The sequence below is a fragment of the Arvicola amphibius genome, chromosome 15, assembly GCF_903992535.2.
Source record: "Arvicola amphibius chromosome 15, mArvAmp1.2, whole genome shotgun sequence".
Classification (NCBI taxonomy): domain Eukaryota; kingdom Metazoa; phylum Chordata; class Mammalia; order Rodentia; family Cricetidae; genus Arvicola; species Arvicola amphibius.
Genome location: NC_052061.1, coordinates 54,468,622 through 54,540,710, shown reverse-complemented (window position 1 = coordinate 54,540,710; position 72,089 = coordinate 54,468,622). Strand labels below are relative to the sequence as shown.

Below are 72,089 nucleotides of genomic sequence, written 5' to 3'. Positions count from 1 at the left end.
CTTGTATTGGGGGGAGCTTCAGATTCTGCCTCCAGGTTCCTGCCTCGAGTTCCTGCCTTGGCTTCCTTCCCTCGATAATGAGCCCAAGAAACCCTTTCCTCCCCAAATTGTTTTTGATCCTGTTGTTTATGCTCATCAGAGCAAATGAGAAGCGAAAATAGAACTTTAGATTTGATAATGAAATGGCTGACTTTGTAGAGGAAGCCAATACATCGGCAAATTGATGGTGATGTAATTTGCTCCAAGTGTTCATTCAAGTAAAATCTGTTTACAACCCATGTACTTGAGTTTTAGCACCCTTCCCGTATGCTTAACTTGTCCCCATTTGGTCTTGTTCAGGCGTTTATACAGTTACATGTGAGGAGGGTGCTGGGCAGTATGCTAAATGTCAGTGCTCTGTTTAGTTAAGCTCCATTCTTGATTTACTATTAAATACTTGGGCTTTTCGATTTCATGAGAGTTGTCGTTTATTATTGTACAGAAAGGGAAAGCTATTGTTTCATGGACTATACCTTGACCTGAAAGGTTTTTGTTTATACTTGTGTTTACTCTTCTACCTTGTTAGGGCTTGCAGATGATGATGACGTATCATCCAAATTAACAAGGATTAATGAGTTATACAGGGATTACCAATTACAGTGTAACCTCAGAACAAATACTATCGCCAATAACATCGCTGACAATTTTAAAACTTGGCTTGGTCTTTTGAGATTAGGTTATACTCTTTACCCAGTGCTAGCTTTGGACTTGGTATGTAGCCTAGGCTAGCCTCAAACTCATAGAAATTTTCCTGCTTCGGCCTTCTGAATGCTTAGGTATCAGGTATGACCGTCACACCCACCAGAGTCTAACAAATTTCTATAAGTCAAAATAGAAGGAAAAACAATGCTGTTTTCATTATTTAGTAGAGGGAAATATGCCAGCATGTCTTATCATTGTCATTTTCAACAAAATCAAGTTTTTATGGAAAAAAAAAACCAACATTTAGAAAATACAGCTGAAGTCCTAACAGGGCAAAGGCTTCCTTAATGATGTCAGGAGCTCACTTTCTCAGAATCTGCTATACAGTTGCTAGACATTATTCTAACACAGTGAATCAGCTCTTTCCATCCTTTCTCGAATGAACATCCACAGAATGAGGCATAGAATAGCTAAGTTAATGGTCCCCCACCACCAGACTTTCCACCCAGAAGCTCTTCTCATGTGTTTCATAGTATGCTTCACAAGTGATGTTTATCATCAGATACGCTAAGCTGTGTAGCCATAGATAAACCTGCTAGAGAGCTACATTTGCGACTGCAAATCAGTACTCATCTACGGATCTTCCAAAGGTTCCTGGAGAACCTATAGGGAAAGAGCTTCAATAAGCTGAGTATTTCTTTACCCAACATACTTTAGCAAACATAAATATTTGCTTATTTATGCAGCAACAGATATTTATCAGTACACCATCCAAGCCAGTGACCCTGCTGGTACCTCAGACTGCATATTCCAAAGGAGTCCCGGCTCTGTTCATTTGCTATGGCACATAAAACCTCTTCATTCCCAGAAAATAAGTGACCATTAAAGGTACATACCTATCTCATGACATTGCCACATCAGGGATTCTCGTAATGTCAGTCATTAGAGCAAGAAATTGCTTAAAGACGCACCTCTCCCGTAGCATCCCAAAGCATTTTATTTACTTTGGTTTTTATGTCTTTGTTTTATTTTCTGTGAAAACCGGTAACTGTCACTCTCTGTCTTCTTCCTTTCTGGAAAAGCCACTGCTATTTGTTTGCTAGCAGGGCACTGCAAGCTTTCTGTTGGCTTTTTTTTTCTTTTCTTTTCTTTTTTCTTGGTTTTTCGAGACAGGGTTTCTCTGTAGCTTTGGAACCTGTCTTGAAACTAGCTCTTGTAGACCAGGCTGGCCTCAAACCGACCCACATCCGCCTGCCTCTGCTCCCTAAATGCTGGGATTAAAGGTGTGCGCCACCACCGCCCGCTTCTGTTTGCTTTTTAAACATCTGTGTTTTTTTTTTTTTTTTTTTTTTTTTTTTTTAAAGTGTGGCATAGGTGTTCTAGGCGCCCATGATCTCCGGTACCCATAGGACTTCTTGTAGCTGCTTATGTGGCAGTGCTGACTTGCGCCCTGCGGTCTTTGCTGCATTTTGTGGACGGGAGAGCTCCTGCTGAGCCAAGGGTCATGCGCCACGCCCCGTAGTCGTTTCGCAAAGGATCATGGTAGGCGAGGCGCGCGCGCCCCGTGGTCGGTTGTTACCACCCTGGGCGCAAAGGCCCACCTTTCCCTTTCAGCACAAATGTCTGTTTGTACTGGGGCAGTGCTGTTGTCTGGAGAGTTTACTGGCTTCTTCCAAAGAAGTCTAGGAGACTCGGACTTTACAACTTCCTCAGGCAAATAGATTCTCACCTTACAGCCTGCCTCCTCGAAGCCACGCCACCCAGTAAGCCAACTTACTACAGCGTCAGCAGGTACACTCCTCTAAGGAGGGAGCAGGTGGAGGTGCTGCCTTCTTGAAAGAGAGAGGGGCGCGTTAGGCACTTGGGCAAGTGCGTCCTTGCTGAGGAGTCCTGATGTGCAACCGTCACCAGAGCAACGGCTGCCAAATCAAACGCAATTCACTGTTTTCCCCAAAACGGCCCTCCTGACCCTGTCACGTTTTTTGTGCTCAATATTTTTAGGCTTAAAATGAGCAAATTAGAGGGGCGGAGTGGGGGTATGGGTGGAAGGGAGGGGAGGGAAGGGGGAGGAGGAGGGGAGGAGATGGAAATTTTTAATTAAAAAAAAATGAGCAAATTAACCTGGTGAAATGAAATCAGGTTAATAATTGTTAATAATGGTGGGAAATGACAAGCGAATAAATGGTGACGTCCTAGCTGCCTCCTAGACTGTTAGAAGGAGGGCTCCATCTTTTATTTATTGGAACTTAGTGGATGCATTTGTCAGGGCCTATCTCTGATCACTAAGTGTTGTGACCTTTTTATTAGTCATTACTTAAAGTAACCCACACGTTTGCCCCATGAAAGTTTTTTTTTTAATCTGCCTAAAGCACGTTGCCATCTTTAAGACCCCTTCTCGTTTCTCAAGGGCATTTGTTCCTCAGCTGGATCTCCGCCACTCGGACCCTGTTTCCCATTGGAAACATTCCCATCGCTTTGTGTGTGTGTGTGTGTGTGTGTGTGTGTGTGTGTGTGTGTGTGTTGCCTGAGGCTAGTGTAACAAGACTGGACTGATTTTGTGGCTTGAAATGAAAGATGATCATCCCCTAGTTCTGGAGCTAGAAGCTCAAAGTCAAGATGGTTGCAGGGAAGGTTGCTCCTGGGGAGTCTTAGGGAGACTGAGTATTGCTCCACTTACTTCTTAGGCTTGTTTGCAGCCACCACTGCCCTTCTCTTGGAGACATATCGCTCCAGTATCTGCACCACATGCAGGGACATTCTTTTCTCTATGTGCTTATGTTGTGTGTTTACTCTGTGTAAGAAACCCCTTGAGTTGAGGTCTCTTCAGGTCTAACATGAACTCAATCTGATGTCATCTACATGTAGACCTTCCGGTCACATGTACAGGTTCTGAATACATTTGGATAAAAACACATTTCAGCCTCTCACAAGATGAAACTTTTACTTCTCCTCGTTGGGAAACTCCCCTTGACCACATTTCTTCCCTGTAGGAATACAGCATTTAGTCCCTATTACAGCTCAGCTTCTCTAGAGTCCCTGTATTCATATGCCCTCTACTTCCTCCCGACAGCTCTCTAGGAGAATTAAGTCAAGTAGGCATTGGAGTGATTCATGTTCCAGACACTGGTCTTCCATGTTTTTGCTCACATGTATTTGAAATGTACATCCCTGTCTCTGGATGTGCATAGTGGAATTTTTTATAAGAAGCCTCTTAGACTTCTATCAGAATGTCTGCTGTTGGCTAAAGTGCTAATTAAAGCTCGCAAGTAAAACTATTTCATTTTTATTTATGTTTTAATATCCTGACCACAGTCTCCCTTGTCTCCTCTCCTCTCACCCCGTCCCTAACCCATCCACCCACTCCTCCTCTATTTCTATTCAGAAAGGGCAGACCCTTTTAAATCCACAATTGTATCAATAAGCACTTGTCGGTGACATGAGGAATCATGTCCAATATATTTGAGAAACTGGGTTTTTAAAACCTTTATGAAAATGGTTTATTTTACGCCATCACTAATGTTTTAATGAAAACAGGTTTTTCTTCATACAATTTATTGTGATTATGGTTTTACCTCCCCAAACTCCTCCCAGATCTTCCCACCTTCCACCCACCCAAATCCACATCCTTTCTTGCTCTCTTTCATTAGGAAACAAACAGGCATCTAATATATATATATATATATATATATATAGTATATAATTATATCTAATATATATATATGTATATATATTTAAGTAGAATAATTAAGATAAGCAGAATAGGACAAAACAAACAAGAAAAAGAGCCTAATAAAAGAAAAGAACCCAAGAAAAAGCATTAGAAAAACATTGATACAGAAACATACACATTCACACTTAGAGAAATCCCATAAAAACACAAACCTGGAAACAGGTATATACTCAAAGGACCTATAAGAAAATGAGAGAGAGAGAGAGAGAGAGAGAGAGAGAGAGAGAGAGAGAGAGAGAGAGAGAGAGAGAGAGAGAAAGCAATAGCAAAAATGTTATGAGTCAAAGAACCTCTAAAATGCCATTGAGTTCTTCTTTGGTTGACCATTTACTGCCAGTATCTGGCCTGCCCTTGAGTGATTTGTGTACTCGGCGAGAGTTTATAAGAGAACACTAGTTTTTCATGTGTGCACAATTATCAATTAGGGAGAGCGTCTGGATTTGTGATGGGGGCTTGTGTCCACTCCCCCGTTAGCACTGGTCCTGTCTAGCATAGACACTCAGGCTTGTGCATGCTGCCTCAACCTGTATGAGTTCATATGTGCATCAGTCCTACTGTGCTTAGAAAGTCTTGTTTTCTCGGTGTCCTCCATGCCCTCTGGATCTTAAAGTTTTTCTTCTTCCTCTTCCGTAGGATTCCCTGAGCCCTGAGGGAAGGGATTTGATTGAGACATCCCATTAGAGATGAAGGTTCCAGGGTCTCTTATTCTCTGCATGTTGCCCAGCTGAATGCCATTGCTATTTTTTTTGACCTTGTGCTCTAGTTGCTAAGATAGTTTACTATGTTCACCGAAGGTGATATTTCATATGAATATGTAAGCAACATACGGTGAACTTTTTCCATAATTTCTGACAAGTTAAAAATCTTATCACGCTTTTATAAATATGTTGAATGACCTTCTTAATATTAGATAGTGGGTGCCCAAACCTGAATCATATTTGTTTTGTTCCAGCCAGTAGATCCTTATATTTTCTCTTTTTATTTTGTGGATATGTTTAATATAAAATTTTCTCTTTATTTTTTGTTTTTAATTAGCATTAATTCTTTGAGAATTTTATACAGTGCCTTTGGATTATATTCAACTGTTAACTTCTCCCAGATACAACTCCCTTCCCTAACCCCCTAACTCATGTCCTCTTTATGGAAAACCACAGAGTCCAATTTTGCTAGCCTTATACTAGTTATTTTCACTTTTCGAAACCAGTGTGAACATTGACTCCTTGACACTATTGATGGGCAACTCACGTGTTCCAGAGTGTAAATGCTGTAAATCTGTGTCAGCTTTGGTGTAGCTGCTGCTGTTGCTGCTGCTCCTCCTCCCCTTCCCCTTCCTCCTTCTCCTTCATCTTTACTGTTTTGTCTATGTAACCCAGGGTGGCCTCCAACTCATGATCCCCTTGCCTTGGCCTTCCGAATACAGGAATCACATGTATTTGCCACTATGGTTAGTCTAATCTTTGTGTATTTAACTTGTTTATATTCATTCTTAGTCCACTGTTAGAGCTTTATTTGGTTGTTACATCTGAAATGGTCCATATATTACGAATGGGAATGTAGTGTAGAAAGCACCGAGAGGGCATGAGTCATCACATTTCCTAAAGTGCCCAGGTGACTTTAAACTATTCTTTAACACCCAGCAGAGTGAAATAGTACAGGTAGACAAAGACAATATTAAGGCAAAAAAATTAGAATGAGAAGTATAAACACTCTCATGGAAAAACATCAAATTAATGAAAATTAGACAACACCAAATTGAATGTCTGCTAAAGAAAGATGGCAGCCTTGAAAGGCTTAAAACTACTAGGCAGCATTTGTATCTGTCAGGGTAAATCGGACCAAACATTTGTGTCATGACCGCTTTCTCTTATTCTTTCTGTGCAGCTGGAGTAGGCAAACAACCCAGCACAATAGTTCTCAACGGGTGCATTGCACCCCTACTGGAGGTCAAATGATCCTTTCACAGGGTCACGTGTGAGATGCCCTGTAAAATTTACATTTACATTGTAATTCATAACAGTAGCAAAATTACAGTTATGAAGTAGCAACGAGAATAATTTTATCATTGGGGGGTCACCGCAACATGAGGAACTAACTGTACTAAAGGGTCGCAGCATTAGGAAGGTTGAGAACCACTGGAACCCACTCAAACGGAAAATGTAGTTCTCCACTGAATACTTCTTACACTTACCAAATCCTGAAAGAGATTTGAGAAAAATCCCCACAAGACTTCTGTGGTTCCCAGACTGGGATTAAATGAATGGGAACAAAGAACCAAAAGCCAACGAATCTAATCCTAGAGCTAGCGATGTCCACCCAGAATTATTTACAGCTCCCAGGCCAAACCCACCTTGTCACCTGGGGTTTTACTGCCAAATTTCGGTGTGGCTGATGGTGATGGGATAATCTGGTTACTTAAATTGCTCTCCATATCATTCTGCCGTAATTCCATTCTGTACATTCAGCTTCCCATATTGCCTCCATGGCAATATGAACACTGTTTAAGACGTTGCCAATGGGAGCGGCTCTCTTCTGAAGTCCCTCCACGGTGGTAGGCAAGCGAAGCTCACAGCTAAGAGGGCTCTGGTTTTGAGGTGTTTACCCCAGAAGTCAGCAGACAGATCTGTTTACTCCACTCTGAAATGTCAGTCCAGGCTGGAATAGAGTCCACATCCCCATTTATCTTCTCAAGTTGTTTTCCTTTGCGCCAGTCCTTCATTAGGTTTGGGCATTTCTTGGAGCGGGCCTTTCTGATTAGATTTTGTTGCTCTAACTTTTCCTTGAGGGAATCCAGATCCTCCTTGAGAGCAAAGTGCGTTCCCATCAAGCCAACACAGCATACAGTCCAGGCCCTGCCTCCAAGATGACGAGAGCTCAGAGGGGATAACAGATCTTGCAGCAGCACAGTAAGTAGTCCTGCTTGATACAAAGAATGGTTTCTCGTCACATGGAATCCTCTTGCTCCTCTGAGTTGTTACCAGAGGCTCAGAGTTAAAGAAAGACCTGACGCTTGAGCCTTTCTTGGGCTCCTCCAGCTCTCCTGCCAGCAAACTGAGCTCTTTGTGGTTTGCCTTTTTGTCTTCCTGTTCAAGGTGAGTAGAAATGCCTGTTGGAGGAGTCCGCTTGTTCATCCCAGCCATCCAGAACCAAAATAATCACACAGAAATTGTATTAATTAAATCACTACTTGGCCCAGAATCACTCTAGCTTCTTCTTGGGTAACTCTTGCATATTAATTTAACCCATTTCTATTATTCTGTGCATCACCATGAGCTCATGACCTACCAGCAAAGTTTCAGCAGGTCTGTCTCTGGGGGCAGCTCCATGGATTCTCCCCAACTCTACCTTCCTTCTCCCTTGCTATAGGCCAAGCCAATTTCTTTATTCATTAATCAATAAAAGCAACACATAGACAGAAGGACCTCCCACACCAGATGCCAGCTTGGAGCTGCCTTACAGCAGGGAAAATCCTGAACTGGATCCCTTTGACCATCCCCACTCCGGAGTGAGACTGACTAGATCTCCTGGGAGCTGGTAAATGGAGCCCAGTGAAGCTGGACCTCAGATGGGTGGGGAAGTCACACGAGATGGTCAAGAAGCTGGTGATCCAAGTGGATCACACCCTTAGTGTGAGATTAAAAGGAGAGGATTGACTGTTGTCCACTAAGGAGCAAAGACCTAAATCAAGAATGAAAGTCTCAGCCTTGTCTTCCTGGAATGGACAGGAGCTGGGGAAGGATACGCTTTGAACTATAGACAGGACTTCCCATGGAGAGAGGCAAGAGGCTTGCTTTTGAATGGGCAAGAGGAGGTGTGGCAGAGCAGGCAGTGGGAACTCCCTATTCCCTGGCTTGACAAGAGGCAGGAGAGGGCTCCCAGCTACTACAACCCCACACTGCATGAGTGCCCAGAAAATGCTGAGGCCTGTGGTGAGGAAGCCGGTTAGGATTTGAGCTGATCGTCTTTCTGTGGCCAATCTCCTAAGTTCAAAGAGTGTTCAGTTTGGAGCACCCAACTAAAATGACCCATCCTAAACCTGGCTAGCCTCGCTAGCCAGGCCTGGACTCCTGATGATAAGGAGTGACTACACACCCCTGGTTTGGGGCATCCTGGCCATGAGAAACTGCTCAGTGACCCACACAGGCCACTTGGTCGTTGTCTTTCACCACTTACTCAGCTGGTGGTGGCAGGGACTTGGACTCTAGCCCAGGCCATAGCTTCAGCCCCAGCTCATTCCTTTTGCTGATTGATTTTTTTGAACTGTGTGTTTTTTTTATTCCTTAATGAGTTTGAAATTTTGATAAAATATATAATCTTGTGAGGAGAAATATTAAATGGTATCATTCATTTTCTCCTCCTTTTTAGGTTTCATGTTCTCTCTGAAAGTTTTATTTTTCCCTTTTAGGTGCTTACATTATTTTCTGATGTGTTTTGTGTTTTTGTTTGTTTCCTATGAGCATTCTGAGAATATTTCGATCTGTACCTTCTGGTCCTCTTTAGGCCTGAGAAATTCATCTTTATTATTTGTTGGAGTATTTCTTCCTCTGTGCTTTATCTTTCTCTTATTATCTGTCTGTCGGCATTTGCGAAGTTCAACACATCTGTTCAGCTTACCCTTTGTCTCTCTACTCTCTCTGTGTGTTGCTTTGCTTTTGAATGTCACCTCGGTGTGATCATCTACCCTAAGACCTGTTCTGCAGTGGTGTGGTCAGCTGTGCCTTTCCATTTTCACTCGTACTGTTTCCATCTGGGTCTTCTAAAACACCACTTACCCATGTTTCTAGTGCCTGTATTCTTTCTCTGTCTTAAGCATTTTTCAGTCTCTCTGGTATGATCTTCATACATGATGCATTTTTCTGTTTGTGGTTGTACTTCTCTGATGATTGTGTTTTTCTCATGTCAAAATGTCTTATCTTGTTAGCTTATAGGCACTCAGGATGAAATAGCTACTTTGTCTGATAGTTTGTTATGAAGAAACCGTCAAAAGTCTTAATATCTAATCTATGTATTTCTCGGGAAATACAAGGAGAATATGCATGTGGATCCATGTATGCACGTGTATGTTCCTCACTCAGTGTTAGGCTTTCACATGGTCTAAAGGTTTGTGCCTTCTCTCCTGGAATTGTTGTGTTGAGATCCTGATCTCCAAAGTGATGATAATCTCAGGAGCCAGTAGTTTTGAAAGGTGATGGATGGGGTCGTCAGGTCAATGTGTTCACGGATGGAACTAGGGACTGTATAAATGAAGTCTGGGAAAGTTCCTGGCTAGTCAACCATCAAGAGAAGACAGACGGATGTATCAATAGTTTGTTGTTTGGGGTTTATCTGACACCAGACCTGCTGGTGACATGACACTGGACTTGCCAGCCTTGATAACTGTGACAAACGTGTTGTTTGTAAGTCATTTAGTTTATGATATTTCATTGTAGCAACTCGGATAAAGACGTGGGGCAGCTATAACCACAAGCTAACTAGAATTGAAATCAACTTGTGTGCAAGAGAAGAGTCTCAAGAAGAAACGTTATTGCTTATTAAGCTTATTATTATTATTATTATTAGAAGGTAGCAATCCTTCACATGCCTCAGTTTGCAGGGACACCCCTGCTACCCTGCTGATATGTGCCTCTCTTGCTACATGGCTTTCTTACCCTGAGACCAGTTGCTAGGTTTAGTGACCTCATCCAGTTCACATCACCTAAAATTCATGTCTGAAAAGACATGATGTCATACTTAGGGTTTTCAGGGGTTAAAACTTCGGTATGTCTTCTGGGTGACATCCCACAGCAGGGGCACTAGCCTATGGGCAGTGTCAGGCATGAAGCCAATTTGCCGCTTTACCCATGGTCTCCGTGATCCGGCATGTTTTTACATTCTTTGGGAGGAGACAATGGTCTGTGTCTTAAACAGGTTTCAGAGAAGAAAGAGGCACGAGAATGAGAGTGTGGGCCTGTCTAGATGGTATTTCCTTCCAGAGTGTAGCTCTGAGAAGAATGGCAAAAACTGAGACATGACTTATAGGGAAAATAAGAGCAGAATTGTAGTTCCGCTGAGAACATTGCCTTGCTACCTCTGCTGCCTTCTTTCTTCCTAGATCTCCCATATACAAATCAGATTTGGGTCACTTTTTGAAACTTCTTATGACTTGTGGTCAGGCTAGCCCCTCTATTTTGTAATCCCAAGTTGATTTTTAGATTGACCCTCTCTGGACTCATTGATAATCCTGCTGCAATTTCAAGTCTGAAAAGATTTCACTTACTTCATCACTCACTCATACAAAATGCTGTAAAGTTTAAAGACAAATAAATGGTAACATTTGGAGCAAGTAGAAGAGAAGCAAATATACAGAAAAATTGGTCTTTATTGAAATTCCAACTAGAACACTTCCTAGCTTTTTGAGTTGTCCTGTGACCACCTTCTCTGAGCTCAAGTTTAATCACATGCAAAATGGGAAGGATGGTGCCTGTAAAGGGTGCATTTTTAGCTTAATAATGAGTCTTTCATGGTTAGGTTGCGTGCTTGGGTTTAAATATTTCCATTGTTTTATTTAAGTAGCCAAAAATATCATGGCAGCTTCTCCCAGAAGAGGTAAGGTGGATGTCGTTTTTGCATTTTTATGACACATTACCTCCTTGGTCCACAGATTCAGAAAGTTCAGTCTACAGCCACTTGACTCTATGCTTCTGAGACTATGAAAAGCAAAGTTTTACAGTGGGAAACATGTGGAGGATGAGGCTGGTCACAAGAAGCAGGAAACAGGAAGCTGGGGACCAGGTGTAAACCTTCAAAGTCAGCATTCGCTTGTCAATGCCCTTTAGCTAGGCCACACCTCTTAAAGTACCTCACACAATAGGGGAAACCAGTGCCCAGGACATGAGCCTGTCCAGAACTGTCCACAGTCATACCGTAACAATGTCATCTGAGGAGCCTGCTACTGTACCATAATGATAAAACATGCATTGTACATGAATTTCATTAGAATAACTTAATTTTCTTGGTTAATTAAGTGGCTGGAGTAGGATTTTTTTCTTTGACTCTCTTAATGTTTTGTTCACAGGGAGGTACTGAATTTTTCACATGTAATTTGGAAGCTAAATCAGCCACAAAAATGAAACGGGCACAGCCCCTGTCGACCATTAATAAGAAACTGACAAGTGTTCCAGAATTACCTTATCAAAAAGGACTACTCAACTCCTCACCTAAGCCAAAAGAAAAACGTAATGCCAAGTCACAATATGATAAGATCGAACCAATGGTCCTAAGGTCTCCACCCACAGGAGAATCAGTTGTACGTTATGCCTTGCCAATACCATCAAGTAAGACAAAGGATTTAATAGCAGAAGATGAAATGGTCAGGAGGATTACCAAACACCTGAAAATGGTAAGATATTTGTTGTGTGTCCTATTGAGGTAATTCCCAAGATGATCACTAGCTGTCGGGGGGAGGGAGTTGCTGTTGTGTAAGAATAGAATCAGTTATGGTGGACTCAGTATATCATTATATAAATTATAAGATTTATTACATTCAGCATGTGGAGGGAGATTAGAAGAAAACAGGGCCAAGGCTATGAGTGTTCTCTTTCTGAAGTCATGTGAGGCATGCTTAGTTCTTCCGGAAATGAATCGTGATGAGTTAAATAGAATGGGGACTAGAAGATATCATTAGAAACACAGTATGCAGAGGGTTGAGAACCTAAAGTATTCTCTATCAAGCATGTATTAGAATTCCAAGGAAAGCAGTTTAGCATAGAACACACTGTCTTCCTAAATGCAAAATTCCCAGCCAACCAGGTAACACTCTTCACAAGCAGGGCTTTGTTGGTATAGGCATTTTGAGATCTCATGCCAGCTGTGGTCATTCTTGTCTGCACCTCAGAAATCATAGCACTTACTGTTTCTCTAAGTTTCTTTTTACATAATGATTTTCAGTCAAATTGTAAATCCAATTTTAAATGAGAACAAGGAAGACACCAATATAAAAATTAGAGTTCATCATGCTTCCAAGATACCTGGTCAGCGTGTCATCTTGGAGAATGTTTTTAAAAGTTTATTGCTTTCCGCTCTTTATATTTCTTTTCTTTAAATGCAATGTTCAGAGGAAAATCGGACTTTGAGGAAAGCTCTGCTTTCTTCAGCTATTCACGGGCATGTGAATAACTTTTCTCTTTTCGCTACTTTTTCACATGGAGAAGGAAGAGTTTGGGGTGTCCCCATGGCTAGGGAGCAGGCATCGTCTCCATGATACGTGGTGAATGAAAAGGTAGAGAGCGGAACCTCCTGCCACCGGCCATCAAGTGACATTTATACAATCATGGTGTGATGACGTTAGCATTTCTGACAACAACAAATTCAACTTGATTTGCATCTTTCTAAGGTTGTTACTACTTTGGAAGACACATATGGAACTGTAGATGAAGATAGAGAAAAAACACTGACGGAACCTACAGAAGAGGGCGTGTCTTTATCTGTACGTGTTACATAAGCTAAGAACATAACTTCAATATTGGAAGGGTTAACCCGTGCCTTTGGAATAAACACATGCTGTCTGAGTGGACTCCTACCCATACAGAGATCCTCTTGCTACACGTGATAGACGTGTGTTAGTGTTTCCAGCCTCTGCCAACTCCTGTCTTAGCTATCTGTAGTCCACTTTTTATACTCTTGCCTCTGTGGTGAGTTTTAAATATGAGCTTGGTTACTTTGCTTGAGTTGAATATAAGACAGTATTCTTGCACCAGCCAAATGGGGCAGTGGCTAAAGGTGTCTACCACCAAGCCTGACAAACTTGAGTTTGATCCTTGAGACCTGTATTGCAAAGGGAGAGGGCCAACTCTTGCAGGTTGTACTCTGACCTCCACAGGTTTACTGTTGCAGGCAAATGTGAGTCACTCCCAATCCCCTCCCCTCGCAGATAAACAATAAAATGAAATTAAAAATACCTTCTTTGCTAGTCTTTAAAGTGGAAAAAAAACACAAAGTTTTTGAGACCTAGAAAGTATCTTTGTTGTACATACTGTTATAATGTAGCTATTAGCGTGACAGCATGGTTCTCATTCGGTGGTTTTTGTTTTGGTTTAGTTTCATTTTTTGCTTGTTTTAACTTTTTAAGGTCTCCTAAATTGTATTTATGTGCACATGTGCCTGTCTGTATGTGTGAATGAGCACATGCAGTGGTAATGCCTCTGGAGTTGAGAAAAGTGGCAGGGCTTTGTGAGCCCTGAATTCTGCCCTTTTGCAAGAGCACCAGGAACTCTTAACTGTGGAGCCATCTTGCCGGTCACATTTGTTTGACTCAACCATATGTTTGCACCTGCATTTTTAAAAACTGTTTTTTATCTATTGTTATTCCGTGTGGGCTGTGCTGTGGATGTATTTACTGGGGATGAGCATCCCATGGTCAATTGTTTTTGCATTCTGGACAGTTGTGAGTTTCTATGGTGGTCTCCTACCTGCTACAAAAAGAAGCTTCCTTGATGTTGTGGGATATTTGATCGCATTGTGAAACTATGTTAATGAAGTTAACCTTGGATCAGAAGGTGGAGTCAGTGACTAGTTGACAAGAATTAGCCATCGAAAGTACAGAGAACCCAGGAAAAGAGAGAGAGAAGGGGGAGGGCACAGGAAGGAGTAGGGAGGGCCATAGAGATTCACAATCTTTTTAATTGGAATAAATGGAATAAATGATTGGAATAAATTGGAATAAATGGGTCTCCAGCTAAAGAGGAAAGTCAGCTGGTTGGTTCTTGGCTCCTCTGATCTAGCAGGTTTTCACCCCAACATCTGATTCCCATGTCTTTATTGGTAAATAGAACAATAAAAATTTAGTTAAAACCTAGGTTTGGCAGCCTCAACTGCAGCCTAGCAGGTGTTAGCTGGAGCCAATGGGACCAGAAATCCCACGAGACCACGGTCTAAGCAGCCAATACTGACTGCTGTGAGTAGGGGTGTGGATGGGGGCTGCTGCCCTCAGATGGTAGTTAAAATATCAGTAGATTCAGGTGCAGCTACTAAGCCAACAGAAGTTTGTCTTTCATCACTCCCTAGGATGTACTTTCTTTCATGTTTTATTTCTAGGAGGGTTTTCTGGGATAACATCTGAAACATAGTTTTTTTGCCACCCATGTCTGAAGGGATGGAAATTGCACAAAATTAAAATCAAAACACATTAAGAAGCAAGTGGGTATACAAGTGGTTTCTAAAACTGACAGTAACCCTGTTTTGTGGTTCTTTTTGGAAGGTTGGTGATGATATGACTACATTCTTGCAGTACTGTTCACAGTTTGCAGCTCAGATTGAGGAAGCAGTTAAGGAAGAACGTAACGTATGTATTCCAAGTCGGTGTCCAGTGTAAACTATGGGAACTTGCTTTGGTTGTAGAAACTGTGATGCGATTTGCAGTCAGCCATATTAGTCTGGAATCAATCCTTTGGAGGATGAAGAGGGTCATTAGAGAATCTTTTTTATATTTCTTTATTCTCAATGTAGGCCATGTATATCTATGGATTTTCCTTTAAATAAAGTAGCAGTATGGTCATATGTGCTTTCAAATGTGATCTCTATATTTTATTCTCATTTAAAAAATAAGTTTGCATTATCAAAATCATCTTCTAATTAATGTTAAATTCAAACCAAAGACACGTTTGAAAAGAATGAAAACCAAGTATCACCATGGGGATTTTTTCCCAGTATGAAAAGAATACTATGAAAAAAAAAATACTGTTAGCACAACTTTGCCTGACTCCCTGATTTTCCTTATATATTATTATTTCTCCTTATATATTATCATTATTTTATATATATATTATATTTCAAAAATGAAACAATGTGTGGCTAGATAGACATCTCAGTGGTGAAGAAGACTTGTTGCTCTTGCGAATGACCCATATTTGGTTCCTAGTACTACCTGGTGGCTCACAACCCTGTGTAAATCTAGTTCCAGGAGACCCAACACCCATGGGTTCTGGCCTCTACAGGTACACGTCACACATGTAATTTATATGAGTGAACTTGCAGACAAAACACCTACTGAAAATAAATATATTATTTTAAATCTTAAATGAAATGATGTTTTGCTCACTGTGAGTTTTAAAACACACCATGATCATGATCACATTTGCAAGACACTGGGGCAGGTTAAAGCTGGTTATTTTATGATGTTTTCTGGTGTTGCCTGAAAAATAGACTCAGTATTTATAGGTGAGGGCCAATATTTAGTTTTTGTTCTATATACATTATATAGTTAATAATATATAATATCGTGTGCTTTATATTCCTTACTATACTATACACGTGTGCCCAACTTGGTTTGTAATGTGTAACTGACACCATTTGTCTTTGCTGTTTCTCCATCTTCCCTTCCCTCCCTCTCCATCTTTCTGTTTATAATTCCTTACGACTATTTTATTTTGATGGTTAATTCTTCCACGTTGTGCTTCTCTTTTGCACGTTACTTTATCTTGTACAAATGTTCTTACTACTTTTTGTTTGTGTTTTTCAGTTAAATATTTCCCCTTTTAAATGTTTCTAGCATTATTTTTACATTCAGGTTTCATTTCAAAGAAGAATATTTCAAATTTTTTCTCAGATTGTTCAGAAATACAAACAGTATTTTATTAGATGGAGGTGTGGACCTATGGATGGGTAAAACAGCAGAGAACCCAAAGGATGGAGAGGCAGCTCCGTTGGTAAAGCGCCTGCCTGATGCCCAAGCGTGAGAACCTGAGACAGACCCCCCCAGCATCCACATAAAAGCTGGCTGATTTACGTCTGTAACCCTTATACTGGCATGAGGGATAAAGATGGATGGACCCATGGAGCTCGCTGATCAGCCAGTTTAAACCATCAGAAAGCTCCAGGTTCATCAAAATATAAATCATAATTAGAAGAAAATGCAAGTCATGGTAGGAAAGACTGATAAACTCAACGATATTAAAATTAGACCTTGAATCTCTTATATTAAAAAAATCCACAAAGAGAAAAGGACAGGAAAAAGTCATATAAGCAAAACATTTGGATCATGTCCAGGTGACAAGAGACTATCATGATTATTATGAATCTGGATCAAAAAGTGAAAGACAGGCCAACTGACATACAAAGGTATTTCAAAGATGGAAAAAAACACAAATAGCTCATAAATATATCAAAAAAAACCCACATTGTATTCTTTCAGTAGTTTGTAGAAGCCAAGAAATGTGACCAAACCATGTCACATTACTAGACAAGAATGAAACGTTGTCTTAAAGCCAACATTTGTATTAAACCCCTCCATTGATGGCACATTTGCTTCAGGTGGTGCCCTGTATCTCTCTGGCTCCGCAAGCATTGCTGTTGAAACACGCAGTGTTTACAGTCACTGTGTTTGCCTAGATCATGACCTTCTGAAGGCCATTTTTCAAAATTCAGCTTTAAACATTGTGGTGCTTTGAATGAAAATTGCCCATATAGACCGTGTTTGAATACTTGGTTCAAACTGTTTGGGAAGTTGTGTAGCCTTGTTGGAGAAAGTGTGTCATGGGGTAAACTTTGGGGCTTTAAAAGGCCCCACCATGTCCAGTGTGCTTTCTCTGCCTCCTGCTTTTAGGTCAATACATGAGCCCCCAGCTTTCTTTTTTTATTGATTTTATTGAGCATTAAATTTTTCTCTGCTTCCCTCCTTGCTTCTCCCCTCCCCTTCTGCCCTCTCCCATGGTCCCCATGCTCTCAATTTACTCCAGAGATCTTGTCTATTTCTACTTCCCATGTAGATTTGATCCATGTATGTCTCTCTTAGGGTCCTCAGTGTTGTCTAGGCTCTCTGGGATTGTGAACTGTAGGCTGGTTTTCTTAGCTTTATGTTTAAAAACCACTTATGAGTGAGTACATATGATCATTGTTTTTCTGGGTCTGGGTTACCTCACTCAATATGATGTTTCTAGCTCCATCCATTTGCCAGCAAATTTCAAGATGCCATTATTTTTTTTCTGCTGTGTAGTATGCAATGTATACTCAGTAGAGGGGCATTTGTTTCCCGGTTCTGGCCATGACAAACAATGCTGCTATGATATAGTTGAGCACATGTTCCTGTGGTGTGATTGAGCATCCTTTGGATATATCCCCAAAAGTGGTATTGCTGGGTCTTGAGGAAGGTTGTTTCCTAATTTTCTGAGAAATCGCCATACTGATATCCAAAGGGGCTGTAGCAGCTTATTTATTGATTAACCAATAAATACAGAAGGACTTTCCACACCACATGGGAGCCCTTACCCATTGGGGGGAATAGATGGGGGGTGGGTAGGCTGGAAGAGGTGAGGGGAGGACGAGGGGCGGGAGGGTAAACTGTGCTTGGAATGTAAAATGAAATTTAAAAAATAAATAAAATTTTCAAAAATTATGTTACCTAAAATTAAAAAAAAATAAAAATAAAAGCAATTAACTAAATTTTTTTCTTTGGTGAAAGAGATTTCAAGGTACCCTACAAATGACTTGGCCCCATAGTTACTAATAATCATTCTTATGCAGGTCTACAGTGAAAAAGAGCAGAAAACAATACAAAATGTACAGTTTCAAGAGAAAAGAAGCTCCAGAAAATTTAATGCTGGAATCAAAGTCTCTACTAAAAGTGATATGAACATTGAAGAAAGGCCTGAGGTGCAAACTTTCCTGCTTGGAGGCCCTGAGGGGCATTGTGTGAAGCTGTGACCAGGAAGCCTGGGTTGTGTTGGGGCACAACCCTTCCATCAAGATGTTAGAGGTGCCATAGCCCTAGGATATCGGCCAAGGAGGCTGTATTGGGGTGGTGGAACAGTGCAAGAGAGAAGATGTATCTTGCATGAAGCAGAGGTAGAATGCTGGAGCTCAAACACAGAGCTCAGCTACAGCATTTGGACTTGGTCCAGTTATGTGTCTGCCTTGCTTTGGTCCAGTGTTTCCTCGCTGACTGGGTTCCTTCCTTTTTGTAATAGTAATGCATGTTCTGTGCCACTGTGTGTTGAAAGTATGTCATGTGCATCTTGATTCTAACAGTTAAATGATTGACTTGAGACAGATTCTGAAGTTGGACTTTGAAACAGTGTGGAGACTGAAAAATGACAGAGCCTTTTGAAGTTGGACTAAGCACATTAGCCACACATCCCTGGGGTAGCCATGGGGCAGAATGTGGAGGTTTGAATGAGAGAGAGTAGAGTAGCCTGCATAGATCATATTTGAAAAACTAGTCCCCAGTTGGTGGAACTGTTTGGGAGGTATGGCCATGTTGGAGGAAATGTGTCACAGGGGTGACTTTGAAACTTTAATAGCTCAGGCCATCCCCATTGTGCTTTCTCTGCCTGGTACTTCAGATCAAGGTGTGAGCTCCAGCCTGTTCCTGCCACGGCAACTTTGCTCCACTGTCATGGACTCTAACACTTTCTTTTATAAGTTGCCTTTGCTGTTATGTTTGCCACAGCAGTTTAACAGTAATCAATACAAGCATGCATTGTATTAATCACAATTTAGTTCACCTCAGACTACAGCATGAAAAGTAGTCATGTGCTGGCCCGTGGTGGCATGCACCTTTAATCTCAGGACTCGGGAGGCAGAGGCAGGTGGATCTCTGTGAGTTCAAGACCAGCCTGGTCTACAAGAGCTAGTTCCAGGACAGCTAGGGCTGTTACACAGAGGAACCTTGTCTCAAAACAACAACAACAACAACAACAACAAGTTGTCACTTAAAGTCAGCAGCTGATTGCTGGCCCCACTAATTACCTGATTCAGTTACCTAGGGTGGAAAGGAAGAAGTAAAAATATCCTTATTTGTAGATGATATGATTCTCTATATAAAAGACCCTAATAATCCCACCAAAACAAAAAACTCTACTCATAAATATATTCAGTAAAATAAGTGGACACAAAATTTAGGCACAAAACTCAGTAGCCTTCCTGTTGACAAATGACAAGCAAACAGAGAGAGAAAACAGGGAAGCAATATTAACAATCTCCCCCCAAAATAAACTGTACTGGCATAAATTATGAGAACAAAAACAATTATAAATCAAGCATTTTTTTCAAATACTTTTCTAGGAACAACAGGTAGGCAGGTTGTGGCACGGTGGGGAAATCCTTGCTGTGGGACTCGGTTGCCAGCTCCTGCATTCCTAGCCATTCAGTTGAGGGAACTTGTAGATCTTTCTGTACACTGAAAACTAATTGGTCTAGTAGTCATAAGAGTACCAGGTCATACACAGAGGTAGACAATAAATGGCTATTTAGAACTAAGATAGCTCAAGGTGATTTCCCTCTGAAGTTGTACATCTCCATAACCATTTGTTTTAAAATAAGTTAATCACCCCTTGTAGAACACATAACACAGATATGACTCTCTTCTGGATACTCTCTTTCACAAACAAAATATTAGATGTGAATAATTGACTCCAAAATTCTATGGAGTAATAGAAGTAATTATGTATGCAAAATGGACTACTCACCATATCTACAAAATTATTATAGCTTTGAAACTGTAGATTTGTAGTTATTTTTGCAAATTTATGCTTCAAATTTTTAAGAGTTGCATGATACTTTATCTTTAAATATACTAACAAAAACTTTGTTTTCCAGATTTTGGAGTCTCTTTTCAAGGTATGTGTTTCAATTCATTACAGCTTAAACTACAAAGAATGCATAGTAAGCAAAGACGATCTCGGTTTTGCAGTCTCAGGCTTCCATGGTTGCTGCTAGATATTTTTAAGTTTGTATTTGTATTTGTACGTTGCTCTAGCCCCATTCTGAACCCTGTGTGATGTGTGTGTGTGTGTGTGTGTGTGTGAGTCAGCAATGGTGCTTGGCAGATTCAGGCTCAAAGACACATGTATTAACTCTCTCATTTTTATTCCTTTTTTATGAAGTGGTTTCAGCAACAAGTCAACCAAATGGAGGAGGTAAAATATAAAACTTCTTAACTATTGGTTACATTAGTAAGTATTTGACCCACATTAAAATCTGTGTAAAGTAACGTATAAATCAAATGTTTCAATAACCATTGATTCTGAAGTAATATTTTAATTTAAGATGAAAAATAATTGCTAGTGAAGATGTTTATCAGTAATTTGCATATGACTTTTCTGCATGAGTCCAGGACAGAACAGGATTTATTGGATCATTCTTTCTCCTAAAGAGCAATGAAAATTTCACTCACTTTTCCTTTTTGGTTTACATAAAAGTGATAGGAATTTATCAACTTAAAATCTCTCCTCTGCTTAAAAAATGTGTATAATATACACATGTTGACTTTTTAAATGCTTTAAAATGATATCCTTTGCATTTTAGATTTTCAAATACTTTAACCACTAGATTGAGAACAACTGGTCTCTGTCTTCAAGGACTTTTAATTCTCTTTTGGAAGAGATTATGTGTATTCCCCTAGCATGAAAGAATTACTTCCCAGGTAGCTTCAGGGACTGTTCAAAATTCTTCTGCACCCTTTCGCTATGCTTATCATCCTCTCTAGTTCAACACTCTTTTAAAGAGAGATGGGGGGCTGGTTATTTGGGATATAAATTAAAGGGTGAAGACAGAAAATATCATCACTGAGAAATGTCTCTTTGTTTTTATTCCCGCAAGCTTGAGACATCCAAAGGTTTCTAAATGTTTTCCCATGCAAAATGAAAGCACAGTGACATCTGGGATTTGGTAGTAGAGGGTCATGGCTTTATCATTGTCTGTCTATAATTTATTACAGCAGAGTATTCTTAGAAAAAATAGGTGGATTTTAAATATTCTTTTAAATATTCTTGAGTTGCATTTTTATTGTATTATATGTATATATGTATATATATGAATAGTAAACATCAGCTTTGCATATCAATATCCCGAGTAAGCTGCAGCTCTGTGGTGGTGAAGGGCCCTACGTATCAATATCCCGAGTGAGCTGCAGCTCTGTGGTAGTGAAGGGCCCTTCGTATCAATATCCCGAGTGAGCTGCAGCTCTATGGTGGTGAAGGGCCCTCGTTGCATCTGTAGCTACTCTACCAGTGTTTGGATATGGCCAACCATGAGATTAAATGCAAGTTATTCAGATTGATGAAGGAAATAATGAAATGCTTTTGAAGTATGAGATCAAGTGGGTCTTTAGTAACTGGCCAATTTTGTTACTTCAGATTGGTAAAGACCAAAGCATTTTAGAAGCAGATCTCCCATCAGATGATAAAACGCTCAACTTAAACATCACACAAATAGTAAATCTGGTACATAGATTTGAAGATCTGAAAACTCGTTTGAAAGGGCACAGGGGATCCCTGCTGTCTAAACACATGTAAGTGAAATATACGGATTAATTGAATTAAAGTCAGTAATTTTAAATATTCTTGAGTTGCATTTTTATTGTATTATATGTATATATGTATATATATGAATAGTAAACATCAGCTTTGCATATCAATATCCCGAGTAAGCTGCAGCTCTGTGGTGGTGAAGGGCCCTACGTATCAATATCCCGAGTGAGCTGCAGCTCTGTGGTGGTGAAGGGCCCTTCGTATCAATATCCCGAGTGAGCTGCAGCTCTATGGTGGTGAAGGGCCCTCGTTGCATCTGTAGCTACTCTACCAGTGTTTGGATGTAAACTAACTCAATGTTCCTGCTTTTTAAAAAAACTTCTAAATGATATATGAATGTTTAGTTACATTTTCTGAGTTTGAAGTGTTTTATTTTGTTTTGTTTTTGTTTGTTTCTGTTTTCAAGATAGGTTTTCTCTGTGCAATTTTGGTGCCTGTCCTGGAACTAGCTCTTGTAGACCAGGCTGGCCTCAAATTTATAGAGATCCACCTGCTTCTGCTTCCCGAGTGCTGGGATTAAAGGCGTGTGCCACCACCGCCTGGCATCTGATTTGAAATTTTAATAGTCTGAGATGGCGTTATTCAGTGCAGTAGACATTAGTCATGTGTGGCTATTCAAATTTGATTTAGTAAAACAAATTGGCTTCTGGTCATATGAAGCATGTTTTAACTACTCAACAGCCATGTATAGCTATTATTTAAAACTTCTACTTGGTAGTAGTCTCTTTAAGACATTTGGATTGTAAACATGTTTCTGAATGCTTTTAAAATATATTCTAGTTGAAATAGAATCACATCATACCTCCCTTTCCTCCCTCCAGCCCTTCCCAGGTGCCCTTCCATGATCCCTCAGATTGATAACCCCCTTTCTTTATTATTATTGCATACACCTATGTATATATGCGTTATAGCTATGCACAAATACATAATTACAACCTGCTGAGTTTGTTGCTTATTTATGATGGTTTCAGGGCTGGCCATTTTGCATTGGATAGCCCATAAAGAGGTATCATCTCTGAAACAGGCTTATTCCTTTCCCAGCAGTCAATCACTGTTTGTAATTCTTTGTCTAGGGGTGGGACACTTGCATGTTCATCAACACTGCCAGTGTTCTCTAGTCTTGTTTGCACGGGCATTTCTAGGAGAGACTGTTTCACACCAGACTTCCTGGTCTTTTGGCTCTTACAACCTTCCCATCCCCTTTTCTGAAATGTTCTCTGAAATGTCAATGCAGGTGCTATGATGTAGAAATATCTGTTGGGGCTAGGTTCCCCGTGCTTTGTTGGCCTCTGTTTTCTGTCCACTTGAGGATTCCTAGGATGGCCTGCATTTTCTATAGAGAGGCCTCTTTGATGAGAAGTGTAGTTACATTTCACTATGAAATTAAGGATAAGACTTAGAGTATAGTTAGGTATTATGCAGGCTTAGCGAGTTGGTGATGGTAGATTCTTTTTTGAGGTCCATGATCTCATTAGCTATGTTTCCAGTACTAGACATGATTTCCTTCCTGTTGAGTGGGCCTTATGTCAAGTTAGACAGCGGCTGGTTACCAACAACATGGGAACGCCACTACTGCACCGTATGGAGATCTTGCCACGCTGTTCATCATCACCGTTCAACTGGGCAGGACTGTTTAATTGCTTCCCTTGTTTGGCAGCCTGCAAAGTATCTTTTGGCACTGTAGAAACTAGACTGCGGGGAAAAAAACCATCAGGTCAGATACAGCTCAAGTCATCTGACTGCATGTCCAAAGTATACACTTTCTTCAGGGTTCTACCCTCAACTCCCAAGAAGTAACCAAGGTCTATAGATAATCTGTATTATTTTAGGAACCACTCAAGATACCCTGATCAACCATTCAATAGACAGTTTCTCAGTCCTAGTATTGGTGTCTCTGTTAGTTTGGGGATTTTGTGAGGACCATTGTCATCCAATTGGTGTAATTTCCTTGGTGTTAGGTAGATTGGTAGGTAGGTAAGAAGATAGATAGATAGATAGATAGATAGATAGATAGATAGATAGATAGATAGATAGATAGATGATACATAAAAAACAGACATACCAACAGATAGACAGATATATGTATATATAGATGTAGATAGGCATCTACATCTATGAGATACATAGGTAGATAGATAGACACTAATATGTATTGTATATAATTTAAGTAAATAGAAAGCAATGGGGTTTCTTCAGGCTTTATCCAGCAATCTTGGTGTTATTTGTTCCCCTTCTGTCTTTCTCTTTCTGTATTGACCTCCCACCCCACCTCTCTAGTTGAACCCCTCCATGCTTTTTTTATTTCCCATTTCATATCATAAGCTGCTATCCCTTCTCATGCCCCGCTCCCATGCCTATAGTCTCTTTATACTTTGCTACTCTTAGTCATGACTCCATGTCGTATGCTCACATCTGAGTATTTGGAGCCAGAAATTACAGGTGAGATCGAACATTGTGTTTCTGGGTCTCACACGTCTGAATTTGATCAAGTGTGTCCTAGTAGCAGACCCAACTTTTTTTTAAAAAATGATAAAACCAGGTTTAGAATTGTACTTTCACTCACTGGTTTTCAAGTATATATAAAGCAGTTTCATATTGCTAAAAGAAAAACTACTCATAGTTGGAAGAGACCAATACTCCATATGCGGTCTCTCCATGTGCTTTCTGTGAACTGTTATTACGCTGGTAGTGTAAGGAGGCTTCTGTACATTCCTGAGCTGTTTGCTGTCAGGAATGCTTCTGAATGTGTTAATGTTTGACCTTTAAATGTCTCCTGTGCACAAGGTGTTTTTCTAGTTTCTCCTGGAAGACTTATAACTACTTTATGAGAAAGGAATTAGCATATGTAAGTTTTAACAGGTAAAGAATCTAAGGAGAGAGACAGAGCAACTGGCTCCAGACCACATAGTTAAGAGGTTTGGAGAAGATTGTCTCACTCTCAGTCTTGTGCTCTTAGCATGTCACCAAGTGAGAATTAGCAAAAAGAGAGATCCAGTTTCTACAGATTGGGTTTTGTTACTTTAGTTCTAAGTGTTACTGGTGTATATAACTATATCCTGGAATGCACAATTCACAGAATTTGGCTGTTATAGCATAGGATGGCTTTATAATTTATTTATCTTAGTAACTATGAATGAAGGATAAATGATAGGTTAGCTTAAAATCATATGTCTAATCTGTAAAATATATTTCCTTGGGTAGTGTAACAACTCTTAATGTGTATGACAAGTTTTATTTCTTGGCACTCTTGGCAGGGAAAAAGACACGCTGCCAGATTCAATAAAAAATTACGAAGCTATAGAGAAGCAAATCGAAGGTAATATTTATGAATGCTTAAAATTTATTCAGTTTCCTAACTATATTAGCACTTTGATACTTGAAGCTTAATTTTTGCAATTAAAAAATTACACAGTGGCAAACGCAATACACTGTTCAGTAGGGAGTTTTCTATTTCAATACAACTTTTATTACAGTTTGGATTTTGGAAACGTAAACGATTAATGCCAAGTTGGAAAGATGGCTCAGCAGTTAAGAACACTGGCTGCTCTTGCAGAGGAGCCAAGTTTGATTGCCACACCCACATGGCAGCTCACACCTTTCTGTAACTCCAGTTCCAGGGAATTTGCTTGCCTCTTCTGGTGTCTGCACGCATTGTACACGTATGATGCAGATATACATTATCAGGCAAGACACTCAAACACATAAAGTAAAAATAAGTATTCTTAAAAGATGAATGCTATTATGATTTGGCTGTTGTCCCATGGAGTTGTTCCGTCTTCCCCTTGGGCAAATCATTAAAATTAAACATGTAGACTGTCAACCCAGTAGTGGATGCATAGGATGGCTATATGAAATGTATAATGGCAGATACACATATCTCTTTCAGAATTCATAAAATCTCACTCAGCTTACGAATCTCAAATTGCTTCTGAAACTGAGCCAGGTAAGTGGCCATTCATCTGAGCACCATCATGCTGACACCTCGTAAAGACTGCATAGCCTTCCCAGTTACCCTCACCCACTGGGTACCAAATGTTCTTGTGCATGAACCTGTGGGGGACATTCTCATTCATACTATCATAGTAAGAAACCTCTGTATTCTTGCTGCTTTCAAGATTTCATCAGGTTTTGTTTGTTTGTTTGTTTAAGGAAGGGTCTGATGTATCCCACATTGGCCTCAAACAGCAGCTCAGAATCCTTGAAGCTCTTTCTGTTGTCTGTGCACAAGTGACCAGCGTAGGAGTCTTCATATACTATACACAAGCACCTTCACGGGACCTGTGGAGAATTTTAGCATTAAAGTCTGTCTAGGATTCTTTTGTGTGTGTGTGTGTGTGTGTGTGTGTGTGTGTGTGTGCGCGCGCGTGTGTTGGAATTTTGATGGGGATTGCATTGAATCTGTAGATTGCTTTTCGTAAGATTGCCATTTTACTACGTTGATCCTACTTATCCAAGAGCATGGAAGATCTTTCCATTCTCTGATATCTTCTTCAATTTCTTTCTTCAAAGACTTAAAGTTGTTGCTGTACAGATCTTTCACTTCTTTGGTTAGTGTTACCCCAACATATTTTATGTCATTTGTGGTTATTATAAATGGTGACATTTCTCTGATTTCTTTCTCAGCCCTTTCATTTGTATATAGGGGGGCTACTGATTTTTTTTTCAGTTGATCTTATATCTGGCCACATTACTGAAGGTGTTTATCAACTGTAGGAGTTCCCTGGTAGAATTTTGGGAGTCAGTTATGTATACTATCATATTATCTGCAAATAGCAAAAACATGACTTCTTCCTTTCCAATTTGTATCTCTCGATCTCCTTTTGTTGCTTTATTGCTCTAGTCAGAACTTCAAGCACTATATTGCACAGATATGGAGAGAGTGAACAGCCTCATCCTGTTCCTAATTTTAGTGGAATCGCTTTGAGTTTCTCTCCATTTAATTTATTGTTGGTTGTCAGATTGCTGTATAATGCTTTTATTATGTTTAGATATGTTCCTTGCATCCCTGATTTCTCCACGACCTTTATTATGAACAGGTATTGGATTTTGTCGAATGCTTTTTCAGCATCTAATGAGATAATCATATGGTTTTTTTCTTTCAGTTTATTTTATGGCGGATTACATGGGATAAAGCCTACTTAATCATGATGAATGATTTTTTGATGTGTTCTCGGATTTGATTTGCCAGTATTATGTTGAGTATTTTTGCATCAATGTTCATGAGGGAGATCGATCTATAATTCTCTTTCTTAGTTGTGTCCTTCTGTGGTTTGGGATCAGGGTAAGTGCATCCTTGTCAAAGGAGTTTGGCAATGTTCCTTCTGTTTCTATTGTGTGGAACAATTGGAAGAATATAGGTATTAGCTATTTGAGCTAATTCTGGTAGAATTCTGCGTTGAAACCATATGGCTCTGTGCTATTTTTGGTTGGGAGACTTTTGATGACTGCTTCTATTTCCTTAGGGGTTAGAGGTCTATTTAAATTGTTTATCTGGTCTTGATTTAATTTTGATATGTGGTACATAACCAGAGAAATGTTCATTTCTTTTAGATTTTCCAATTTTGTAGAGTACAGGTTCTTGAAGTATGACCTAATGATTCTCTAAATTTCCTCAGTTTCTGTTATGTCCCCCTTTTCATTTATGATTTTTTAAATTTGGATATTCTGTTTCTACCTTTTGGTTAGTTTGGATAAGGGTTTGTCTATCTTGTTGATTTTTTTCAAAGAACCAACTCTTTGTTTCTTTGATCCTTTGTTTGTTTTCTTTGTTTCTATTTTATTGATTTCAGCCCTCAATTTGATTATTTCCCTTCATCCACTCCTCCTGGATGAGTCTGGTACTTTTTGTTCTAGAGCTTTCAGGTGTGCTGTTAAGTCGCTAGTGAGATTTTTCTCCATTTTTTTTTTTTATGCAGGTACTTAGTGCTATGAACTTTTCCCTTAGCACTGCTTTCATAATGTCCCATAGGTTTGGATATGTTGTGTATTCATTTGTGTTGAATTCTAGGAAGTCTTTAATTTCTTTCTTATTTCTTCTTTGACTCGGGGTGATTCAGTTGAACGTTGTTCAATTTTCATGAGTTTGTAGGCTTCCTGCAATTAGTGTTGTTGTTAAATTCTAACTTCAAGCCATGATGATTCAATAAGACACAGTGGGTTATTCCAAATTTTTTGTGTCTGTTGAAGTTTGCTTTGTTATTGAGTATGTGGTCAATTTCAGAGAAGGTTCCATGAGGTCCTGAGAAGAAGGTATATTCTTTTGTGTTTGGTCAAAATGTTCTATAGATGTCTGTTAAGTCTGTTTGAGTCATGACATCTGTTAGCTCTCTTATTTCTCTGTTAAGTTTCTTTCTGGTAGACCTGTTCATTGTCAAGAGTGGGGTGTTGAAGTCTCCTACTGTTAGTGTGTGGGGTTTGATGTGTGATTTAAGCTTTAGTAATGTTTCTATTACAAATGTGCGTGCTCTTGTACTTGGGGCATAGATGTTAAGAATTGAGTCTTCATCTTGATGTTTTTTTTCCTGGTATAAGTATGAAGTGTCCTTCTCCATATCTTTTGATTGATTTTAGTTTGAAGTTGATTTTGTTAGATATTAGGATAGGTTTCTTAGGTCCATTTGATTGGAAAAGTTTCCACCCCTTTACTCTGAGGTAATGTCTGTCTTTAAGGTTGAGATGTATTTCTTGTATGCAGCAGAAGGATGGATCCTGTTTTCATATCAATTCTGTTAGCCTATGTCTTTTTATAGGTGAATTGAGTCCATTGATATTAAGCGCTATTAATGACCAGTGATTGTTTATTCCTATATAATTCAGTAGTAGTGTTTGTGTGTTTCCCTTCTCTGAGGTTTGCTGGTGTGAGGTTATCTGTTGCTTGTGTTTTTGTGAGTGCATTAGCTTCCTTTAATTGGAGTTTTCGTTCTAGGACTTTCTGTAAGGCTGGATTTGTGGATAGGTATTGTTTAAATGTGCTTTTGTCAAGGAATATCTTGTTTTCTCCATCTATGCTGACTGAAAGCTATGCTGGATATAATAATTGGGGCTTGCATCTGTGATCTCGTAGTGTCTGCAGCACATCTGCTCAGAACCTTCTGGCTTTCAGCGTTTCCATTGAGAAGCTGGATATAATTCTGATAGATCTGCCTTTATATGTTACTTGGCTTTTTTCTTTTGCAGCTCTTACTATTCTTTCTTTGTTCTGTATGGTTAGTGGTTTGATTAATATGTGACAAGGGGACTTTTTTTTTGGTCCAGTCTATTTGGTGTTTTGTAAGCTTCTTTTACCTTCAGAGACATAACCTTCTGCAGGTTGGGAAAGTTTTCTTGTATGATTTTGTTGATATATTTTCAGTGCCTTTTTTGAGCTGGAGTTCTTCTCCTTCTTCTACCCTATTTTTCTTAGGTTTGTTTTTTCATATTGTCCCAGATTTCCTGAATGTTTTGTATTAAGAACTTGTTGGATTTAACATTTTCTTTGACATATGACTCTATTTCCTCTATCATATCTTTAACTCCCGAGATTCTGTCTTCTAGGTCTTGTGTTCTGTTAGTTACGCTTGCATCTGTAGTTCCTGTTTATTTACCTAGCTTTTCCATTTCCAGACTTCCTTCTGTTTGTGTTTTCTTTATTGCCTCTTTTAATTTTCAAGCCTTGAACTGTTTGAATCATTTGCTTCACCTGTTTGATTGTTTTCTTCTTTAAGAGATTTATTGATTTCTTCCTTTTTTTTTTTTTTTTTTTTTTTTGGTTTGGCGTTTTCTCCGTTTCTTTAAGGGAGTTTTTCATTTCCTCTTTAAGGGTCTCTATCATCTTCATAAAGTTATATTTAAGGTCATTTTCTTCAGCTTCTTCTGGGTTAGGATGTTCCGGTCTTCCTGTTGTAGGACCACTGGATTCTGGTGTTGCCATATTGCTCTTTAGTTTGTTAAATGTGTTCTTGCATTGGCGCCTGCTCATCTCTTCCTCCAGTTGGTACAAGCAGTGTCTTTGCCTCTTGGTCCAATCCTTGCAGTTGGTGTCTGTGTCTCAGGGATCCTCTCTTGGACTGATCATTGCAGTTTCTGTCTGTGTCTCAGTGAGTTGATTCTCAGGGCATGGGTGGGTTTGATGGTGAGTAGGACTTGTAGATTACAGGATGCAGAGGATGAAGGGTGATGGAAGCTTGCCTGCTGACTCAGTCACAGAAACTAAGGTGGGTGTGGGAGGAGCCTGTGGTCTTGCCCTGGGGCCTACAGCCTATAGACTGGGCTATCTAGGTGGAAGGCTAGTCTCCCATCTCTTGGCCAGCTCTGTGGCTGTCACAATCTGTGTCTCAGTTAGCTGTTGAGGTCGTGGAGATGGGGAAGGGAATGTGGGACTTAAAGATTACAGATCCGGTGTGGAGTTGTGGAGCAGCCAACCTACAGGAGGCTTGCCCGCTAACCAGCTTGTACAGCTGAGGTGGGTGGGGAGGGACTTGGGGTTTTTCCCTGGATTCTAGGGCCTAGAGACTGGGTTGTACAGCTGAAGAACTGGTCACTCACCTCTTGGTCAGGTCTGTGCACTTGTAGTCTAAGTCTACGTCTTAGTGAGGCACTGAGACACAGGGAATGGGTGTAGTTGGTGGCAGAGTGGACCTTGTGGATTACAGGGTCCACCCATTGGGCATGCATTGGAGCAGCCTGCCTGTAGGAGGCTTGCCTGATGGTCAGCTAGTGATAGTGGGGAAAGGACCCAGGGCCTAGAGACTGATCATCCAACTGAGGGGCTGGTCACTCACCTCTTGGTCCTCTCTCTGCAGTCTGTGCTCACTGACTTTTCAAGAGAGTTGCTCTAGTGGTTTGCAAAATACCCTTAATAATTGTCTAAAAATGTGAAGATTGTTTTCCAAAGTATTCCAAGTATTTAATCACATTTTTTCCTGACAGTAGCCATATAGATTAGGCATATCTATTAGACAACAATAGAATATTACTTGGTTATTATCATGATTAAAGGAGCCCTCACAGATTAAAGCACATTCTAAGTGGAAACTGGTTTTTTTTTCATTTTCTGGCCACCCAGACCCGAATAATCACACAAAACTATATGAATTATAACACTGTTTGGCCAATGGCTCAGCCATATTCCTAGCTAGCTCTTACATCTTAAATTAACCCATTTCTATTAGTCTATGTATCACTGTGAGGCTGTGGCTTGCCAGTAAGTTTCTGGTGTCTTTCTCCTTTGGCAGCCACATGGTTTCTCTTTGACTCTGCCTTCTTTCCTCCTCTATCTCTGATTGGATTTCCCACCTTCCTGTATTCTGCCCTGCCACAGGCCAAAGCAGCTGCTCTATTAACCACTGGTATTGAAACATACTCACAGCATACAGAGGGAAATCCCACAACAGCCTTAGTGTGATTGGCGCAATGCAAGTGTTCCTAGAAGATTAGCAGCGCTTGTCCTGCGTTGTTTGCATTACTGCCTGAGTCAGTCACAAGGCGCTCTTTGTTTCACTGTTGTAGAACTTGAAGACTTCTTTGTACTTATTAGACTTTCTGCTTTATTGTCATCTGCTCTTGTATGTTGCCGGTTTTTCCCTAGGTAATAAATACTGTTAATTAGTTGTTTGAAATTCTTTCCCGATAACTTTAAAATGCCTGCTGTATCTGAATTCTGTGCTCGTAATTGTTTATCTTCAGGCTGTGTTTGTTTTTTTGCCTCTGAGTATGCCTTGTAATATAACTATTTCCTGTTGAAAGCCAGAGATGATGTATAGGATAAAATAAGGTAAATGCAGCTGGAAGTATCATGCCACCTCCTTATGCTGGTTTAGTTTCCCATCTGTTTCACTGAATTGGATGATCGTATAACTTCAGCCACTACAACACCTTTATGTTTTTTGTAACAGAAGCTCCTTATTCAGTGACTAAACGGATGAATGTGATGATGAAAATATTTGAAAATCAGACAAATATGTTAGAGAGGTAAGTTTTGAAAATAATTATTTATTTTTTCCTTATAAAATTGAGTTCATAGAATAGAAGCATTGGGAGCATAAGAAATAAGGCCTTCATCGAAAGCTGCCTCTTAAATGTATGTATGTATGTATGTATGTATCTATCTATCTATCTATGTCTACATGCATGCATATAATTTTAATTATGCATATGTATAATTTATATTTTCAAATTGCAAACACACAGGTTATAAAAATACACTTTGGAAAAAATAATATGCTGATTCCTCAAAAAATGAAGAGTGAGTGTAAATGAAACATTATCTAATAATTCCATTCCTGGGAATACACTAAACAATGCCACTGGGGTCTTGAAGAGACACACACATCTGTGCTTCAGCACTGTTTACAGCATCCAAACACAAAATCCCAACAATGGGTGACTAGAAAACAAAATGTGTCACAATGGGTCATTGGTCTTTAAAGAAGTATGGAATATGTCACAATGTGAATTAAACATGGGCACATTATGCTACATCAAACAAGCCAGCCACAAAAAGACAAGAAGCATATGGTTCCCCTTACAGGAGCTACCTAGGGTGGTCACATCTATAGCGTGTGAAACAATGATTGTCAAGGAATGAGGAGCAGAGGAAGCAGCAATTATTCTTTAATACACACAGAGCTTCGTGGCTTCCCCAACCAGTGTGCCCTGCTCCTTGGTGTCCTCCTTGTTCACTTCATGTTTCGGCTGTCCTGTTGGTGAGACCTCACAGGTGTAGCTTCGATGTTATTGAGAAGTATGATCGCACAGAAAAACCCTGACCCTCTGGCTCTTACGATCTTTCCACATCTTCTTCCCAAACGGTCTTTGAGTCTTAACTTTTAGAGTGCTTTGTACATGAAGCCTTTGGGACAGGAGCTCCACAACTCTGCATTTGGATTGGCTGCGGTTTTCTGTCATGGTCTTTGTTGGTTGCAAAGAGAAATTTCCTTGATGATGGGTGAAGAGTACACTTATCTGTGGTATAAGTGCAAATGTTTATAGCTTGTTGTTAGGGATAATGCTGGGTTAGTAAGTCAGTGATTGTAAATTCTCTTCCAATAACCATGATTTCACTAGAACTGAGTATTTTTGTTGTTATTTTGTTTTTCAAGACAGGCTTTTTCTGTAGCTTTGGAGCCTGTCCTGGAACTAGCTCTTGTAGACCAGGTTGGCCTTGAACTCACAGAGATCAGCCTGCCTCTGCCTCCCACATGCTGGGATTAAAGATGTACACCACCACTGCCTCACTTATCACTGAGTATTTAGCTAGTTTTCCAGTACCAGGCATGGTTTCCCTCATACTGAGTGGGTCTTAGGTCCAATTAGAAAACCATTGGTAACCAACTATATTCCTGTGTGACCACTTCATGCTATGCTGGTCATTAATGTGGTTATTGGACATCATAGCTGGGTGGAATTGTTGGTTGCTTCTCACCTTTGTAAGCAAATGTGCCTTTTGTTACCATGAAAGGTAGTCCTCAGGGAGGGGTTGTTCTGACTAAATATTTCCAAACTAAGAAAAGGTAAAAACAGGGGGACAAAGTAAATAAAAAATATTTTTGAGTGTAAATCACTAGCCATGGTTGTGTGTTTGTGTGCACGTGCACATACAAATAAACACTTTGCTTTGTATGATGTGAGGGAGCTTTTGAGAAGAAAATCACACTCCCGGGGTCAGGGTGCAGAGATGTACTGGCTGTGAGTGAGTCATCTTAGTTTCTGTGAGATAGTTCTGATACAATCACCAATTCTCAACATGGGTTAGTTTGACATTAGGTGATACGTTTTTCTAAACATTTTCCTTGGATTATACAACATGCCACAGTAAGTATTTTCAGAATATAATTAGTGTTTTAACTATGATATGCCATGGGGATTTTCTGTTCTGGCCTTGTGTGTTTGGTGTTCTGTGTGCTTCTTACATCTGTATGGGGGAGACGTTCTTGAGTTTGGGGGTTCTCTGTGACTTTGGTTGCTATGTCATTGATTTGGGGTTCTTTCCCCCTCATGTGTAACTATATTTTGGAGGCAGTTTCTTTTTTCCATAGTGTCCAACATTTCCTGTGTGTTCATTTCCTATATTTTATTTTATTTTTTGTTTAATTTTTCAGGTTCCTCTTTTGTTTGGTCAAGACCCTCTATTTTCTCTCTGAAACATGATATTATAGTCTGTCTTCCGCTTGATTTGTTCTTCTTGTACAGCTTTTCTTTCAGTTTCGTAGTTGCCAAGGCTGGCCAGAGTAGGCCAGAGCCCTGGGATCCACGCGAGGTCCGGCGGGATGTGGAAGAACAAGGGCTGGGTGGGGAAGATGCTCATCAGGCTGACTCTGAAAGAGGATGTGGGATGTCCGGGTGTGGGATGGTGTGGTGTGGTGTGGTGTGGTGACGACCGCCCAAAGGAGTGTGTGTGTGGGTGCGTGAAGGGAGCATCCTGGCAGGAGTCTAGATGCTGGCTACAGCACGAGAAGAGGTTGTGAGAAAAGACAAAGGAGTCTGTTAAAAATCTATTGTGCTTCATAACTAAAACATTTGTACATATTTATTATAGCATAGCTACTTTTGTCTGTTTTTCAGAGCTTTAAATGATCAGAGTATAGTTGAGACTGTAAGTATAACATTTTTAATTTAATATTGTACTTTGTCCTTAATTTTTGAAGAGACTCCACAAATGACCATCTTTTTAATTTTTTATGGTTTATTTGTTTATATTTAAAAATTTTCATCTCCTTCCCTTCTCCTCCCTCTTCCCTCCCCTCTCCTCCACCCATACCCCTCTCCCTCCCTCTCCAGGCCAAGGAGCCATCAGGGTTTCCTACTCTATGTTAAGACCAAGGTCCTCCCAACTCCCCCCAGGTCCAGGAAGGTCATCGATACCAGAAAATGACCATTTTCTGTTGTAGTTAGAGGTTAGCGCTCACTCAGTTCCCCCAGCTTCTCTGAGCTCCTGAACTAGAAGGCATTGCATGCTCTTTTTACTTGTTATTCATCATTGCCACTCAGAAACACTCCTGAAATACTAACCTGGAGTCTCCTACTTATCTAGGTAGATCAGTCACAATGGCAACTTAGAAATTAATGCTAGTGGCTCATTTTTTTTTCATACTTCAGTAAAGTTGGGATTACATTAATAACTAAGTATTGAAATAAATCTTCCTGAGATGCTTGATTTTAATTAGATCTATTTCATTTATCTTTAGAAATATAAACAGATGGAAACTGATTTTCAGATGTTGTTATTGGAGAAAACCCTACTGGAAACTGAAATACAGAGGATGAAAGAGTCAGAGGTTGGTGAGCACAAGCATTAGAAACGCCATACCTGAGAAGACCTGTCCACGTAGAAATGGGGCTCAAAGTGACATTTACTTGTTTTATGACATGTTTCTAATAGTCATATTTTAAGAAGCTGATTAAAAAACCCAAATTAATACTCTAAATTTCAGTATTAACTATCAGATCCATAAGGATGCTACGAAAACAGAAACAGCTCAGTTATTATGAAAGACATTTTTTTATTTTAACCATGTTTTTTTTCTTTTTAAATATTCTTCTCTAATACAATACATCCCCACTGCTGCCTCCTTTCCCTCTACCCCCTCCAGTTCCCACCACTGCCTCTTCTCTTCCCCAGATCCAGTGCCCCTCCATTTCCCTTTAGAAAAGAGCAGGCCTCCCAGGGATATCAACCAAACATAGCATAACAAGATGCAATAAGACTAGGCACAAGTCCAAATCTCAAGGTTGGATGAGGCAACCTAGTGGGAGGAAGAGGTCCCAGGAACAGGCAAACAGAGTTAGAACCCCACCCCCACCCCATCTCACTGTTAAGATTCCCACAAGCACCCAAGCTAAAAGAACAACCACAGTATATATTCTGAGGACCTATCTGCCCCTGTCAGCTATGGGAAGAAGCCTCTCTGATAACAATTGGGCTAGCTAGGCCCCTACCTATGAGAATAGCAGAATATCATTAGGAATCATTTCATTGACTATTTTTGGTTCTGCCCTAGGAATCTGGGCTATCCTGTTTCTAGTTACTGGCCATCCAGGCAGTGTCTGGCATGGGCTCCCAAATTAAACCAATCATTGACTGGTCACTCCTGCCAGCTCTGAGCCACCATTGCCCCAGCATATCTTCCAGGCAGGTTGTAGGTTATAAGTTTTGTCACTGCATTGGTGTTCCAGTCCAGGAGCCTTGCCTGGTTACAGATGACTGCTCGGCCCCTTCATTAGGGTCACCCTCATTGGTTCCAGGAAACTTCCACTGCCCTTAGTTTCCACATTGTCCCCTAAACATCCTCCTATTCCCGTCTCTCATCATACTCACTCTTTCAGTCCTTTCTTTCCCCACCTGATCCCTCCTGTTCCAATCCCCACTTGCTCCCAGTCTGCTCACAAAAATCTCTTCTATTTCCACTTCTCAGGGAGATGCATGTGTTCCCACTAGAGCCCTCCTTGTTTCTTGGCCTCTCTGAGTCTGTGGACTGTAGCATGATTATCCTTTATTTAACAGTTAATATCCACTTATGAGTGTGTACATCTCATGGTTGTCTTTCTGGGTCTGGGTTGCCTTGTTCCACATGATTTTTTTTTTAGTTGCATCCATTTGCCTGCAAATTTCATGATGTTATTTCATTGAACAGCCGAGTAATACTCCGTTGTGTAAATGTACTACATTTTCTTTACCCATTCTTTAGTTGAAGTACATCTAGGTTTGTTTCCAGATTCTGGTTATGATGAATAAAGCTGTTGTAAGCATAACTGAGTGAGTGTCCTTGTGGTAGGATGGAGCATCTTTTGGGTTTATACCCCAAAGTGGTATATATGGATCTAGGGGTACCTAGATTCCCAATTTTCTGAGGAACCACCATATTGACTTCTATAGTAGCTGTACAAGTCTGAACTCCTACCAGCAGTGGAGGAGGGCTCCCAGCAGTGGAGGAGTGCTCCCAACAGTGGAGGAGGGCTCCCCCTTGTTCTACATCCTCTCCAGGATGAGCTCTCACTTGTGTTATTGATCTTAGTCATTCTGAAAGTGTAAGATGAAACCTCAAAATAGTTTTGATTTTCATTTCCCTGATGGCTAAGGGTGTTGAGCACCTCTTTAAGTGGTTCTCGGCCATCTGAGAGTATTCTACTGAGAATTCTGTTCAGATCTATACCTCATTTTTAGTTGGATTATTTGGTTTGTTGAGGTTTAGTTTCTTCAGTTGTTTATATAGTCTGGATATTAGCCCTCTCTCAAATGTGGAGTTGGTGAAATGTTTCCCATTCTGTGGGCTGTCATTTCATCCTATTGGCAGTGTCCATTGCCTTGCAAAAGCTTTTCAGTTTCATGAGTTCCTATTTACTAATTGTTGATCTTAGTGCCTGTACTATTAGTGTTGTTTAGGAAGTTGTCTGCTGTTCCAGTGTGTTCAAGGATATTCCCTACTTCCTCTTCTACCAGGTTCAGTGTGTCTGCTTGTATGTTGAGGTCTTTGATCTACTTGGACTTGAGTGTTGTGCAGCGTGTTAAATATGATTCTATTTGCATTCTTCTACATGAGACATCCAGTTAGATCAGTACCGTTTGTTGAAGATTCTTTTTTTCTATTATGTATTTCTGACTTCTTTATCAAAAATCAAGTGTCCACAGGCGTGTGGGTTTATGTCTGGGAATTCAATCCAATTCCATTAATCAATGTGTCTGTTTTTTATGCCAATATCATACAGTTTTTATTACTATAGCTCTGTAGTACAGCTTTCAATCAGGGATGGTGATACCTGATAGTTTTAGATATCTTGGGTTTTTTTGTTTTTTCCATATGAAGTCAAGTATTGTTCTTCTAGGTCTGTAAAGAATTGTGTTGGAATTTTGAAGGGAATTGTGTTGAATCTGTAGACTGCTTTTGGTAGGATGGCCACTTTTACTATGTTAATTCTACCAATCCGTGAACATGAGAGTACTTTCTTTCTGATATCCTCTTCAATTTCATGAAGGACATTTCTATGGAAAATATTTAACTTTATAAATTTGTTAGGGATTAAGAGAATTTTTTGAGGCAAGGCTTCTCTGTGTAATCCTAACTGGACTAAAACTCACAGAGATCTGCCTGCCTCTGGTATTGAATAATGAAATTAAAGGTGCATACCACTACTTCCTGGCTTTTTATTTATGAAGAATTATTTCACCTATGTTTATCTTATGATAAGTTTACCATGATAGTATATTTGTATACATTGGAATTTTAATATAACCATATGCTGCTTTCATTTGTCTTTATTATTATCTATAATTTTAATACTTGATAAAAATTATTTCTCTACACTCATATATAAAGTAGTCTGGTCCTTCAGAGTAGTTCAAGAATATTTTGCCCAGGCAAGCTGATGTATACTTGCAATTTTATCATTTGAAAGCTGAGGCAGGAGGATCATGGGCTCATGTCCAGTCTAGACAACTTAGATCCTATCTCAGAAATGCTTTAACATGTGTTCAGCTGTGATATACTGATGGTTTTAAGACACAAATTTGTACCGAGTATGTTGTACAATTTCGTATAATTTGAGTTTCACTTCCGCATGTGTGTCATTTCATCAGACTAAACACCAGTTGAAGGCAACTTTGCCAGCTCAATGATTCTAAAGATATAAAGTCTCCCATAAGTTATGTCTAGTTTTTCAGTTTTCTTTTCAGTTTCAGATAAGCCTGTTTCCCTTCAGGTTCAACTTCTAAACATTCAGGACACGGGACTGTGTCTTCTCAATAAACTTGTGTATTCTGAGTCATTCACCTTAGTTTTTAAATGTATCACTAATGGTCTTTTTGTATGGTGTCATCCTAACATATTTCTCCATGTCCTGTTGGCTCTACTGCAAGTATGGCAAATGAGGTGACTTTCAGGAGCCATAGGCCACACCATAGCAGAACTGGAAAACTGTCAGACGAAGTTAATTACTTCAGTATATGAAATTATTCAAATGTATGAATCCAGAGGATACTGAGATCGGTAGTGAGCTTACTACACAGGCATGATGAGCTGAATGTGGATCCCTAGCACCCATGTAAAAGACTGGGCACAGTGGTGTGTATCTGTAGCCCCAGCACTGGGGCATAGAAATGGCCAGATTCCAGGAGCTTACTGTCCAGCCAGTCGAGCTGAAATGGTGAACTCCATGTTAAATGAGAGACTGCATCTCAAAAGCAAAGCTGGAGAGAAGTAGAGGAAAACCCTTCACCTGCACACGTGTGGGCATGCACAAGTAGCCACGCCTTATCTCTTCTGTTAAGCACAAATACGAACATTATCATTAACTTTGCTTTGTTTCTGTTCAGATGGTTTCCCCGGCAACAGTAGAGTGACACTCGGGGTGAGGGGGAAGCTCAGCAGCATATACTCCCATGCACTTCCCATAACTCACACTATTTTAATTTTGACTTGTTCAAACTGTGCAGAAAGCAAAGCCGTCAGGTAAAAGAAGAGCGAACCAAGAAATCCACAAGATTAGAAAAGAAAAAAGAGAAAGATTCAGACAGGTGAGGCGTGGAGATGTGTGATCGGTTCCTTTCTTGGAACTTGTTCTCTTCTGCTGGCAGGTTTTAATTATGTTCATTTTCATTAAAAAAACAAACAAACAATTACCTATTTTTATGAATGGATTATTGTAACATGGTTCTTCTAAGTGAATGTAAGTATTATAAATTGGTGATTGTAATTCGGATTTTCTTGGTATACCTTATTTGCAATAAAGTTTTTAATGAATTCAGTGTTTGCAGAGAGTGTTAGTTTCTGGAAAGAAACTTATTAGACACAAAATTTGTCCTTTGAAGAATCATGGTCAAGGAAGATAAATGTTTAGTGCACTTTCAAAATCTTAGCCACATCATGTTCTAATCATACCATTGAAAAGTTGGCTTCCTTGAAGTTATTCCTTTATTTACTACTTAAGCCTCATGGATTTAATGATTAGTTTAATGTATGAGGGGCTGAGGAGATGGGTCAGCAGGTAAGAGCACTTGCTACAAAGGCCGACAACTTGAGTTTGATTCCTGGGGCCCACATAAAAAGCTGCATGGCTCATGTCTATAATCCCAGCGCTCTCATGGGGGAGGTGGGAGACAGGAGCAGGTCATATATGCAGTGCAAAGGAAGAAACAAGAGACCCTGACCCAAACACAAGGTGAAAGCGAAGAACTGACTCTTTAGAAATAAAAGAAACCCTTACTTTCTTAAAAAAAAAATGTTGACCCCCCCCAAGCATACACTGTGATATGAACATGAGTATTCTCTCTTTCTTTCTCTCTCTCTCTCTCTCTCTCTCTCTCTCTCCTCTCCTCTCTCCCTCTCCTCTCTCCCTCTCTCCCTCTCTCCCTCTCTCCCTCTCTCCCTCTCTCTCCTCTCTCCTCCCTCTCTCTCCTCTCTCTCTCTCTCTCTCTCTCTCTCTCTCTGTCTCTCTGTGTCTGTTAAATGCATGTATTTCTTTTAAGATTTTAAATGCTCTAAAGTCCTAGGGAAAGCAAAGCAGTGGTGTATTTTTCAAATATCTTGATACATTTTTAATATTTTTAATTACAGGAAGTTGTCTCCAAGCAGAGAACATGAACTGTTCAAATCCAAGTAAGATACACCTTCTCTGAGTTTATATTTAAGTCATATAAAATTATCTTCTGCCTATCACTTCTGTTTTGCCTCTTAAGAACCCCACTTTGGAGGCTCACTTGCCCTTTTGGGACTCTGGTCTCCTCTGAGGGTATCTGAGTCACATTAAAAGCCTAACTCGATTTCTGGCCTCTTTGCCATACATTTCTAGTCTCCAGTTCCTTGCGATCCCTGATTGGTGGCTAGAGGTTGGTTTGCTCTGTATCTCCATTGCTACATGGTTTTGATTTAGTAGATGTTATTTCCGCTCAGATTTCAATAAGAAGAATAATACAGATTTCAAACTTTTTATTAAAGCAATTGCTTTATTAAAGGAGATTTACAGGTATTTGTTTTACACTTTTAAGATGTTTTTTATTTATTTTTAAAGTTTATTTATTTTATGTGCATTTGTAGTTTGCTGTGGGTGTTGGGCATGTGGGTGCTGGTGAACTTGAACCAGGTTCCTCATGGAGACAGTCAGTGCTCTTAACCACTGAGCCACTCCTCTCCAGCCCCAGTCTTTTTTTTTTTTTTTTTTTTTTGTTTTGGTTTTTGAGACAGGGTTTCTCTGCAGCTTTAGAGCCTGTCCTGGACTAGCTCTTGTAGACCAGGCTGGTCTCGAACTCACAGAGATCCGCCTTCCTCTGCCTCCTCCCGAGTGCTGGGATTAAAGGCATGCGCCACCACCAAGCCCGGTCCAGTCTTATTTTTATTTGATGTTAGTGTTTCTGGCAAAATGCAGCCTTCACATTGTCTATTTCCTGCCTCGTGTTTTGTTTGTGTTTTCCTTTCTTATTGAAACTATTTCATTGTTTTCAACAGTTTGATTTGTTGCATGGGGCCATGACTGTTCTTATCACAACTAAGTGGGAGTGTTGCACCATCTTGAGTATGGGAACATTTGCCAAGGGTTCAAACCCGTTTCTACCTCTTTCTGTCCCTGTACAAAGATACAGTTGGGTGACAGAAATCTGACATCACTCTATATGCTCCTCAAACGTTTGTGAAAGGTTTATCTCTGTATTTACATATTTTACATTGATAGGTCTGCGTGGTTCATTTTTCCAATGTCGTAGCCACTTGCTGTTCTGTCCACACATTCAGTTTTTAAACCAGGATTAATAGTGATGCTACCCGTTGTTGCCATTTGGCCATTTATTGTTGTTTGACGAGATCTCCGTCAATTCCTTCATAGACATATTGGGCACTGTCATAATGGCTGCTTTAAAAGTGGTTCTGTGGTAATCCTAAAGTCAGGACTGTCCTGGGGTCTCTTTTTTGGTTTCTGTTCAAGTTTATTCAAACAGCTGTGTAGGCATTATGAGTAATGTGTGTTGAAGCTCTGAGTCTGCTGTGTCCTTACACAGCAACACGATTCAGTGTGAGTAGAAATGTACATCTATCCAGTCACTTGTTTTAATTCTTTCGTTTTTTTTTCAGGTTGTTTTGAGTCTTTTCTTTGTGTGTGTGGTTCAGAGGTTAGAGAAAGGGGTGGACAGATTGTATGCAAAATTATTGACCCTTGTCTTCAGTTTTCTTTTTTCGTGTGACTTCCATTGATCTTTCACGGTTGGATTGTCCCAAACTTTGCCCTTGTTTGTAAGCTGTAAAGACAGAGGCTTTCTCTAATTCTGGAGTACCTTATGCGACTCATGTAGGCCTTGCTCCCATACCGAAGGCCATGGAGGCAAGAATCCTACCTAGGCCTCCTTTCCCTCCATGGACCGCTTGCCCTGGTTCGCACATCAGTGTTGGGGATTCTCTTTTGTGCAGAGTGCACAGTAGTTAGATGCTGCCTAGAATGTCTTCAAGGAGCTTGACATGACACACAAGAGACACACACAAGGCTTTAGATAAGTGGTTCTCACCATATCCACCATAGGTTTTCTGAATGTGTGATGAACTTATTTCGGCTAACCTGGACTATAATTTAAAACTGGAGATTCTTGATCTAGTAACATTTCAAATGTTTCCGTTGAAATATGCCAAACCTGGAAAAATGGGAAATGTTTCAACTGTAGTAGCTGTAATATACAGATTCAGGTTAGCATGTCTTTGAGAAATCAACAGGAAGATACAGCATCAGGTGGTATCCACCACTGCATATGAGAGCTTTCCTTCGCGAGTTGTGTTCAAACCATCCTATTGGTAATCGGTGAACTTGAGACATGTCATAACCACAGAAAGTAAATCTGAAAAGCACAAGAGTGAATGTCGTTCTTTTTACTTCCTAGAGAGAAGCAGAAGAGCTGAAGATGAGAAGAAAGCCCTTCAGGAGCAACTGAAATGGGCTTTGCAGGTGAGGGAGTGCCTCTGAGTGACAGCCAGCCCAGAGGATGCGCAGCAGGATCTTCCTAACTTGGATCTTATAAACCAAGTGTGCATCCTGTATACATGCATATGCATATATATGCACACTGCGAGTATATTTACACACTGAACACGCACATACGCATACACACAATACATCGGTGCACACAGTCATTTATGCATGAGAATATATTAGTAGGACACAATGTTCATTCTTATCTAAAGCAGCAATTCAGAAGGAAAATAAGCCCTTTTCCATGAAGAAAAAAAGTCTCTTTCAAACTGCTGATATGCAACTTACTTGTAAGTAAAATGCTGTCTTCTCAGAGGAGGAGAGAAGGTCACAATTAAAAGTGTGATACTGCTCTTGTGGAGCCTGGCTCCAGTACTCATCCCATGTCTGATGGCTCACAACAGCTTTTAGCCAGCCCCAGCGGAATCTGACACCCTCTGCTGGGCTGCACAGGAAATTGCAACACAAACGTGCATATATCCACACTCAAATGCCCATACACACGGACAAGAAAGGAATGAAGAACTGACTTCTGGTTCCAATTAAAGCTAGTGAGATGAGCATATTGTCTATTTCTGCTCTTTCTCGATTCTAGCAAAAGGAAAATTGAAATGAGGTATAAACAACTATAAATGGACATACAAAGGATATAAATAGCTACACATATAACTATATTCTATGTAACTTTTTAATCAAATATAAAATTCACTATATAATTTTAAGGTAGCTAATAACAAAGAGACTGGATTTTATAATGAAAATATAAAAAACAATAGATGGTTTTCTAAAATATTTATTGAACTACATCATTCAGAAATGTAATACAAAAACATTTAACAAAGTAAACAATAGATTTTTTTTGTTATGACGGGTCATAGATGAAGAGTGAAGAAAACAAGTTTCCCCAGCTTGAAAGTTTCCTGCTGACAGTATTTCCGTGCAATCATGTTTCTCACATTGATGCAGACGCGTAAAGAAATGTGCTGGTGTGCGCAGCTGTGGTCTTGCTGAGTATAAGACAGCTGCTGTAAGATGTAACTGACGGAACCTCACGTTACCAGTCGGTGCTGCTCACCTGCGGTTCTGTTAGGACTTAAGGGGACAGAAATACCTAATTTTGCCGAAAGAAATAATCTTTCCCGTGTTTCTGTTGTGTCAGCATGAATTGTTACTTCTTTGAGAGAAACTAACAGTGAGCGTCGTGGGGGAAATGACGCCATTCACTTATTAAGTTCACTGCTAAAGTTTGTTCTAAAGAAAAAATGTGCAGAAAATTCCAACTAAGGTATAAGGAATTTTAATAAAAAAAGGTTTGAATTGACTAAAGCACTCACTGGTAAAGTATTTGCAAATTAAATAACACCGTGTTGCCAAATTTATTCTATCATCTATTCTTGTGAAAATATATTTTGTTGTAAATTTTAATGAAGAAATACTATATGTGTATAGCATAATACAGTATACATAAAATCAAAATGTATATCCATAGACATACCAGTGAATCCATATAAATGTTGAGTGACTTTCTATGTGGTGAGGATTTTTTTTTTTTGGTGTGGCTTTTTTCTCTCATCTTTTCCTTTGTAGATAAACTCTGCTCCGTGACATTGTAAGCACCCCCATTGTGAGGACTTTCTGGGGTGCCACTGTTCATTGTAGCCTTAAAAATCAAAACCTGGAAAAATGCCTGGGCTTTGTTTTAGTAAGATAAAAGCAGAGAGCTTTTTAAAATTACTATTCTTTTTTTCCCCAGCCTCCTAATAGCTTTATTAATGCTAATTGTAAAGCTGTCGCATTAGCCCAGGTTATTTAACTCAGCCATCGTCGGGTCAGTTAGAGAACACGTTGGTGCCAGTGAGCATAGATTCCTGAAGGATGTGCTTGGGCGAGGAGATGTAAATGAAGCTGGACCAAGGCCAAACTGCTTTCTCACCAACAGGAAGCTGAAAGAAACAAGAATCAACTCGAGTACATCCTACAGCATGAGATGGAGATGCTTAGAGAAGAGAAGAGTAGAACAGTGGTAGGGACGGGGCAGACCAAAGGGTGTGCATGAGGATGCCAGGTACCCCCTATCGATGGAGGAGGATGCCCAGCTGGGCGAACAACAGCAGAACTATGACCAGGTGAGGAAGAAACTGAACTAAGCAGTCGGTATGTAATCTACAAGAAATCTATTCCATTTCCTTTTGTACTTGCATAAATTGCTTTTATTTATTTGGATTTCTTACTTTTACTCTTTAGATATATGGATTCATTGCCATCTGAAATACCAACTATAAGTTAACAATTTTGGATGATGATTTAAGCATTTAGTTTGAGAACAGGAAGGAATAGGGTTTCAAAGAATAAAGATATTCTGCTTAAAATGGAGAAGATTCAATATAAATGCAAAATCATAGAGAAAAATTCTAAAGATTATTTTATTTTGCTTCTGTTGCACTGTGGATTCAGAAACTCACTCCCCCAACCCTGACCCAAATTGCTTTCTTGAACTTTGTTCTGGGTCTGTTGGACCTAATCCTTTCCTGGGAACTAAACCTCTTCCTTGATCAGTCTGAAGATCTTTATGCATGCTCTCATGACGATGCTCACGTGTGCATACTGACATGTATCTTCCACTGTAGCCCCCACAAGTTCTCTCGAAGTCTATGGAAAATACTTTGTGTTCTATTATGTTCAGGCTTTTCCCAGTTTTCCCCTTCTGCTTGTTTCTCCCTTGTTTTCTAAAATCTTTCTGTTACAAAAGAAAAGAAGATCACTGAGGGGTTAAGAGCAGAGGCTGCCCTTCCAGGGGACCTCAGTTTAATTCCCAGCAACCACATAGTGGCTCACACCCATCCATAATGAGATCTGGTGCCCTCTTCTGGCCAGCAGCATACATGCAGGAGGAATACTTATACATAATAAATAAATAAATAAATAAATAAATAAATAAATAAATCTTTTTTTAAAAAATTAAAAGGTGAAGAATGAAAAGTAGCATTCCAATTAGTTACCTTTGGCTGTGTAATAAGTTCCCACAGGACTTCATGGCCCACACAGCGCACACAATTATCTCAGATTTGTGGGTCAAATGTATGCCTTAGCTGGGCCTCCTAGATCTTGGTCTCTTTACGGATGGGGGCACTCACAGTATCAGCTTTGACTGCTCTGGCCTTAGGATCCACATAGAGCAGGATGTACTTGTTATCACTTCAGGCCTGGGTAGGCTGTGGTCTTAAGGATCAGTGCCTTGCCTAAAAAAGAAAATAACGGCAAGAATGCATCACGTACACTCTAGCTATATTTAAACATCATTTCGAAATTCATACCTCAAGATATTAACTGATTTTTCTTTCTGTGAGGAGATTTTATACTTTTTGTTTTATTCTTTCTAGTTAAAAGCCTTGAGTTTTTCATTTAAGAAGAAATAAATTAATTTTCAACACTCCCTCCTTGACATTATGGTATTAATTTCCCTGCTCCTAGTATGCCATTCTAATATCATACACCTCCTACAGGTTTTTATTTTTCTTACATAATTACATCCTATAACACCAACAACTTAGAGAAATGCATGGGAATTAAAGCTTGCCCTCAGAGGTGAAATTTTTTTTATAACTTTTAATTTTAATTATAAAGCTGTAAAGCTATTGTTTTCCCCAAATGGGATTACTTTCCCAGCCAGCAAACCAAAACCAAAGTTAGGCTGTGATGGGGTCAGGAAACTGTCACAGAAGGCTGTGATGGGGTCAGGAAACTGTCACAGAAGGCTGTGAATCCTGAAGCTAGGGAAACAACCACACAGAAACAGATTCAGGGAGAGATGAGACACCAAGTCGTCTTGATCGTGGAAATGACAACTTCTCCATTTCCCTACACCCCCTGCATCAGAAAGGCTTAGTTTCCTAGGGACCTTTTGGTTATGGCGAGACCATGCGCAAGAGAAGTCCTTCACTACATCCCCTGCATCGGAAGGCTTAGTTTCCTAGGGACCTTTTGGTTATGGCGAGACCATGTGCAAGAGAAGTCCTTCACTGGAATGAGCATGTGTCCAGCATTTGAGAGGTTGTTTGCTAAAAGTAGATTGAGTGAGATTGTGACCATCCTGAACTGGGCACTAAATTGAGCAGTTTGGCTTTCGATACTCAGGACAAAAAGAACCATGGAAAGATTTTAGGCAAAGGAGTGATGTATAAATACCTGTATGTTTAAAGCAAACAAACTGTGAGTTGCTAAGACACGTGGATTATTCTCTTTTATTGAGCCCATGATTTAAAAGTCCCTTGCGTATATGGTAAATAAGTTTACCCCTGTTTCTATTCCTGCCCCTCTCTCGGTAAGCCAGCACTCCTGGCTGGCTGTGGCATGGTTACTGTCCAGGGTAAGTTTTATGTCTGCTGTGGGAGATTGGGCATCAGTTCTGGGATCTGGATTTCACGTAGATACCTTGTCGTCTCCTGTGTCAGGAGATAAAAATATAAAGCCAAGCAATAACAAAAAAGAAATATTGTACCTCTGTTACTGAGTGCTGTCTTCTTTCATGTGATCTTAAATATGAGGGAAAAGAGTAGCTGGCTTGCAATATTGCTTAAATTAGTAATTTAATTGAATTGCTATTATTTCTGTCAGGAGCTGAGCACATCTGTCAGTCCTTAATTAATGGATACGGTAGCACTTTAAGAATTAGTATAAAATGACATAATGTTCACGAAATGCTTGTGTATATTGTGAGCACTACTGCATGCATTTCTGGTGTTTTTTTTTTTTATCTCAGCTACCATTCTCTGCATGGCTGTACGAAAATCCTTTCTGATATATTAGCATGCTGCTTGATTCTTGTGACAGACACAAAAACGTGAAATGGCTCTGGCCATACCAGTTCGTCACTGAGGGCAGACCAGGAGCAGTATCGGTTGGAGAGCTCTCTGCGGGCATTCATGTGTCCTGGAGTATAGAATCTTCACCATCATACAAGTGGCATCCGGTACCACCCTCAGCCTCGCTGCTCAGGGCTGGACTGAGGAACTTTCCGCTCCCCACATTTAAGCTGTAGGAAACTTAGAGTTGCAGATTAGCAATGTGTCTAAGAAGACAAGTGAATCCGTTGGTGAACTGCCAGAAGTCTTGCTGCAGGCAGGCAAAGAATGTTTATATGAAAGAAGCAAAACTAGTTGATCTTCGGGCCTGGCATGGAACCCAGTGTCAACATCTATGTGACAAAAAAATGCCTGTTACTGCCCAAAGGAATTCTTCTATTAATAAAATCACATTTGTTAGGCCACAGGCTACACTCTGATCAGACACCTCAATAAATATTCTAGTAGGCATACTCAATGGCCATTTAAAATACAGAATTCTAAAAGGACCACCGTGTTAGTTACATATATAATATATATATTATATATATATTATATATTATATATATATATAAACCACCGTGTTAGTTATATATATAATGCTATAGTTATATAGGATTACTATAATAAACAACAGCACATTCATTTAAAATAATATTGCAATGGATACTTTTAAAATAATTTTATCTACTAATTATTTTTAAAAACCACTATTGGCTCTTAATTAAGAAATTTAAGTTTCAGGGATAGTTTTTCCATAATCTCTTCCAATACCAAAATATAATTTCTCAGTCTTTGTAGCATATGTCTTATATGATTGTCATATTAGAAACTGTTTTTGATGCATTGTGATGCGTGCCTTTAATCCACAACTTGGGAGGCCAAGGCAGGCAGATCTCTATGAATTCAATAACAGCCTGGTTTACGTAGTAAGCTCCAGGCTAGCCAAGGCTACTTTGATCTGTGTCAATGACCGAGAGGGGCAGGAAGATTATTTTGAGTATTTTCTAAGAGATTCATTGTAAACATTGCCTATACATATTTTTAACACATAAATTTAATTTTGTGTTTATTCCAGGTGTCACCTGAGAAAAGCAAAGGTGAGTTGATGAAAGGTAAAACATTTCTTGTTTGTTCTCTTTTACAGTTTCATCAGTTTATATATGTAAGCATTAAAATAGCAAACCAAGTCTTTATACCATCACTTGCTCTGTGCTACTACTTTGGACAACTAACTTCACATACAAAATATTTGAAATTTTAGGTGTCAAAAAATGGAGGTTGGGGGCAATCAAAACTCGAAATTTTAGGATAACTTTATATTAAGAACCTGGTTTAAAGCATGATTGCATTTCTAGAGCAATGAACTGACTCTTACTTTGAATTTAGTTATCAAATACGTGACCTAGAATCTATAAACAACTCAACCCGATTCTGCTTTTGTTGTCCCAGCCATTCACGTTTTGGTGCGTGCAGGAGCAGGAAGCTAGCTGAGCTGCTCGAATCACCCAAGGAAACCATACAGCTTTCCCCCTTGAGTCTCTTTGGTTAGCATACTGTGATTACTACCAACCTGCTCAGTTAGGGACAGTGTTCCTTAGGCAGGGGTACTTACCGCACAGCACATTCTGTCGGGGGAGTTAGATTTTTACTGAGTACAAATAAATTGCCAGTGTTTATTTATTTATTCCTTAATTATACAAAGCCTTGTGCATAAAGTTTTTACTTTGAGCACCTTGCAGAAAATAGGAGAGAATGCTTGGAAGTGTGTGCTTTCTTACCATCTTTAGATTTCCTGGATCACAGGCCCAAGCCAATTAGCAAGCACTGGGGGCCCCATTTTTAATGTTTGCATTGTTTTTTTTTATATCTTTAAAATGTGTGCCTTTTTCTATTTCAGCAAACACTAGACATTGCTTTCCCTTTACCCTTGTTACCTTACTATATGGGAAGGGCTTCTAGTTTGTCTATTTACATTTTAAAATGCATAGTCAGCATCATAACATAGTGAGACCGTAAGAAAAAGTACTGATACTTAGACTCCTGGTAGAAGCTTAACCATCTCAAGAACTGTGTGGAAAGAGAAACCAAGCAGGATGCTGTCATACTCAGACTGGGACGGTGAGGGGTATGGCATAGTTCTATGGCTTCTCTAAAGAAATGCCATGGGGAGTAGGCTTTGGAAGTTCTGTACTGTCTGCATCTATCAGCAGAGAAGGTAGTGATGAGCATTGATTCAACTTGTTTTAATATTGCTGATGACAAACCCAGTAAACTATGTGAGTAAACCACATCTCAGAAAACAGAGCCATGGACTTTAAAAATGTATCTTATAGCAGTCTCAATGGAGGCATTAAGAAAGCAGTCCTCAGGCTGGCCATAATGGTGCATGCCTTTAATCCCAGCTCTCAGAAAGGAGAAGCCAGAAGACCTTGTGAGTTCAAGGGTAGGCTGGTCAATAGAGGGATTTCCAAGCCGTCAGTGCTACAGAGTGAGATCCTGTCTCAAATAAATAAATAAATTTATTTTAAAAAGCAAATCTTATCACCTGCTGTACACCTTTAAATAATTCCTCAGGAGATGTTACACCCCATTCACGTTTATCAGTGAGTCAGATTTGAGACTCGTCATGGAGACTAGTAAATGAAATGGGAGATCACTGGACTGGCAGGTAATATGAAGCATATTACCAGGGAAGAGCCCATTGCACCCAGGAGATCACTTCAATTTATTTATATTCAGTTTATCATTGTTGTAGGAACGCCCATGCCCTGCAAAATCTCGGCTGGAGTGTAAGGGACGCAGAAGGGTGACAAACAGTAACTATTGCCCTCGCTGTCTGAGCAGCAGAACAGGTTAGATGTGACCCACACAGAAGCAGCTGAATGTGGTGTAGCACACTAAAGACCATGCGACACCTTTGACTTGGCCGAGAATTATATGGCATTTAATTTTAGAAGCAATGGGGTTGTCCTTTACTGGGCAATATGATAAAAGATTGTCCCTGTATGATAGATCGTGAGGCCTACATGAGACTGTTTAGATTCTGCATAATGTGCTCAAGGAGAAGCCCAGTGATTTGTTTCGTTTGGAGTATAGGCTAAAGGAAATACTGAGAACTATGACATTTTGGCTTCATCGACCTTATAGAATTGCCCATTAACAGACGTATTTTAAGTATGCTAAATATGTTTAAAATTCAAACTGTTAAGCACATGGCACACAGTATGATTCACCAGCCTTCATTTTGGGTTGCTCCTTAGATCCAAATAGAATTTGTGAAATACTTTGGAAGCCCCCCGACCTTCCGAGAGTGGATGGGAGCGAAAGGAGACCCCACCTCCGCAGACATATGGCATTGCTTACAATAAAGAACATTCTTCTGCATGTGGCATGATTACCAGTTTATTTTGGCTTAGGCAATGAGCTAGTGATAAATATTTAATCAGACAACAGATTTTCATAGTTTATTGTCTCACACGTATGCATTGTTAGATTTTATAAAGTGCTTCACATTGAAACTTAACCTTCAAGGCATGAAAATGTAAACTATTTTTTGTTGTTTCATTTTTAAGAGTTATACATCCAACCTTCCTTATTCAGAGTATTGTCATGGAACGTTTTCTCCCCAATACTACAGAGGCTATTATAAATCACAAGATGACAAACATGAAAAAGTGTTAATCCATGCTGGTTTTCTTCCATAAATTATTAGCTGCTAAGTTTATTTCATTCATTTATCACTTGCTCAACACATATTTTTGCCACTCCCAAATGCCAATGATTCTCTAGTCATGAAATTCATATGCAGCAAAGGCAGATAGGCCCCTTTTCTTATGCCCACATACAAACAGGAGAGGGTCCGGAAAACAAAATAAAACAAATGCACATGATGACTCTAGAATAGTCAAGACAAAAAACAGTGAAAACAAATTTTAAAAATCCTTATCTGTATTAGTCTCATTAGTCACTATGACCAAACACAAGAAGTAACCCAGAGGAAGAAGAGCCCACCAGAGCCCACAGTGTCACAGCAGGAACTGTCATGGTGGCTGAGCCTGTAAACTCAGCTTCAGTGACCCCCCCCCCCCCCGCCTTCATTCAGTCCTCATATCCCAAACTATCCACCAGCTGGGCACCAACTGTCCAGACATGTGAGGCTGTGTCACGGCACAGAGAAGGTTGATTCAGACCTAAATATGCAATAAGCTACCAAAATTCACATGAAGGTGGAGCAGCACACACGTGATCCCACCTAGAATTCCTGAGGAGCCATCTCTTCCGAGTCATGAAAGAAGAGAGTCACCCCTGCCACCCAGAGATGAAGAACTAACTGCCTCTGCTGTGTCTTGCCATTGTGCGTAGGTTCTCATTACCATAATTCTCCCCATCACCTGGCTTTGAACATGCTGGTTTCTAAGTATTGGCCAATAGAAGAGAAGATATCATGTTAGCAGGTTCACCAGATGGGGTAGGTGAATGAAGGTGGAAATCCAGCATCATTGGAGCTACATAGCCTGAGATCCCATATCCTTAACAAGTCACAGAAAGCTGCTTGGGTGTCTGCTCCCTATCTGGAATAGAAATATATTTGTTGTCTCCATTGACATACTCTCCAACCATTCCCCAGACTCAGAAGTGTGCATGCCTGACAAACACATCTGTTTAATGCTCTGTAGATATATATGCAGACACTCCATTTTATTGAATGGTTTATTTGGGAGCTATCCTAATGCAAGAATGATGTCTACGTTTTAAATAAATAATCTGTTGTACTCACTTGCAGTGTGGTGATTGAAGCAAAGGGAAAGACAATAAAACTCTTTATTCTATTGAGTGATTTCCCCACACACCCCAACCCTGGTCACTCTGGAGTTCAACCTAGTGAAGGGTCTTTAGATTATATCGCAGCCTGTAACTTGGGAATTACAATCAATTTGTGAATACATCTCTATCAATCTTCTGCTCCAATGTTTTCAACGAAACCTTTCTACCTCTATAAGCCATTTTATTATTCCTGGGTTATTCTGTCCTGTATATCCGTGGGTTATATAATTTTTGGTTCCACTTTTGACAAGTAATTTGTCCTTTGTGGAGCTTTTGAAACTATCTACAACACAGTCCACTGGGATACAGGCCTTAGCAACTCACTTGTCTGGTATAAGACTTCATATGGGTTCATTTCCCATCGTGAGAGTGGCATCAACCTTCTGTGTTCAAAACGTAATAACCAAATGAGTCCTAATACCACATCTTTATATAATAAGGCTTCATCAAGGACTTTGTACAAAGTAGTAGCCAAACACGGAGTACACTGGGCTCTAATAGATCTCAACAGTATATGTTTCTACTAGGGGGCCGCTGATTAACAATAGGAAATATAGGAGGGGAAGGAGCTTATCCACATAGTAATTATATGTTCATAGAAAAAATAGGTAATTCTAGAACTCTTGAGCTTGGAAGGTGCATGGGAAAAGCAGTCAAGTCAATCTGTAAGCATTCACAGAAGACCATGTCTTGGCCAAACTATAAGTGGTGAAGAGAAACCCTGTTCATCATTTACACCAAAGAGTAATTTTTCCCACTATCAGAATAGTTTAGATTTGTCTTATATAATTTTCTTATAGCTCAAGTTCTATTTTAATGATGTCTGTCATTAAAATGGTAGAGCTAGGTGCACAGTCAACACTTCCTGTGTGAGCAATCACACACAGGCTTTTTAGTGATCCACCACATATATTTTCTCCAGGTAATTAATCAAGTATCTTTAACTATGGCCTTTGCAGTCTTATAGATAATGTGGACTACTAAACCTTCTGAGCTTCTCTTTAATCGAATAATTAATTGTTATAGAACACGTTACTCTGAAGATTTTGACCAATGACATTTGTATTTTTAAACTATCAATGTTTGTGCTAGAACTAAGGAAATATTCAGTTAGTAACGTGCTTATCTTGCAAGTGGGAAAGCCTGAATTTGGTCCTCAGAAGCGACATAGACAGAATCAGGGCATGGTGGTATACACCTGAATCTTAGCACTGGAGATGCAAAAGAAACTGGCCTTTGGTCTCTCTTTCTAGTCAGCCTAGCTTAATTGCTTAATTGGTGAGCTCTGGGCCCACAAAGACCCTGTTTCAAAGGAGGTGGGAATTAATTATGAGTATGTCAACCATAGTTATCCTCTGGCCTCCACACACATGCCCACATGTGCGTATATGTACCTGAACACCACACACACACACACACACACACACACGGACAACTCTAACTATTGAGTTTTATATTTTCAATATTGATATTTTCTATAAATTTTATTTTTAGAATATCTTAGGTTTGTAATATATTATACACTTTCAAGCTTAGATTTTTCTTACATAAGATTGTATATACATCTTGTATCATAACAGATAATATCAAATTTGCTCTTCTACATTTGAGTTGATAATTAAAAATTCAGTGGTATACAAAAACACCGTGAGAATTTTGTTTTTCCCCTAAAGAGGAGTGGAGGGTCATGGCTGGAGTATGTCTGAAAGTGTGAATGAACAAAGCTAAGCAGGTTATCCTAAGAAGGATCTTGAGAATAAAAACTCGGGCAGTTTTCTGTTTTGCCTGGGTGGCTCATGTAGTAAAAGCTTTTGTCCATGGTGTGGCTATGATGGCAAGCATCGCTTGGTAACTCGGTGCGAAGATGTTGCAATGTCCCAACATGGGAGAATAACACAGGTGTCAGCCAGAGAGTGATTTGTCCTTCCAGCACTAAATGAGCTATAAGAAGCTGTCCCTTTGTGGCATGGACACTGGTAAAGCCTGTGCCTCAGTTTACACTGCAGACCTTACCTCAAAGGAAACTTACTCTGAACTTGGAGTTGGCTTGTTTTTTTGTTTTTTGTTTTTTTGTTTTTTTTTTTAAACAAAACTTTTATTGTCAAAACTTCTCTGGAGAGGTATCTATTCCATTCTGAAATGAAATTCTGAGGCTTTTTTTTCATGTAAATATGACTAAACAGCAGCCTCCAGATTCTCATACATTCAATTCCGCTAGCCAGTGATACTTGCTCTATGCCCTCTTATCATAATGAATGACTACTGCAATATTTTAAATGCACGTCTCGTGTCTCCACATCTCTCAAGATGCATTACCATCTTCAACTCGTGGGCTATTAGTTTTGCATCCGAATCGCCTTTGATATATATAACTTGACGCGTTATAATTGTTTACCTAATATCCTTGTCAATCAAATGTCTCTTCAGTTGTAAACCCAGTGTTTCCCACCTCATCTAACGCTAGACATTTTGTACTTCTAAAGCTTGGAGAAGACACACCCTAGCGTTCCTGTTGTAGGCCCTTTAGCGGGTACGATGGTGTCCGGGGCGTGCCAGCATTCCTACCAGAGATGTTTAAGTCATTTACAGCACTGCCTCTCATTGAAGAGCACCTAGAATTAGACTCGTTCGAGCCGGAGACAGAGATGTGGTCCCTGGTGTCCTTTCCTAATCTCGCTGAAGAAATGGAGAAGGTGTGGTACAGTATAACCTGAAAATTGTTTATTTAAGTCTTTTGAATAGTTGCTGATTAAACCTTATCAATACTTCCTTATTTCCAGAAATAGCAAGCTTGTTTTTTAATAACAGCTGGTTTGTATTTATTAAGTTGGAAATAATATTTGGGAAATCTAAGGAAAAATGTTGATGTATGAGACATGCTAGCTGATACTGTCAGAAAACTTGATTTAATGATGAATTAAAACGTTTAACTCATGGGATGAGGGAAATTTTCAGTTTTTATTCAAGATTCACGAACAAATGATTTTATAGTATAAAAAATTTGACTACGAAATCATAATCACTGTAACTTTATATACATTTAGAAACCTGAGAAACTGTAAGAACCACTTTACTTAGAAAAGTATTTAGTTTGGCATTTTTAGGACCAAAAATGTTGGGGAAAAGTCAGGATAAACAGTCCATGTACACGTGACATATCTCCACAGTTGATTCTATCATGGGATGAAACAGTCCATGTACACGTGACATACCTCCACAGTTATTCTGTCATGGTATGCTACTAAAGCTGGCCTATGGGAAAAATCTGTGAGCCATTAGGCTTTGTCTATAGAATTAAGTCAGCTAAAATGTAATTTGTAATGGTGGTTTGACTGTCTGCCTATTTCAGTAGTTTTGGTGATCCCAGATATAGCTAAGATCTTCATATTGTTCATGACGTTTTATTTAATAAATTCGGGGAGTAATGAAAAATAAAATGTTGCTTAAATGCGAAAGCAGATTAGGGTGAAATGCTAGCTTCCTGATAAAAGAAAAATTAAATAGAGCTTTGGTGTGCATTATTTGTAATTATCCACTATAATTTTTTGTCGCTAAGGCTGAAGAACCAGAACACGTCCTGTCTCACACAGAAGCAGAACAAGTTGAAGGTAAAAAGATTTTCGGTTGTATATCCTGAGATGTGAAGGTTTGGGTCTTCCCAGTAGTAAGAACCTTTTAAATATCAAAGTAAGACATTCCCAGATGATGCATATGTTCACTGGAGCTTATGTAAGAATTAATTTGATGCAGTCTCACTACATCACTCAGACTCTGTTTCCACTAAGACTTCTGCGGAAGGAAGTGACAGCTTTGCCTAAACCCAGAGCAGAGTTAGCAACATAAGCTCTTGGTGTATCAGAAATCCATCTGGACATATCAGAAGAGATGACGATTTCTGGTATTGAAAAAATTGGGATTTTGTTAGGTTCTTTGAGAATTTGGCATACAATACATATAAAAATAAAGCTAGAGCTATTCTTTATGTATGAAAATGAAATGTACGCCCTGGCAGTGCTGAAGCATGCATGGGCATCCCGTATATGGTGGTTCTGTTGAACTTGTCCATATTGGGTTTCGTGGTCTAAGCTGATGAAGACGACTGACCAGGTCTGTATACCTATCTTTAATACCCCGCTTATATTGCATTGCTTTGTCCTGACCTGGTTGAGGTTTAAGGTGGGAAGCAACCCTGCTCTGCTTCTCAGTGGAAGTGCCTCTGCATCTCCTCTGTGGCAGTGGGGTACTCAGACAGGCAGAGCTCATGGTGAGGACTCCGTGGCTCTGCATCCGCCCTGTGGCAGTGGGGTACTCAGACAGGCAGAGCTCATGGTGAGGACTCTGTGTAAGTCGTTATTTTAAGTAAGAGTGGAATTGAACTAACTCAAATTTGGGGCCGTTAAGTACACTCACAGTGCTGTATGACTGTCAGGATATCTATTTCCATATCTGCCTATCTATCTACATGGCTACAAAGTGACAGCTCCCATTTCCCTCCCCATGCCTGGTAGGATGGTCTCCTCTCTGTGCTATAGCTCATATTGTATCTTCCTTTCTTCTGTATGTGAGGCCTCCTTTCATTCCAACACTTGCTGGTCATTGTATGATTTTTGGAGTAGTGTCAACCAAACCCTTAGTCTTTTATCTAATTGTGTTATCCTTTCTATTTCTTTTTATATTACAAATATAAACACACACATTTGTATATGTGTGTTTGTGTGTGTGGACATGTGTATGGGATGTATGGGTACATGTATGGGTATTTCTGTGGTTACTGGAAGAGAGTGGCAGATCTCCTGGTGTGTGTATGAGTGTGTGAGTGTGTGTGTGTGTGTGTGTGTAATGCATGGGTATTCCTGTGGTTGAGAGTGGCAGATCTCCTGGTGTGTGTATGAGTGTGTGTGTGTGTGTGTGTGTGTGTGTGTGTGTGTAATGCATGGGTATTCCTGTGGTTGAAAGAGAGTGGCAGATCTCCTGGTGTGTGTATGAGAGTGTGTGTGTGTGTGTGTGTGTGTGTGTGTAAAATGCATGGGTATTCCTGTGGTTGAAAGAGAGGGGTAGATCTCTTGGTGTGTGTGTGTGTATGTGTGTGTGTGTGTGTGTAATGGTGTAATGCGTGGGTACATGTATGGGTATTCCTGTGGCAGATCTCCTGGCGCTCAGGTTACAGGCAGTTGTGAGCTGCATGCTGTCACTGCTGGGAGCTAAGCTCTGCTTCTCTGCAAGAGCAGATAATAAGGTATGGAGTCCAACTCTTTCTTTAATATATGAAAATCAATTTGTCCCAGAACTAAGTTTTTAAATAAAAAAAATGTTTTAACTCTTTTGAGAGAAGTAAGGCTCAATAGAACCACACTTAACCATGGATCTGGTGATAAAGGACATCTTTGGAGATCACACATCAGGAGGAGTGGCACTTTTAATAATAGGTGGAAAGCAACTAACTTGACAGATGGTGTATATCTGCCCCGAGTGACACCAGCTTTCAAGTGTGAACATTCTAGCTGTTACACAGACCTCTACTATCCCCTAAAAGGCTGCAGTTGTGAAAATGCATGAGAGTCACAGGTGCATTCTTCTGTGTTGCAAAGCCCAAGAAAGGACTGTGTTCTCGGCGGTCCACCAGGGCTGGAGGCAGAACTAGTCTTGCTGAAGGGCTGACAAAAATTAACCTCCTGTGGGTATATGCCCCAAAGTGGTATTGCTGGATCTTGAGGTAGAATGATTCCTAATTTTCTAAGAAACCGCCATAATGGTTTCTAAAGTGACTGTACAAATTTGCACTCCCACCAGCAATGGAGGAGTGTTTCCCTGGCTTCACATCCTCTTCAGCATAAACTGCCATCAGTGTTTTTGATCTTAGCCATTCTGAACGGTGGAAGATGGAATCTCAGAGTTGTTTTGATTTGCCTTTCTCTGGTGGCTATAAAGAGGTTGAGCATTTCCTTAAGTGTCTTTCGGCCATTAGAGATTCTTCTGTTGAGTATTCTCTATTCAGATTTATACCCTATTTTTTAATTGGATTATTTGGTAGTTCGATGTCTAGTTTCTTGAGTTCTTTGTATATTTTGGAGATCAGCCCTTTGTCAGATGTGGGGTTGGTGGATGTAGGTGACAGTCTGTGGAGCCCCTGGCAATGGGATCAGGATCCAACCCTAATGTATGAACTGACTTTGTAGATACCTTGTTCAACCTAGGAAGGAGTCGGGAGAGGCCTTGGTCCTATCTCAGCAAGGTGATAGGACATGCTTAGTTGACTCCCCAGGGGAGGTCTTACCCAATCTAAGGAGCAGGTGGGGTTTGGGAGGGGGCAGTAGTGGGGTGAGGGGGAGGTGGGGGTAGCAGAAACTGAGATTGGTATCAATCAATAAATAAATAGAGAAAAAATTAACGTTTGCCTAATTTTCTAGAACTTGATTAGTTTATTAAGGATGTGTTCTTTCTCCACTGAATTGTATTGACACTGTGGTTTTAAAAAAAGAAATCTATTTTCTGTGTGCTTGATTCTGTTCTGTTGGTATACATGTCTGTATTTCTGCCAATCCCATCTTATGTTCATTGTGTGGTTGAGGGTGGATTTTGAAATGGAAGTTGTGAATCCTCAAACCTCATCCTTCATTTAATATTGTTTTTGTCTGACTATGTTCTCTTATATTCCCACACATATTTTTAAATTCAACATTTATTTATTTATTGTAAAAAGGCCTACAAAGTTTGATATTTATTTCAATGAATCTGTTAATCAACATGACAAATATTAATCTCTTAGAAATTTTAAATATTACTATTTATGAGTATGAGACACATTTTTTTATTCTTTGGTTGCTCTTAGCAATGTCTGATAGTCCTTCAATAGCAATGTTTGATAGTCTTCAATGTGTTCTTGAGACTCTTTGCTTATTGTTATTACTATGTGTTTCTTATTTTATTTTACATATTTTATTGTACAAATATTTTTTTAGCCTTCCTGTCTTTAATCTGAAGTGGATGGAATCAGACTGCATGTGTTTTTACTCAACATTCCATTTTAATAGTTATTAAAACTTATGCATTTAACCACACGCAATTAACAGTTGTTTATTTTCCACACACATGTTCTCTGTGACCTCTGCTCTGTCTCTACTATAATGTCTGGTAGTTTGTGTGTGTGTGTGTGTGTGTGTGTGTGTGTGTGAGAGAGAGAGAGAGAGAGAGAGAGAGAGAGAGAGAGAGAGAGAGAGAGAGAGAGAGAATATATGTGTGGTCTTTTTGTTAAGCTTTGCTGGCATGATGTCATCTATATTATTAGAAGTGATGGAATTTACCTATTTTCTTTTCTTTCTTTTTTTTTTTTTTGTATTTTCGGAATCTCTTATAATTCACCTACACCGATTCTTGAGCTTTTCTCCATTTAGGATGATGTTGACTCATGTGCTTACTATAAATTAACCTTTATTATGTTGAGCATATGTCCCTTATCTCCAACTCTTTTTATCATGAGATGTTGTTGGGTTTTTGATTGTTTTATTGTCTTTCTTCTTCTTCTTCTTCTTCTTCTTCTTCTTCTTCTTCTTATTATTATTATTATTATTATTATTCCTTCTTCCTTCTTCCTTCTTTTCTTTTGTTTTGTTTTGTTTTCGAGACAGGGTTTCTCTGTAGCTGTTGCTGCCTGTCCTGGAAACTAGCTCTCATAGCCAGAATGGGACTCGAACTCACAGAGATCCTCCTGCCTCTGCCTCCTGAGTGCTGGGGTGAAAGGCATGCGCCACCACCGCCTGGCAACGTTTGGGTTTTGTTAAAGACCCTTCTACAACTAATGAGATTTATTTCAGTCTGTTTCTCTGGTAGATCACATTTATTGACTTATATATGTTGAACTATCCCTGCTTCTCAATTGTAAAGCCAATTTATTCATGGTTGATCATCATTTTTATGTGTTTTTGAATTCAACTGACATATATTTTGTTGAGAATTTTTGCACCTATATTAATAAGGGATATTGGCCCAATATCGTTATGGTGGGTGGGTCTTTCCCCCTCTTTTATTATTTACTCCTTGTTTCATTCTGAGTGTAGCTCTTGACTGTGACATTTTCCTTCACTGCCTTCTATAGAATTGGGTCAGTGGACAGAAATGTTGAAATTTATTTATTATCCTGGAATGTTTTTCTTTCTCCATCAATGTGACTGATATTTTTCTGGGTATAGTAGTTTGGGCTGGGCATCTATGTTCTCTCAGAGCTTGTAGAACATCTGTCCAGCTTTTCTGGCTTTCAGAGTCTCCTTTGAAAACCCAAGTGTTATTCTAATGTCCCTTCTTTTATGTCTTTTCACCTTGAAGCCTTCAGTATCATATCTTTGTTCTGCGCAGTTACTCTTTCGATTCTTCTGTGCTGTGGGGAATTTCCTTTCTGGCTCTATTTTCCATTCTTTCTACCTCCTCTCCTGATAGGCATCCCTTTCTTTAGATTGGGAATATTTTCCTATGCGATTTTGTTAAAACTATTTTAAATTTCCTTTTTTTCTTCATTTCTCATATTCAGTTCCTTGTTTATAAAATTTTGTTATTTTTTCTTATAATTAACAAATAAGAAAAACGTATTTGCTGATATATTATCCTGTTTAATTAAAATTTCTTGAGATTTTGTACATAAATACTGTATTTACGCCATTTCCACTCCTCCTTCTCTCTTCTGCAACTCCTCTGTGTTACCCCCTTCCTCAAATTCATGACCACTTCTTTAGATAAATATGTAATTATGTAAGTACATGCACATACACAACACATACACACACAAACACACAAACAACACAAACACACACACCAAACCTAATTCTTCCTCTCTCAGCTATTAATTGCTTGCAGCTCTTATATAGAGGTGAAGCCTTGTGAAATATCTTCCATCCACACTGGCATGTCCAACTGGGGTGGCCATTGTGCCACGCTGTTTATGCTTAATTTTGTTGACATTTCATATGCATACAACCCTGTCATGTTTAAAAGTCAGTTTTCCACAGCCAGCCTTCTAGTCTCCTAGCCTTACAAGACTTCTTCCTCCTTCTGGAGATGCTCTCTGAGCCCTGGGGGACAGGTATAATAGTATCTTTTATCTTGTGGCTAATAGACCCAATAGCTACCTGAATGCACTTAATATCAAATTCTCAAAATGTAGACTGAAGATTCTGGGAAGCCCCGCATCTAGGTTATTTACATCTAAAGTGAGAGAAATGATTGTTGCCATCTTCTTTTGATGTGGGAGGTGATGTATGCTGTGAGTATGTTTTATTGCCATTGGTTATAAAGAAGCTGCTTTCTACCAATGGCTTAACAAAGTAAAGCCAGGCTGAAAGAAATTTAAAGAGAGAGTGGGGCATGATCAGGGAGAAGCCATGTAGCCACTGCAGGGAGACAGGTGCACTGGAGCCTTTCTGGTAGGCCACAAGCCTTATGGTAAAATATAAATAACAAAAATGGGTTAATTTAAGATAATTAAGATTTAAGAGGCTAGATAGCAATACACTTAAGTGTTTGGCCAAGCAGTGGTTGAAATAATATAGTTTCTGTGTGTTTATTGTGGGACTGGGTGGGATAGAAACCTCCAACATTCGTTTACATTTGAATTCTAGCTACCTCACAATAGGATTTTCTGTTTAGTATACTAAATGATTGTTTTTTGCAGTTTCATATAAAATGCCAAATGAAATTCCTGCACCAGATTTGCTACCAGAAGCCCGAGTAACTACAGTGAAGCAACTCTACAGCCAGGGGAGACGCAAACGTTAAGCATGGCCACATAGAACAGCGACAGTATTATCATCATAAGCAAAACACAACTGCCACGCATGCTTCATCGACCATGCTTACTTATATGAACATATATTTTAGCATTATTATGATAATTTAAAATTTCTATTCTTCAGCAATTTCACATACGTTAACAGATGGATGGATGGATAGATAGATAGATAGATAGATAGATAGATAGATAGATAGATAGATAGCTGAGAGATGATAGTATTCTGATTACTACTCCCTCCTCTCTCCTCTCTCCCTTCCATTGCTATCACACATACTCACATCCCATGCCATTCCTTTTCCCCTATTCATACTTAGAACTTCTCATCTAAATATGCATACTTTAAGATACCTAGAGAACTAAGATGCAAGCTTGGGCACCTTCTGGCTGTCATTTGTATGGGCAGTGGCCACTCTGCAGCTTGCTCTCCACATACAGGGAAGCTCCTCACACTTCTTCTGTCAGCTCTACTGTCCCTTTTTGCTGCATAGTTGGTGAAGTCAGCTCTGCATCCTCTTCATGTTGCGTTGCACGCTGGCCTGGATGTGGCCTGCTCAGAAGTCTCACCATAACTCTGTCTCTTTTCAGCACTTTTATCACTGCAAAACCGCCCGAACACTTGAGTTAATTTCAAGAATGCAATCTGAAATTGAGATCGTGAAGCCACCAGATATGAGAATGTGATCAGTAAGTAGTTATTAAAATACTGTTAAGCTGGTTTCAGTTGAATTCAGGATAACTTGTCCCTCACCTCATAGCTAATGGACGGTTCTGTTAGCTTTTTAGTTTGTAAAGAATTATTCCTAGTTGCTGTTCTTTATTGATGATTAACCTGTGTTACTATAGCAGTTGTTAATTTTTCTACTGACTCCATTATACTGAAACTACTTTAATCCTGGTGGAAACACAGTCCTTATCACTTCCGTAGTTCTATGTTTGACTTAAAACTATTTTTTTCTGTTCGTGAAGTGTACTGTTTTTTTATCTGATGTTTTCTTGATAACCTCGTTTTCCATCTTAGCAGTGTGATCTCCCTCACACGTGTGTCTTGTCGCGTGCCTTTTATGATGCATGTGATGATAATGGTTTTATGTTTTAAGTACAGTTGGCTGTCTTTTAATTAGTACTCATACTCACATAATAGTAATACAGCATATTCTTTGTGTCTTGATTTTTTAAAATTTGTTTCTATAACTGTCCTTAAGTCTCTATAGTTTTATAACCACATATTTTCCCTTAGGTATTTAATGACAAATATTTTAAACTTTTAATTTATAGATAATCTCGTCTTAATACTTTAAGAAAACTAGAGAATGTATCATCTACCTGTGTATCTGAAAAGTAACATAGTGTTTGCAGTTCAAGCAGGTCATCTTCTTTATTAGTTTATTGTCATGAGTATGAAGTTCTTTATGTCTGAATTACTGTATGTTACTAACTTAGTATTTATATAATATGTATGGCTTCAATTCTGAGCTTTAGAAGACTTTTCTTTGTAGTCCTAAGTGTGGGGGAAGATGAGATAGAAATATTGCATCTGAGTCAAGAGCGATGAGAAACATTACAGTTAAAACAACTGTACTATTTGTTTCTGAGCACAGCGAGGGCACATCCCATTGCTCTTTTAGAAACTTCCATTCTCTGTGCTCTTCAGACTTTTTACATTATTGGTATTTACCATATACCGATCCCCATATTTCTGAAAGAACTCATCTTTCCTTCTGTTTCTAACATTGATAGAACCATGTTGTATTTATCCTTTGGGGAGTGGGTTACTGAACCCCAGGGCCTCAGGCGTCATAGGCAGTCTCTCCTGTTGACTACTTCCAGCCTGATTTGGTTGTCAGTTCATTCATGACAAGTCATTTTTATATCCTTTCTTTGAGGCAAGCAGTTTACAGCTAGGTTGTGTTTAAATATAGTATTTCCACCATGTTTACACAAATACATACACATGCATGCACACACAAATACATACACATGCATGCGCACACATACATACACATGCATGCACACACAGTCTTAAACTTTTCAAAGAGGGAACACCCATAGAATAAAAAGTTGTCCATGTCTATGTGCAGTAGCAGATTGACCCTGTATTCTCTCGGTAATATCATTGTTATAATTTTCACATTTTTATTTATTTATTTATTTCTGATTTATTCAAATTACACACACAACACTGTAAGAACACAATTTTAAAAATATTGCTATTTTAATATTATTGCTATTGTAAAGTCAGATATTCTAATACGTTTCTCTTTATTTTCTTCATTTTTATTTGTGTTATATCATCATCACATAATAGTTTCGATGTATTGATCTCCATCAAACTTTCTTCTCTCTACCCTTGTCCCCTAGCACTGACTCCTCCCCAGCCCACAAAAAACCCTCTTCTACCTTTAAGTCATTTTTTCTTTGTTTCCACCCACGAAATAACACGCACCATTTGTGATACTTGTCTTTCTGTGCTTAGCTTATTCCCAGCAACAGCATGCAAGGGTTCTTTTCCTTCACATCCTCAACAATATCTGTTCATCATTAACCGTTCTGTCTTGGTCTGTATTGTCTCATCGATTTGAATTTCCCTGATAGCTAGTGTTACAGAGTGTGTTCATGTATTGAATATTTGCATTTCTTTGAAAGTATGTCTACGGTGGCCATTTTTAATTGCATTCCTTAATTTCTGTTGTTGGGGCCTTTTACATTTTGACATATCTTGGCTATTAACCGACAGCTGGCAAGGGTTCTCTCTGTTTGTGTAGGCTGCCCAATCACTCAGTGGTTGTCCTCGTTCCTATAAAGTTAGTGAGTTTGCTAGGACCCTCACACGTCAGCTTTGCTTACTGTGATCTTGGAGTTTTAATGAGAAAAATCATTGCTTCTATTAATATCCAGAAGGTGTTGCCTGTTTTTCTCAAGCACTTCTGTTTCAAGTCTCATGTCCAAGTTTTTGGTGCATTCTGAGTTGATTTTTTTTTTTTTTACATTTACAAAACAATTTATTTTTTGAACTTTTTCCTCTTCAGAGCCTTCCATACCTTGCGCTTCCTTTCCACATCCCATTCCATGATTTCTGAGAGCTGAATCCTGGCCAGAATTCTCCTTTTGGATCTCCCGGACCGCGCCTTTAAATTCCCACTTGTGTTTGCGAATTCGTCTTTTCCTTTCCGGCTCTTTCCTTAGTGCTGTCTTGTTTCCGTCCAAAGTCAAGCACTTTGACTAGCAGGGGGTGACCAGCTTCAGTGGGACTGGCTTGCTCTGCTTGCATATCAGTGGGCCGACATGCTGCTTTCGGCTTTCCATTTCCGACAGTATGCTTCGAGACAGCTCCTCAAGGTCTTGGGGAAGGATGCTCTGTCAGGAGGGCTCAGTGGGGGCCTGATGATGGTATGGAAGACCGGCAATACATTGTACATGAGCACACAGTGCTTCAGCAGGGGTCATACAGGAGGCCAGGCAGGAGAGTCTCCTATGATTGGCTTCAGTTTGCTGTCATAGTACTGCAATCTTCTTGTCCAGTGGCAAGGAAAGGCTTCCCCTCTGCCACCAGACCATATCTGCTTTGTCAGAGACGCGAGCAATTCCGAGTTTTTCCCAAGTGCTCTGGGTGCACCAGAGCCAGAACCTTGGCTATAATGTTTGGAGTTGCTATGTAAAGAATCCCAAGAAGAAAATTCAAAAGCTCAGGGACAGATCTCTGAGACAGGAACACATACTCCAGGAATAAGCAGCACACAAACAGGCCTCTTATCACTTCTTGTAGAGAGAGGACTGGACACTTAATAAGCATCTGCTCATGCATATCAGGGCAGGGGTTACAACTGGATGCCAGAAATCAGAGGTTGGAAATAAAAGCTCTTGTGATTTTCAAAATAAACGAGCACATCCCACCCTGGAAACAATGCACGGCCTTTGGTGTCAGTCATTTCTCCCATCTCATGCATGGTATCTCAGAGAAAAAACTGAGTCACTGCAGAGTTGGGAAACATCTGGCAAAGATTCTATAGCTGCATAACCAACGTATTGATGGTCTTTGAGGTCTGGTGCACTCTCTGTAGCCAAATCTCCTACGTATTGCAAAGGAAGAAATTGTTTTCTTTGTTCATCATTTTCTGAGAATTGATGTTGCTTATTTGAATCCAGAGAGATTTTTGATTTGCTTGTGGTTCTGTCCCTCTCTTTTTCCCCAATATATTGGCCGGCTATTTGGACCATTTCCCACCCTCCTCTCAGGAGACCCACTTACTTAAGTTTTCTTTCTCCTTTGTTCCACTTCATCTTTCTTTTATATTATACTTGATGGTTTTATCCAATTTCTGGAATATGTGGGAAATCAACCTGTTTCTAAATGAAACTGTAGAAAGTCTTTTTTACCTAAAAGAACATCCAGACTTTGTCTCCTCCACCACTTCTTAAGCTGCATGATTTTGATACCTTTACTGTATTTTCTTTTATAACGATGAGTCTCTTTGCTTCTTCTTCTTCCCTATGCCCTGCCCTTCTTCTTATTATGGAGGGTAGCACATAAGCTACGCTTTTCCTTCTTTTTTCCCCACTTAACATTACCTCAAGAATTCCCATACATTGTTTTAGAGATGTTTAGTTTACAATATTGTGCGCCCTGGTTTTTTTTAACCTTCCCCCATCATGAGCTTTACTATATTGTAATTGCTACAAGAATTGTGTGCATTGTGTACAGATACATTGCCACCGCCCTATTATTTATGTGCATTAGCACAAACAGACACTAGAAGAGCCTAACTAGAAACTAAGGTAGAACTTAACACGTTTATAAAATTAGGGCACAAATTTGATACTATCCATTACATCTCTTTAACTTTTTGCTCATATTGTAGTAATCTGGTTAATTGGAGAAATGCTGTTGCACTCATTTTATGAATTTGAAATGTATGTCTGTCTTCTTGTTTACTATACTAATGTATTTATGTAGATGAATATGAAGAACAAGATAAAAGTTTGGCAGAGAGACTCAATAACAGACATAAACAAAGGAACAAAAAAGTTCTAGGACTGTGAGATTATACAGTAAGTGTGAGCATTATCTGTGATATTATAGTAAGTGTGGGAGAATTATCTGTGGGTTCTAGGACTGGGAGATTATATAGTAAGTGTGAGCATTATCTGTGATGTTATGTTATCTTGAAATGAAAACTCATTACCCCCATTTTCTCTTCATGAAAAATTGAGATCTATTTTATGGACTCTTTATTTGGACCTAAAATACCTTAAGATAACTGGAGAACAGTGACAAAGAGTTTGTACCCTTTGTCTGTAATTTCTGATTCTGTATTTATTTCATGGATAAAGCTCCTATGGACTAAGGCCCTGAAACAGGCCAGTAAGTGACTTTTTAAGTGTGTGTTCTACCTTTCAACTCCCTCCTACAGATTATATATTTTACAAAAATCTATGTAAAGTGTCTTTTCCTTGTACTAATAACCCCTGCCACAACCTCAATAAGCAGGCAGAGATGTGCCTTAACTCAATCCTTAACTCAAACAACACGGGTGTCAGCGTTCCCCAGTAAGACAGCTGTGAGCTGTTGGAAAGCCCCCAGCTCTTTCTTGACTGTAGCCCGGTCAAAGAGAAACAACGTCATGGGACGCAGAGATGGTGGTTCTTAAGGATTTCACCTGGGGAAAGGAGAGCGCAGGGTGCTGAGGTACCTCATGGTAGCAGGGTCCCTTTGTAATTATGGAGCAAAGAAGGCCGTTTTGGCCATGTCCAGATAGAGACACCCACACCCCTTCCAGAACAGGGTCCATACTCTCACCAGGCTTCTTGGTCATTGCACCTGTGGGCAATAATGTCCACCTGGTTGTCTTATATGGGTCCTTAGGGTAGTATTTGCGTTCAGATAAGGTCATCAATGAAACGCTGGTCTAGTGCTTCCTCTGAGGGGGGACTTTCCCTTTGATGGCAGTTATTCTTGGAATTTTCTATGGCCCGTGAATATTGGTAGCCTATGACAAGCTATGTCATGAACAGGTCATGCTGGCCATCTTCAGCCTGTCCACAGGATCTGAGACAGCACCTGTGATGTCAATCCCCACGTATCTATCCAGTCTTCTTAGTTTAAACCATCTCAAGAACTGAGTAATGGAGCGTCCGTTTGGGCGTAGTCCCTCACTGTGTCACCTTTGGGGCATCATTGATTACCTCTGGGCCTTGAGATCCCTGGTAGAGAGTCCGTCAGTATGCTGCTTTAAGACTTCACTGTGCCCCCAGACATTATGTCCAGAAGGGCTTTGCACATATTGTCCAAGTATAAGCACTAGTTATCATTATTACATTGTGTTCATTACTAACCAATCACTGCATATTGGCTTTAGTTTCTATTGAATATTTCATAATTTTCTAGTTAGCAGCCAGTTTGGGTCATGTGCAATGACCTGACTTTACAAAGTGTTTGTGACTTTCCTGGGGGGTGGAGCATTAAAAAAAAGTGTCTCCTTATGTTTGTGATTTAATTTTAGTTTTGAAATGTGGGGAACATACACATGTTTCCTAAGCTAAGACATGAAAAAAAGTTTAGTTAGGGAAATACAGTTTCTTCCCAAGGCCTCGCTGTTCCATTTTGTAGTTAACTGTGTATACTACTTTCTGACACTTCTTATATTTCATTTGTTAAAGATAACTATGTGTGATTTTTCTCTTATCTTCATTGCTTACCTTTCTTCCTGTTTAAAAGGCAGTGTTCAAGCCATTCCTCTAGGCATTTTCTCCCAATATTGAGACCCTTCTCAATCCGTTTTCAGCTCTAAGTGCTGTTTTTTTATTATAATGTACATTGACCATAGCGCACAACATGTACTAGCCTTACAATGGAAAATAATATGCTTATTCAAACTCGTTTTTCATGATTGAACATTTATATTTTTATGTTCAATTACAGACAATGAAATAATGAATAAACCCACACATGCATTTTTGTTGTTTTGCCTTTGAAACCTATGTGATCTGTAAAATACAAGCAACTTAAGAAAGTAGTGGAGCTGGAGAGATGAACTGCAGTTAAGAGAGCTTCTAGCTCTTCTGCAGGACCTGAGACCATTTCCCAGCTCCCCTATCTGGTGGCTCACAACTACTTGTAACTTGAGATCCAGCGTATACAATGCTTCTGGCAATGGAGGCACACCAATATGCATAAAAATTATATCCAAAAGTAAGAAGAGTAAATACTAACCGTATTGTCCCCATGAAATATAAAATGACAAAGTTTAGGAGACAGCCCCTGGAACTCTCCACCAATGTCTCGTCAGATCTACCGCTATGGTCATTTATTTATGACCCTGTGAAAACAGCACAAAATAACACTGGGAATTTGTTTGATATATGAACTAGAGGCTTTGAAATAGTTCTATTTTTCTGGTGGGTGCACTAACTATTCTTCTCTCTATATATAGCCCATGAGGAGGAATCAGAAAGGATGGTCTATGAAGAATCAGCAAAAGCCAAAGTTCCAGCAAAGAAACCAGATGTTTCTAAAGGAAAAGGACTTGCTCGTGAGTATAAAAACTACATATTACTTTACTCTTTTGTTTTTTGTTTTTGTAGAATGGGACCTGCTGAGACTGGTCCTCCCGCCTCAGCTTCCAGGATGCTGGAATTACATATGTACACCATTGTGCCACTATATACTAAAATTATCTTAATCAGATCCAAAAATCTTGTCTTTGGTTCAAGAATCTGTATTTTACTGTGTGTGTTATGGGAATGCTGCATTTACCCATGCAGTAACTGCCAAACAAAAGCCAAGGTGCGCTGCTGCATTTACCCATGCAGTAACTGCCAAACAAAAGCCAAGGTGCGCATTGTTTTTCTTCGGTCGTTGTGGATGTGGTCATTTCAGAGGCCTGCTTACAGCTGCCTAGCAATGTATGTTCCCGTTCTCCAACTCCAGGAAGCTGGTAAAACCGGTTCACTCCACTAACCTGTGCAGTGAGCTCATTCCCTACGCTTCCACTGTGGAGCAGAATTGTTGCTGGAATTGTAAGTCAGATGTAGTTTAGAAGGGCTGGTGAGGATAGAGGCCAGCGGCCATGGGGCCCTCTCAGATGACCCCCACGGCTATTTGTAGGTTCAGACTCACTCAGAAGATGAGGTCTGCAGGAGACACTCATGGATTACTTCTGGTGGCATCCCACTGATGGGAATGAGCGGCTCGCCAGCAGAAGAGACCCACAAATAACACCACTTATTTTGTTCCTATTGGGACCTAGACAGACCAAAGTTTGGCAGTTAGCTAAGCAAGAATGAGACTCTATTTTCCTCCCAACTTTTTCAAAGAATTTCATTTAAATATATGGTCATACACACCTTATCTGTATTAATGGACCAGTAACGGTGTATAAGAGTCAGCAGAGCATGAATTTCTTGTCAGGTAGTACCCTCCCCTAGGCCTGCCATGGGCTATCATAGTCTTCCAGCAGAAGCAGCCACTTTCATACACTGAGTCAATAAGACTCCTTCCTCTATGGCAGAAGAAACTTCAGATCTCTGTGTCTGTGCAGGTCAATGGTGACTGAACTGCGGAGACTTTCTTTCTTTCTCTTTTCTTTCTTTCTTCTTTCTTTCTTCTTTCTTTCTTTCTCTTTTCTTTCTTCTTTCTTTCTTTCTCTTTTCTTTCTTCTTTCTTTCTTTCTTTCTTCTTTCTTTCTTTCTTCTTTCTTCTTTCTTTCTTTCTTCTTTTAAAAAGAAGTAATGGATACAAGGGACAGTGTTGCAGCAAACTTGTCAGAAATTTGAACTTAGGAATTTCAAACTTAAGTATTTTTGGAGACAAAGTCTCATCTATCCCAGGCTGGCCTTCAACTGGTTATGTAGCCAAAGATGACCTTGAATCCCCCAGTACCCACCTCCTGAGTCCTGGGATCCTAGGCACGTGCCACCAGACGCAGTTTCAGGCATGCTTGTCTTCATGCAGTGAACTAAGTGCACCTGTTTATGCAGCTCTGAAGCAGATGATGCAGCACTCAGCCCTGAGACTCAAGGTTCGGTATCAAAAGCAGATGTGCAAACAAAGAAACAGAGAATTTACAAAAGATCCCCTGGTGAGTATGCAACACACACACACACACACACACACACACACACACACACACACAACGGTAGCTTCTCTCCATTCGTCTCTGTGGATGGTCATTCAGTTTGCTTCATGAATATCCATATAAGCACACATTCACTGAAACCTTTTCCCTCCACGAAAATGTTAACTTAAGAAAGAATTAATAATAGAATTACATAGCTCAGGGTGGCCTCCAACTTAAGTTCCCCTCCCTTGTCCTCCCAAATAGAAGTTCTGGCTCTGACATTATTTAATGGCTACAGAATATGCTACCACTGAGCCCCAACTGCTTGAGTCCCATAAATTCCCAAAGCAGTGTCCTCTTCAGAGTTCTGGTGTGTCTTTGGAGTCTCATGTTAGCCCCAAATGGTATGCCCAGAATTTGATCAGGGTTGTTCTTTCCTAGTGGCATCAGAAGCAGAGCATGAGAACATCATTTCACCCCCTGGTTACACTGCAACACACACACACACACACACACACACACACACACACACAGTTCCCAGAGGTTGTGGTGTCTCTGACCTGGAGAGTATTGGCCCCTGCCATGGACTCCCGTCATAAACACAGACACTATTGAGATGAGCATGTGAAACACAAATGGGGGCCAGAGAGCCTAAGGAGTCACATAGGAGGCCTCGCTAGGATATCCAGGCATCCTCTTGTTCTCAGCCCCTGAACTGAAGAAGCCGCTCCGGTAACCTCACAGGTGGGTCTCGAGAATCACACTCATATGAAGGAGATGCCTGCAGATACCTGAGGAATCCCAGCCACAGCTGGACCTCCTTTATGGCGGGTTCCCTGAGAACAGTGGTTCTCAACCTGTGGGGCGTGTGGCAAATCGCTATCTCCAAAGAACTTTTACACTGTGATTCATAACAGTAACAAAATTACAGTTATAAAGCAGCAACACAACTAATTTCACAGTTGGGGGGGGGGGGCTCCACACAACATG

At 39.7% G+C, this 72,089-nt stretch overlaps 1 protein-coding gene and 1 pseudogene across 1 annotated transcript; one reads left to right on the top strand and one right to left on the bottom strand.

Moving 5' to 3' along the window:
• Positions 1-11,513: 11,513 nt before the first annotated feature.
• Ccdc7 (coiled-coil domain containing 7) lies at positions 11,514-39,176 on the top strand. Its single transcript, XM_042054215.1, has 13 exons — positions 11,514-11,786; positions 12,780-12,872; positions 14,643-14,726; positions 19,976-19,996; positions 20,263-20,295; positions 21,514-21,668; positions 24,942-25,003; positions 25,574-25,630; positions 31,563-31,635; positions 34,228-34,258; positions 34,851-34,940; positions 35,688-35,887; positions 39,092-39,176. Exons 1-13 carry the CDS (start codon positions 11,514-11,516, stop codon positions 39,174-39,176), a joined length of 1,257 nt encoding a protein of 418 aa, XP_041910149.1.
• Positions 39,177-65,045: 25,869 nt separating this feature from the next.
• On the bottom strand, positions 65,046-66,261 carry LOC119801755 (annotated as a pseudogene).
• Between the last annotated feature and the right edge of the window lie 5,828 nt (positions 66,262-72,089).

Bases quoted from the DNA above. Each gene is read 5' to 3' on its own strand.
- Ccdc7 (XM_042054215.1), top strand. From the start codon at position 11,514: ATGAAACGGGCACAGCCCCTGTCGACCATTAATAAGAAACTGACAAGT. The intron at 21,669-24,941 runs GTAAGTGAAATA...CACTCTTGGCAG, and splicing joins TCCCTGCTGTCTAAACACAT to GGAAAAAGACACGCTGCCAG. The intron at 35,888-39,091 runs GTCACCCTCATT...CAAACTGTGCAG, and splicing joins TGCTCGGCCCCTTCATTAGG to AAAGCAAAGCCGTCAGGTAA.